Source organism: Arachis ipaensis, chromosome B2 (genome assembly GCF_059453495.1).
Source record: "Arachis ipaensis isolate K30076 ecotype BB chromosome B2, ASM5945349v1, whole genome shotgun sequence".
Taxonomy (NCBI): domain Eukaryota; kingdom Viridiplantae; phylum Streptophyta; class Magnoliopsida; order Fabales; family Fabaceae; genus Arachis; species Arachis ipaensis.
In genome coordinates, this window is record NC_142437.1 from 103,171,151 (window position 1) to 103,243,239 (window position 72,089).

Here is a 72,089-nt window from a genome sequence, read left to right on the forward strand (position 1 = left end):
TGCTTTTTATCGGCAGATGAATAAAAAAATAGGAAAAAATTCATATATACCAAGTCATCCCATGTTTCTAGTTCATGGTGAAAAGAAAAGAACCAAAAATAGCAATATAACTTTCAGCCATAGCAAACGGAAGTACACAAAATCAGAAATACAACAACCAAAATTGCAAAAACAATTTTCAGCCACAAACAAATGGAAGTGACACATATATCATTGCAAGAAGTCAGAGGAGGAGATATGTGCTCAGTTTTACAGGGGAACAAAGTGAAACAGAACCAATAAACCAACCAAACTAGCAATTAGCAGTTGAATAATTTTCTTTTTCCAACCAAGCATAAATCATCACCTTAGTCGCAGCTTCCAGGCTTACAAGGTCTAAGTGGAAGTCAAGCAGTCCAGGCGACCTTTCAGCTAGAACCTAGAGCCAAAATAGCAAAATAGAAAGAAGGTAAGTGATCAAATGATATATTCCTTTAGTGCAATTGTTATTATACCTTGCAAAGATAGTGCATCAGTGTCATCTTATTGTTAGAAGCACGAGTGTCAGTAAGCTTTAAAAGACTATCCTACTTGAATCCAATTGTGGATCTTGCATAAATTAAATAAATAAATAGTAATCCATAAACTGTAAGTTTACGTTAGACAAGATCTAACAGAATCAAATTAAATTTTAACTGCTGAAAAATTAAGAAGGGCCTGTGATTATCCAAACATAGAAAATTGAGAGAGCTAGAACGATGTCCTAGAGAATGATAAGGACATTAACATTTAAAGGAAAAAAGTACATACCCCTAGCTGTTCCTTGATTTAATGTATTACCCAAAAAAAAGAATTTTCTTCATGATCTTCAGCTTGATAGACTTTCGGACCTATTCCCAAGAGAAAATGCATGAGGTCAAAGAAATACCAATAACACAGTTTGTTAGTTTCATGCACAATGTACCTCTTCACAAGCAGAGTTCACAGTTTTTAAACTCTTCTTAAATTCTGTAACCTGCAAAAAGAAAAAAGCATAACTGAATCAAACATAAAGAAAAATATAGCAAGCACCACCATACCTGAGACAGAAATTGAATCTTGAAAGAGAATACTCCTAACTTTGACTCTACTCGTGGCACCTTCATCAGCTATAAAAAAATACTGAAACATGACCAAATATATACAAGGATATGATTATAGATACATAGTATGATATTGCATTAGGAAAGGCCAAAAGAATTGTTTTATAACCAACATCTAAAGGAAAAGCGGGGACATGTAATAAATTGCTTCTTTCTTTCTAGAAGCAAGCAGGCAACAACAAATCTGTAACTATACGTGATATAGACCTTGAATTCATATGAGCTGCCTTCCAAGGAAACAGACTTCTTGCATAATTTTATTGATCATTATCATATGTTAGATTCACTTCCAAAATCAAAGCCTTGCCGCATTCAGTTCTTTAACCTTTGCAGCTAATTATTTATACCCAGAATTTTGCAATTTCCAGTTTCCATGCCAACAATTGTTTTTTCTTTTTTTTTCCCTTAAAATAAGTTTCCTCTCTTCTCTACTTCATTTCTCCACCATTCCTCCCAACTCCCTATCAGATTTTAAAGTAAGTAAAGGGTCTAAGAAATCAAATGCTGGTAGACGGATCCTAGTTATGGAGCCTACAAACAGTAACCTATATAATTCTGAGTACTTAGATTTACACTAAATTAGCTATCATAAATAATGATATGGCTATAACAAATTAGTACACACCTGTTCGCATTTTCCCAAATTCTCTTTGTCACCAGTGTATCCCTTCATAAACAAGGGGAATCAAAATTAGAAAAGCAAACAAACCAGAGTAAAAGATATGTTTCCGTAACAGCAGACGCCAAATGAGAAACCTTAGCTGACAAAACAAGATGTAAGAATTAAGTATGATAAGTTTGTTAATCTTTACCTTCAAAAGTTCCATCTCTTCTTTGGTAGGACAAAACTTAATGAGATTTTCCACCTGATCTACATCTAATACTGATTCATCCATAGCCAGCACAGCAGCCTGAGAATATCCATTTTAACATGTTAGATAATACTTAACCACATTGTTCGAGGTGGATATTTCAGATTTGCTGGCAAGAGCTATTATCGGTGGCCTTAGGCACATATACAAGTCAATCAAATTTCAATAAGCATCTTCTATGTAAATAAAAAACACTAATATTTACTAAAAAGCAACATGCATAAGAATGATATTTTCATTATAAAATCTTCTATCCTGAATGATCAAAAAACTTATTCACGCCATTTTTCAGCTTACCATCATATCAGGAAGTGGCATCTTAACCTACCAAATCAATGAATACAAGTATGTAACCAATAATCCTGGATTATTCTTTGAACCACTAGATGTGAACGAACCTTAGTCTCGTTAGTCTTTGTATCCTTTCCACTGACTTTGCCTTCCTAGAACAGATTCAGCGCCTGACACAGGCTGCACGGATCCAATATCAGTGATGAGAAGGAAGAGCTTAAAGAACCATTGATCAGTAATTCCCAATCTTCTGGCTTCTATCTGCATTAGCTCTGCAAATTCATAGCACACACAAACCACAAATGGTGTTAGAAATAATAAAATCTGTTTGAAGAGGCGACAATTCGCACACTTGAGGCCAATAATCTTCTCAAACAAAAAAGAAAACCCTAACGAAGCAAGAAGCAGAAACTCATAAAATTAGAAAGCCCAAAAAATAGAACCCCCAAAGCCTTCAAAAATTCACAGAAGAAAAATCCATACACAGAGAACAAGTGAGATAGAGGGTGAGACAAAGAGAGAGCGAATGAGATAAAAAGTGAGATGACGAGCGACAAAGAGAATGAGATTGAGAATTATTGTAGGTGGTCTGCGATTGCTTCTCGGCTACCAGGAAGCTAAAACCATTCATGCAGTAAAATCCCTAATTAAAAACCCTAAAATTGGAACCCAAAACCTCCCAAATTTCACAGAACAAACTAAAAATCGATACATACCTTCTCAGGTGAGCGGCGATGACGATGCTGAGTGACGACGACGATGCTGAGCAGCGACAGTGAGCACACGCGATGATGATGCTGAGCGGCGACGGTGAGTGCACGAGATGGCGATGCTGGGGCGACGGTCAGCGCACACAACGACGATGGTCCGCGCGGCGGAGCCCTAGCTGGCGTCGTCCTCTCCTTCCTTTCCCTCTCCTCTCTTCTTCTCTTCTTCTTCCCATTCTCCACTTTTCTGATTTTTTTCCCTCTTTTGTGTGTGTGTTGAGTGAGGATGAGAGTGTGAGCTGGTGAGTGGTGAGCTGGTGAGCGACGCAGCGATGTGGTGAGTGGTGGGTGGTGACTGGCAGTGAGTGGTGACTGGGTGATGAGCGAGGGTTCTTCGCGATGATGAGTGATGAGCTTTGGAGGGAACAAAGGCGCTGTGATTCATGTGGTTCCAGAAAGGGGATAAAGGGGATAATGAGCTTTGGAGGGAACGAAAATTTCACTAAGTGTTGTGAGTTGCTTTAATTTGGATCGAAAAAAAAGAGAGGGAAAAGCGCTTATTAGGAATCATTTTAAAAGCGTACCCAAAACTTAATAAATATGCTACTTTCAAAAAGCGTTCTCTTTGATATAAAAAGTGGACCCATAGATATTAACATAGGGTTACGCTTTATAAGTGATTTCTAATTTCTATAATACCTAAGGCTACACTTTTTAAATGATGCCAAAATTGTGTTTCTTTTTCTCTAAAAAAAAGCAACATTGAAAAAAGCGTAGCCTATTCTATAAATAGGCTACGCTTTTTAAATATAGCTTAAAAAAATGTAGCTGAATAGGTATTTTTCTTGTAGTATCGATCTACATTAATGAGAATATTATTAAAGATAATATTGAGCGATTGGAAAGATTCTACGCTATCAACATAATAAGAAAGCTCTCCAAATCAGATCCTAATCACAAGGAAAAGCTGCAATGCAAATTGGATAAGAATTTTTTTTTTCATTTTTATGGATAGTTGTTGCACGCTTTATTAGAGAACAAAGATGAAAAGTTTTACCTTTGAATGCATAAATGGCTAGTTGATGAAAAGAAAAATTATTCCAACATTAAAGAGAATATATCAAGCTTTATAAAAGAAGATTTTATCCAAGGAAGAAGTAACCAATTCGTGCATATTTTGAGACCATATAAACAATCTTTGTTTTTTCTATTTTTGAGTTTGTTCTTACTTTATTTTTGTTTATATTCAAGCTTACTTTGAGAGATACAAATTAAAAAGCAAAGAAAGCAGTGTATACAACAACTATTTAACTATTTAACTTAGTTCCCCTTAACTAGGTTGGGTTAGTACCTAGATGATTTACTTAGGATAATTTAGATGGTTTACAAGAGTGTAAATCTTTTGAAATTGATGATTGTAATCTATCTTAATTATAGTGAAAATTCTACCATTATCGTGGTAGAGATTGAACGATCATATTGTACTTCGTAATCGAATCAAGATATATTAAGGTATCACTCCTCTCCTTCCTTATTTTTTGCATTTTCTAGTATGCATAATCAAAAAACAAAATTGCAAATAATTTTTTAAAATCATAATTCTCAAATTTAAAAATAATTCTTTGATTTAATTTCTTTCTCAACTTATTTAAAAACCTTTAGAAGGAAAGAGCATTTAAAAATAAATTTAACCATTTAATTATATTTTGAGGTATTAGATAGAATTTGTATTTAATTTAGATACATGTGTATTGTTAACGGTCTATCAAATTATTAAAAGGACAAATATTTCACAATAAAGAGAGTATGAAGCATGGATGCAGAATACGAGATACATATACGATGTAATACATACATACAAAATGCAAAAATACAATAATATTTAAAAATTATAAAATGATAAGATCAGACACCATATCAATAGCATAATATATAAAATCAGCTTAAAATTAACACACTATACAAATCTCAAGTGGATTGGAGAGTGAATAATGATTTTAAATAAACTAAAGTTCCTGTTGCTTGTTAATTACAATTTCCATTTTTATGTATATATAAATTTAAAAATTTGAAGGAAATATTCTTTAAAAAAAAAAGATTAGAGAGCTGGGTTATTATCATAATTTATTATTTTTAATTATTAATTAATTATTAATATTTATAAATATGAGATAAAATATATATTATTAGATTATTAAAAAAATTAATAATTAAATAATAATTATAAACAATAAATTTTGATGTGTCTTAACAATTTTCTTTTAAAATATATGTAGAAACTTACAAATTGGATATTAATATGGCACGCACTTTAAAATACCGGTGCGTCCTACATAGGTATATGCTCTTTTAGTTTTTTTTTGTTATATGTAACTATTACAATTCAAAAATGTTATATATATCCCTTAAAAATTATATTTTAAATTAATCATCAAACATTTATATATATTTATACATATTAGTTTATATATTTTAATTAAATAATAATTATTAAAATAATTAAATATGTCAGTATATAGTAGTTAAACTATTCAAACTTGCAATAAATTAATAATTAAATTTATTTATTGTAATATAAATATCTTTTATAAAATATCAAATATGTATTTTTATGGCCGGTGATAAATTATTTGTGTTTGGTTTTAGCAAAATACATTGATTCAGGGGTTAATGTAAACATTATTTATTAAAAGAAAAACTTCTTAAATTTTCGAATGTTTACCGTATAAAATCTATAAAATTTTCTAAGACAAATACTTTAGAGAAAAAATGCTATTTACACCATTACATTAGTTAATTTTGACTCAACTCAATTACATATTTTCTAATACATTTTTGCACTGGTTATGGGGCCATCTTTTTGAAATTGTCTATAGAATTTACGAATGACAAAAACATCTGTCAAAATAGGGATCTACAGAAATTAACCACGATATAGATTAGATAGAATTTGTAAAATATCAACGCAAGTTGATACATATGGATGAGGTTCTGTGTTCTTTAACTATCTCTTCCGGATTCGTTACTCATTAAAAGATGAAAATGAAGCTTGCTTGCTTGAGAGGGTTGTCCACTTTGTATACCTTTATAGTATCCAAAAAATTAGTCATTAGACTTTCAGCCTAATAGATACCCTAATGCAAATAAAAAAAAAAAAGATAGAATTCGTAAAATAATACCTACAGAAATGGTAATATTTATGCGAATAAATAAAGATAAAGATGATAATAAAAACATGTATATATCCTCCCCATAGAAATTTGTTAAATTATCGCAGATATAAAATTATCAAATTATCCACATATATATATATATATATATATATATATATATATATATAACCAAAATGAATATGTTATGAATTTTTAATGTATATGCTCAATTTTGTTGAACTTTATTAGATTGTGTTAGATTATGTTCAATTGTATTTGATTATGTTATTTTTTGTGTTAATTTTTAAAAAACTTTAGAGATAATATCATGAATATTTGTCCTTTTCGTGAAAATAATTAAGGCATTGTTTGGATGTAAGATGGAAAATAAGAAAAAAGAAAATAAAAAATAAAAAATAAAAAAAGTTAATTTTTTATTTGTTATCTTGATAAAGTTTTTTTTTTGTTTGAATAACAAAAAAAGTAAAAAGAGAAAAAAGTATACCAAAATAAAATTACATTAATACCCTCACTTATATTATATATAAATTATAATTTATTAATGTATTCATGTTATTTTTTAATAGAAAAAAATCATTTAAATTGTATTTTAAGATTTTAACATATTATTTTTGTTAATAATAATTTTTTTTTTAATTATTCTCTTTTATTGTCTTTTAAATATAATAAACAAAAAATATATTATTATTTTTTAAATATATACAAATAAATAATTTCATAAAAATTAATAAAAATTATTTATCGATTACATCATTAATATCTTCAATTATATTTAAGAAAAAGATGAAGCCTGTTGGCGCTATAAAACTGGGAAGAACATAAGAGATAGGTTTTTAAATTTAGAAAAAAGAGAAATGGAGAATTTTGATTTTTTTTTATTAAGTAGAGGATAAATTTGTGATTATATAGTTATTTTTTCCTTCTTCGTTAGTTTTCATTTTATAATTGAAGAGAAAAGTTTTGCATAGACTCTACTCCACTTTTTTCTTTCCTCTTCATTTTCTTTGATCATTTAAATAATAGAAAAAAAAATTTTCCATTTTCTTTCTTTATATTTTCTTTCCCCTCCCTCCCGTATTTTTTGACATAATTTATCGAGATCTCATTATTTTCACAATTTTCAGGTACCTGAACGTCTTCTGGTGTTAAAACTATATCAAAATTTTAGACAACTGCCGGTGTCTTTACTATATCTTTTTTAACAGGAATAGTATTTACTTCTTTTTTTTTTTCGAGGATTTTTGTCTTTGGAAATAACCGGTTTACCATGCTTCTGGTGTGAATTTGTTTCAGCGGCCACTTGTCCTACTGGGACATCAATTTGAATTGGGGCATTTTTCGCTGGTATATAAGATTTGGTTATCCTCTTTGTATAAGAAAATGAATCGGGCAATTCATTTTCTATTCTTTACAAATGTATAATCTTTTGAACTTCTAGTTCACATTGTCCTGATCGAGGATCTAAATGCATCAAGGATGATGCATTCCAATTAAATTCCTTTTCAGGAATCTTATTCTCTCCTCTAATGTTGGAAATTTTGATTCATCAAAATGACAATCTGCAAATCTAGCTTTAAATACATCTCCAGTTTGTATCTCAAGATACCTCACTATAAAGGGAGAATCATATCCAACATATATCCCCAATTTTCTTTGGGATCCCATTTTGGTACGAGAAGGTGGTGCAATGGGAATATATATCGCATACGCGAATATTTTTAAATGAAAAATATTTGGCTGCTAGCCAAAAACTAATTGTAGAAGAGAGAATGATGATAACTTGTTGGGCTCAATCGAATGAGTGTTGCAGCATGTAAAATAGCATGCCCCAAACTGAGGTTGGGAGATTTGTTCTCATAAGTAAGGGTCTAGCAATTAACTGGAGACGTTTAATAAGTGATTCTGCTAACCCATTTTGTGTTTGAACATGAGCTACTAGATGTTCAACACTTATTCCATTAACCATACAATAAGTTTCAAAAGTTTGGGAAGTAAATTCACCAGCATTATCAAAATGAATTGTTTTGATTGAATTTTCTGGAAACTGTGCTTTTAATCGAATAATTTGAGCAAGTAATCTCGCAAACGCCAGGTTGCGAGAAGACAACAAGCACATATGTGACAATCTCGAAGATGCGTATATTAGAACCATAAAATATCTAAAAGATCCACATGGTGGATGAATAGGTCCACATATATCGCCTTGAATTCTTTCTAGGAATTTAGGGGACTCAAATCCAATATTTACTAGTGATGGCCTTAAAATTAGCTTTCCTTGAGAACATGCAGCACAACAAAATTTACTAGATTTAAGAATCTTCTGTTTCTTTAGTGAATGTTCATGGGAGTTTTCAATAATTCTCTGTATCATAGTTGTTCTCGGATGACCAATCGATCGTGCCAAATTATAAATTCATTTGGGCTGATAAACTTTGGGTTTACAATGGCATGTGATTCAATTGCACTAATTTTAGTGTAATATAACTCAGATGAAAGTGAGGGTAACTTTTCTAATATAACATTTTTATTTAAATCATGATTTGTGATACATAAGGACTCATGATTTCCCCCATTCATTGTTTCAATATGATATCTATTTCGGCAAATATCTTTGAAACTCAATAAGTTTCTTAAAGACTTAGTAAACAATAGTGCATTATTTATTATGAAATTTGTTCCTCCAGGAAACAAAATTATAACTCTTCCGGAGCTTTCTATCACATTGCCTGAGCCAATAATAGTATTAACATATTCTTCTTTTGGCACAAGATGAGTAAAATATATATTACTTTTGAGAATAGCATGCGAACTTGCACTATCCGCAAGGCAAATATCTTTACTATATGTCCTTGCCATTTTCTTCAAAGACAAATAATAATAAAATGAGTAGAAGTATTTGCACAATAAAATTATTTTCTTGATTGAAAATATTTTTCTAAGAAGTATAGTATATACTAAAAATTTTATTATTATTATCTTAACACATTTAGTAATTTTGAAATTCATAAATATTTTATTAAACATCATACTTGAAATTCAGATGCATAGAAAATAAAACTTAACAATAAGTTTCTTACATTATTTATTTACATGAATACTTAACAATCCCACATATTAAACTATTCCATCATTGATCAGATGATTAATATTTCCTTCAAAATCCTCAAAGAAATTAGATACATCATAATGAGTGGTGGAATTTTCATCATCATTTGAAATGAAATTCGTCTCCTTTTCTTTGTCGTCCTTTTTCAAAGATGCTTGATAAAGATCGACTAGATACCTTGGGATACGACAGGTACGCGACCAATGACTCTTTCCACCACAACAGAAATATTTATCCTCTATTAATTTATTTTGTCCAGTGTTTATTTCTTTATCCCACTTCTGGTGAGATCTATTTTTATGAACATAATTTTTCTTCCTTCTATAATTCTTCTTGTTACTAAAACTTTGTCATTTAACTCTTCTGGGTAATGATTTGTCACAGTTACTTCAGAAAATAGGGCGGCGTCAGCTGGATGTGCTTCATGATTTTTTAAAAGCAACTCATTATTCCGTTCAGCAACAAGAAAGCAAGAAATTATCCCAGAATAATTTTTAAATCCTTTTTCTCGATACTGTTGCTGCAGGAGCATATTCGAGGCATTGAAGGTTGAGAAAGTTTTCTCTAACATATCATTATCAGTTATCTTTTTTCCACATAATTTCATTCGTGAGGTGATTCGAAACATTGCTGAATTATATTCATTTATGAATTTAAAATCCTGTAGACATAAGTGCGTCCATTCATATCGGACTTGATGAAGTATCACCGTCTTTTGATGATTATACCTTTTTTCAAGATTTTTTCACAGATCCGTATGATCTTTTAATGTGAGATATTCATTTTTCAATCCTTCGTCAAGATGACAACGAAGGAAGATCATGACTTTGGCTTTATCCTTCTGGGATGTATTATTTTCAGCCTTAATGTTATCTCCAAAATCCATTGAATCAAGATGAATTTCAGCATCTAGTATCCATAATAAATAGTTGTTTCCAAATATATCAAGAGCATTAAATTAAAGATGATAAAGTTTTAACATAATAAAAATTTATTATCTGAATCTTCCTAAAATTTGATCAGAATCTTGTGCTGATAACGTGTTGTAAAATAAATGAATAAAAAAATATAATAAATATAAAATAAAAAAGCATAAATAGAAAGAGTATTAATATTCACCACAATTAATATTTCAATATATATATATAATAACGTATATAAAAGAGAGAGAAAAAAATGTTTGAGCAGTATAAAAAAAAGAGAAAATTTTATTGATTCTTGTTATGTATATTATTTCAGAGCAAATTTTCTATTTATATATTTATAAGGAGTCACATTTTCAATTCTTAATTAATTTAAATTTATCTTTAAAAAGATAATTCCTTCAATTAACCGCCTAAATCATAAATCATAAATGTACATCTATATATATTCTTATCACAACATAAAGAATGTTCTTGTAGTCTTTTTTTAACTCAAATTTTTTCATAATTTTATAACTACCAAACAAGTAAAATATGAGTGGTGGAGAGAGGAGCTTCAACACAAACCTCAAATAAGCAGAGTTCCCAGAAGCCTCCATTTTGTTTTGTAAATAAAACACATGAATAGTCTTTCTAGTTTCTATGCTCTATCCTCAAATACCACATTCCAAAACCAATGTCCACCTCACCAAAAGCCACGTGTGCAGCGCCAACACTGTAATAATACTCCCAATTCATTTGTGTGGTTCTTGATAAATTCCCATGCTACCCATATGGCCATATCCACAGATTTTTCATTTCCATTTTCTCCATCACTTTCTATTTTGGCAACACTCTCACTCAAGCATTCAGATAACATGATCACACTATAAAGATCACAATCTCACCTCTCTCTTTCCTTCAATCCATAAACACTTTAATTTCAAATAGCTTCATAGTTATCATATTTCGTCCTCTTCCCTTGATACCAAAACCCCTTTTGGAATCACTATAAACACAATGGCAACTTCAGCTGTTGGAGCCATCAACTTGCTACCGGTACTACTTTTTATATTACTACTTACTATATATCATACCGTGCTCCTTTGCACCCAAAAAAAAAATGTTCAAGCTTTTTGGTCTTGTAGATATATAACATGTTTGGTTTTACTTAATTATACTTTTTGTTTCGTGGGTTTTATTTATTTATGTATTTTTAATTGCATTTTTTTATTTTTTAATTTCATATATATATATATTATTAAGTTTATTCTAGTTCTAGTACATAAACATGCTTACATACTTTTAGATTTATCTATACGATGACTATATGAGCAAGGAAATATTGTGATTTTTTAGCAACTTTGATATATTGAGCTTTTGCTATTTGGGTCTGTTCTAAATTCATCTTTAATTAAACTAGAAGAGATGTTAATAGCTTAGATGTAAATAAGATTTATGATAGGATCATAGGAAGATAATGTTTTCTTCTATATAGCTAAGTAGACCTCTCTTTTATACTATTTGATTAGATTGTAATCTCCACTCAACCTTAAATTTGATGGTTGTCTAAACAAACGTCTACTTTTGAATCCTCAAATAACATTTAAGAATATTATTCATTTAGAGCAACTCTAACTGAGTACTTTTAGAATGAGGAATGCTAGGGGCCAGCAATTTTAGTAATTTGTAACCATCAATTGGCCATCAATAATGTTTTTAATGGTGTGAGATTATATCTAATGGTGAGAAATCACTCACTTTTGTTTTGATGGTTAAGTGCTGGTCAGAAAACACAAAAAAGTTGCTGGCCCCCTGGACTTTGATCTCCTTCCAGAGAGTTGGTATTATCTTAATGGAGAACCAAATAAATGATAAAATAATAATATAAATTCAAATTGAATTGTGACGAAGCATTGGAGTGACGAATCTCTCATTTAGTTTCAAATTACTATTTATGACATATGAACTTACAAATGCGCTGCTGTGACATTTTGTAGAACGAAAAATGAAATTAAAAGCTATTAACGGTATAAGAATTTAGTTACTATTGTTGATATAGTGTTACATGGAACTTGCAATAATATGAACTGATGAGAGAAGGGATTTATGTGTAAATGGTGCAGTTGAAACTGAGTGGATCAAGCAGTGGTGCACCTCCAACAACAAACTCAGCATTCTTTGGAACCAGCTTGAAGAGAGTGAGTTCTGTAGTTTCAAACCAGAGGAATTTGTCTGGCGGGAACTTTAAGGTTTGCGCTGGAATCGAATACGATGAGGAGAAGCAGACGTCGAAGGACAGATGGGGTGGACTTGCCTATGACACTTCAGATGATCAACAAGATATCACAAGAGGAAAAGGAATGGTGGACTCTCTCTTCCAAAACACCATGGATAGTGGCACTCACTATGCTGTCATGAGTTCTTATGATTACATCAGTACCGGTCTTCGCCAGTAAGTTACTTTGAACTTCATTTTCATAACAAAAGTTGAATCTTTTTCTTCTTATTTTCGGTTTGATTCATTACTCCAGAGGTACCTTCTATCGTTTCACTCCATATTTTGTTAGATACTTATAATTTAAAGCTTTGAGTAATATCCAAATGAGTCTCAAAAGCATTTTAGTTGGACACTTTAGTCTTTAGTCTTCAACAAAATTTATTCACGTTAGACAGTCTTTCATATCAATATTGTTCGTTTTTATAGAATAACTGATATACAAATTTTAAAATTATTAAGCGTGGTTATGTTTTAATTAAATAACGACAACGACAAGGACCAATTTGTCTAACAAAATAAAAGAGTCTGATTTGGTAATTAAAATTTGAGATATTACTTTTAAGTTTGTATATTGTATAGTTTTTAACTATTTCTAGTTAAGTCTTTATATTATATAATGTTTTTTAATTAGGTCCTTCTAATTTAAAAATTTTGTGATCAAGTCCCTGTTTTTTTCTTTTTTCTAAAAAAGTAAATGAGGCTCAAAAGATGCTACAAATACAAGATTTGAGACACAATTATAAGGACTTGACACAAGACTTCTAGATTAGAGGAACAAGGTTGAAGATTAAGTGAAACTATAAGGACTTTTGAAGTATTTTTTCCTAAAATAATGAAGTTGTTGAATGCTAATTCACCTTTTTTTTTATCAGGTACAATTTGGACAACACCATCGATGGTTTCTATATTGCTCCTGCATTCATGGACAAGGTTGTAGTTCACATCACCAAGAACTTTTTGAACTTGCCAAATATTAAAGTTCCTCTTATTTTGGGAATTTGGGGTGGCAAAGGTCAAGGGAAGTCTTTTCAATGTGAACTTGTCTTTGCCAAGATGGGAATCAAGTAAGTTCAATTACATCCCTTAACATGTAATCTCCCCTTAAAGTTGATGCTTAATTAGTCTCTAACTCTTTGATATTTGGCCTTTGAATTCAGCCCTATAATGATGAGTGCTGGAGAATTGGAAAGTGGAAATGCCGGAGAGCCTGCAAAGTTGATCAGGCAAAGGTATCGCGAGGCGGCGGACATAATTAAGAAAGGAAAGATGTGCTGCCTCTTCATCAATGATCTTGATGCAGGGGCTGGTAGAATGGGTGGAACAACCCAATACACAGTTAACAACCAAATGGTAAATGCCACACTCATGAACATTGCTGATAACCCAACCAATGTTCAACTTCCTGGTATGTACAACAAGGAGGAGAATCCGCGTGTCCCCGTCATTGTCACCGGTAATGACTTCTCAACATTGTATGCTCCTCTCATTCGCGACGGACGTATGGAGAAATTCTATTGGGCGCCGACTCGAGAAGACCGGATTGGTGTCTGCCAAGGTATTTTCAGGACAGATAATGTTCCCAAAGAGGACATTGTAAGGCTTGTTGACACCTTCCCTGGTCAATCTATTGGTAAGCTTTTTTATTCAAAAAGTCTTGGGGCCAGCATTTTTTCTTTTTATCAATTTTGGTCCGCATTTAGCCAGCACAAACCCCAAGTTGCCTTCAACAAATAAATTATATTGATTCATGTGTTTAAATTATGGTAAATGTGGTTACAAACTGTGTTGACTCGTGTATGCAAACTCCTGTAAATACTGGTCCAAAATAATAATATTTGCTGGGCCTTGTAGCACTGTTGTTTTTTATTTGCTAATTCCCCATTTTCATCGATCATAAAAGCTTGAAAAAATGAAATGTTGATGAAATTTTGTGTAGACTTCTTTGGTGCCGTGAGGGCTAGAGTGTATGATGATGAAGTCAGGAATTGGATCTCTAGTGTTGGGGTGGAAAGCATTGGGAAAAGGCTTGTGAACTCAAAGGAGGGACCTCCAGTTTTCGAGCAACCGAAGATGACAATCGAGAAGCTTCTCGAGTACGGAAACATGCTTGTCCAAGAGCAAGAGAATGTCAAGAGGGTTCAATTGGCTGACAAGTACCTCAATGAGGCAGCTCTTGGAGAAGAAAATGAAGATGCCATAAAAACCGGAAACTTCTATGGTTAGAACTCTGATCCATAAAGCCTCCTGAAAATTTAGAATAAACAAGTGAAAAAAAGTCTTACCTTACTATGTGGATGCAGGAAAAGGAGCTCAACAGGTTCATATTCCCATCCCTGAAGGTTGCACTGACCCTGTTGCAGAAAACTATGATCCAACAGCCAGAAGTGATGATGGAAGCTGCACATACAAATTTTAGATGATTCTTATAGCCATTTTTGGGCAGATAAATAATGGGGTTTGGCATAGGAGTCCAAAGAGAGTGTTAATTGGTGTTACTATGTTTCTCAGATTAGTTTTCACTTTCTTTATGTAAGGTGCATTAATCTGAACTTTGAAGTTGTACATTGTACTATTGCTTGTGTAACCCATGCTTGGGTTTTACTTTATGAGTGATTATAACTAGCTTTGTTAGTAATATCCTTCGCATCTTTTATATATGATGATATAATAGATGTTTAGAAGTTACATAAAAATTAAAATATAAGTGGCTATGCATTGCTCTTTGTCTCAGTGCATATGTGCATATAATAATGGGCAAGGGATTAGATTTACAAAAATATAAGTATACATAAAAAAAATCAACGATTTTGTAGTTATTTAACTTATTTTTAATACGTATTTTGTATTTTAATATATATTTTATATAAATAATTGATTTAGTAAATGGTAAATTTGCAGAAATGAAAATATCCTATCGTAAGAAAGATTTGTGAATTACAGACAAAAGCATAACACAGAGTATTCCCTATACACAACAAATGCAAAAACACACAAATTTCAGCAATGAAACAAATCACTCCTCTCTTGACTTTGTTTGGACTATTGCTTCTAAAACCAGTTTGTTGATACTTCTTCTTCACTCTCATTAGGAATTCCCATTTCAAGAATCTGTTCCACCTCACAAGAAACCTATATGTGGAGTCCTAAATACAAAATCAGAATTGAAACAGATCAGTTACAATATTCAATAATAAGGGAAATATATAGATGTAAACCACTACCCAGAAATAATGCAAAGAAGCATTTTTATTTTCTAGCTTTGCAAAGACGACTTTGAACATAGCACAAAGAAATCGAAAATTACTTTCAGGTATATTAAGGGTCAAAGGAGTTCGATAAGAGAGATATAAGCATGAGTTATTCCATAAATATTAATTTTATATAAAATATGACTTACCATACAAAAACATATTATTAAAATAGTGACTCAAACAAATCATCGTTATCATTATATCATTATATTATTCTATAATTGGTAGCATTCTAACGTCGCACGTTGTGATGTCAAGAATGCTAATGTGGCGTATTTTGATGCCAAAAATGTTAACGTGGCGTATTTTGGTATCAGTATTTTGCTAAGGTGTCAGTTTTTCTGTAAGTACATTAAAGATCCTCGAATTAAACGAGCATTAAAAGGGAATGAGTTCAAAAGGTGCAAAAAATTGAAAAGTGTAAAATAAATATTTCAAAAAGTAAAACTGACTAAAATCGAAATAGTTTGCATTAAATTTTAAATAAAGCAATAAAAATACCTTCGACTGGGTCAAAGGATTTTTGACATAAAAAGTAAAGGTACTGAAATGTAAATTTGACAATGAAATTAAAATATGTTTTGAATATAAACTGAACAGGAAAAGATAAAGTTTGAAGAAATTATAAAATTGAAAAGTAAAGACAATGGAAGGAATCCTACAGACATCGAACTCGAATGCAGACTCAGAAATTCGCTGGGGATGTGAGTGTGCTTGAGTGTATTTCTGGAGAAAAGTTCCTACCCCTGTGCCGTACTGCTTCCTGTTATTTATAGCCCTATTTCCATGACTGATCATTAAAGAATTCGAGCCCCTTTGTGTGCGGAGATTAAGGTAACCGTTCCCGCCCTTTTGATCAAAGTGGGACAGTTACTGAATCTCTTCTAATTTGATAATCTTCGATCTTTCTTATTCAAAAAACTCGTTCGAATCACCACGTTGATCGAACATATGCTGAACAACTCCCTACTCGATGATTTCAGCACGTGGCCCTCGTTCTCTGCTCCACTTCAAGGCCTTACTAACATCTCGAATTACTTCAGTCTTCAAATACAATTCATTTGTGGCCAAAAAATTGCCCCCTTAGGATTAATGTGTTTAGTTTTCGAAACTACACCTTGGAAGACCAAACACTTAATCCTGACTTACCCTTCAAACATAGTTTAATGGAAAATTACCTTTTAATTTGGCTATTAATGCCACTTACTCTCTCCAACGATTTGACTCGTTTGACACGTTTCCCACAATTTACACTCTCTCTCCACCACTTTGCCTTCCCCGCAAAGTTACCTCCTTTCTCTTTGAATTCTTTATGCAATAACGGTTAAGCAAGAAAAAAACACCTTTAAATTCAAACCTCTCATCATTGCTTAACTTTCTCGAATCCTCATTCTCTCAACATCTCTTGCATTTCTCCTTCTTGTGTAGTCTCTATTTTCTATCCTTTGTTTTCCTTTGCTCATCAATGGCTGCTTCTTCATCTCACATCCCTACTCAGGACAAAGGTAAACGTCCTATGGTGCAATCACCGGCTCCTCGGCCTTACACGTACTGCACCAAGTCAATGATGAGGTCATTGATGACCCATAGCTCCAACTCGATGATCCCAGAATCCTTATCCCCTTCACTGTAGGTGATGACACCCATTGTTTTGTTGGTCCCATTGAGAGTTTAGAAAGGACGAACAAGCGACTCGCTTACTTCCCCAATGCTCAAGGAGAAGACTTGTTGATTGGTCAGGACCTTGACATCTCCTTTTTTACCAATCCCCAAAAATCCTTCAGGAACAATCCTAAAATCGCCCCTCGTGGAATTGATTTTACGGCCTGGCATGAGCACCTTGCACCAACGAAGAATGCTGCTTGGGGGCTCTTGGGATTCAAGATCTTCTACGACTTTCTCACTTTACTCCTTCAACACATCCTTGGATGATTGGGGCCGTAACTCATTTCTAGAACAGGACTACCAACAATTTTCACCTTCCTTGTGAGATGATTGGCATGTCACTTTTCGATGTAGCTGCCATCACAGGGCTCCCAATTAGCCCTCGAGATTTTACTTCTGATATGCAGCCTGAGCGACAGTACAACATAACCTCCATGACCTCTTACAGCGAGTTCATTGCTCATCATATGGGCGCAGAAAATGACCCTATAACAGATGATGAACATATGGCCTTTTTGTTTTATTGATTAAATGCAATAATCTTTTGCTCTAGAAGTGTTCAAATGCATAAGCTTTTCTACCCCCTAGCTTCCCTCCTCCATTAAGGAAACACCTTTAACTTGGCCAAGTTACTTCTAGGGCACATTTTCGAAGAACTTGGCCAGTTTGTCAACTGTCTTCAAAACAATTACTTGATTAGCACGGGAGGTCCTCTCTGACTTCTCCAACTCTGGCTAAATGTCATTTTCAAAAAACACATGATAAAGCCTGGAGGTGGCGTTTCAGACAAACAGCATATTGAGGGATTTCGATTGGCTAATTTCAAACCAAATTTTCTAGAAGCTCAATCAGATGAAGATCGATTTTGGGCTGTTTTTTCCCTTTTCCACTCTTGTAAAAATTTCCATAACGAGGACCTCAATTTCACCCATTTTCTACGTCAAAATTGTGGTCCTGCCTAGCTCGAATGTCTTCTCTTCCCTAATGACACCAAAGAAATCGAACTTGCTAACAGGAGTTGGGCAAGCCTACTGGCTGTGCAAGTGATCCCAACAGGGCTACCCTGTACAAAAAGGAACGTCTCAAAGTCACTCTGTATGCCTCTCACTATACAGCTAGAGAACTAGGCTTCTCCCAGGCTATCCCAACTCCACTCCCCAAGAACAACAAACCCTTTTACCATGTCACTTTGGCTTCGAAGAAAGAACTCGATGTTTGTCTCTTGAAGAATCAACAACAAAGAGAGAGCTACAATCATCTTATTTATAATCGTAGTTCATTCATTACAAAATCCTGCTTCGATTGGTGGGCTATGTACTATTCTAAGTATAGCCGTACCTTAGAAGAAATCAAGAGTTCTGTTACCCGAACGGTTCTTGCTGCTGAAGGTTCTCCCAAGAGGCCTCTGAAGAGGAAGGCTGAAGCCACAGCTTCTTTAAGGCAACAACCAAAGAAAAGTCGACAAACTCCTTCAAGGACTTCTAGAAGGGTATATATTTTATTTTTTATATTTTTTTAACCCAAAATTCCTCGGAAACCACGTTTGCTTAATCTTCTTTTGATTTTAGTGTTTCGGTAGTTACAGTTACAACCATCAAGCGAGAGCTCTTCTGATGACAGTGAACCATCCATCCAAAATCTTCTTGCTGCATCATCGAAGTCGGATGATGAAATTGATTCGGACCCGATCTCAGCTGATTCAAAGAAAAAGACATGTTCCGGTAACATTATATTATCTTCGAATATATTAATTCAGTCGAAGTAAACCTCGACTAATGTATGCTGTATTTCAGCCTGTCACTGCTGCTCAATTAATCACTTCCTCTCTTGCGCCTGACCAACCATCTCAACAACATCAACAAGATTCAGGGCAGTAAGCATCTCATTCAGCAATTTCAAACTATTGCATTTGCTGAACCTCTCCAGGTAGCTCCTCCAATTTCAGTTGAGACCCAAATCGTTGATTTAACAGAAGAACATGTCCATCATTCTCTAACACAAACTTTAAATATTGAACATTCTTCTCCACCAAACCAAGTTGAAACTTCTATTGGATCCCAGGTGGCTTCTGATTCTGACTCTCCTTCTCGAGTCCTTGAAACTATTGCCCCTGATTCGGATTCTCCATCCCGAGTTTTAGAAACCATTCCTTCACCACAAAAAACCTCCAGTCCATCTAAGAGTACTAAACTTCAAACTCCTCTTGATTTGGGATCTAGAGATCTAGGTATGATCTCCGAATCTGAGGATGTTGATCTGATTGAATTGGTTATCATCCTGAATCAAGTTGCTCAAGAGGACAAGGTGCTCATTTCTACTCCTACACATACAGGTCCTTCTGCATCCAATCTCCCATCTGAGCTAAATATTAATGCTCGAGAACAACTTTTGGCCCTTCTCAGACTTCTAGACCATCCACCCACTGACCCTGAACTCGTTTTTGTCTGATGTCCTAAGCTCATCTCTTGAACCTCAAGTTCCATCCCAACACTCTACTATAGTCAACTAATTCATAAAAGTTGCCAACAAATGTGTGACTGCCGAAGACAAGCTACAAGAGGTCAAAGACAAAATGGCTAAAATTTGAACTGAATCAGAAAACTACACTGCAGCTCTCCAGCCGATTAAAGCTTCTCGTGAAAATTTTGACTTAAAAATTTCTCAGGCCTTTTCTGCTCAGGCTTATTATGATAAGGAAGAGAGGGAACTTAAAGCAGAATTGTCTCAAATTAATGAGAGACTTGCCAAAATTCAAAAGAGGAAGGCTAAAATAGCAACACCTCTAGCCACTATCCAACACAAGCAACAACAACTTGTACAAAAGATCCTCTCTATTGAGGCCAAGCAAGAGGAATGTGAAAAGCAACTTGACAATGCTCAGTATGAAGAATATGAGCAAATCGAAACACTTTTGGCTCTGAAAAATGAAAGGGTTAAATTACGCTCAGACTTAGCAGAACTTATAGCGCCTTACCTTTCTCCTCCTTAGGATTCAATGCTTGTAATGATTTCCTTTTGTTTTTATCTTCAGACTTATGCATTTCAATTCTGAGTTAACAAACAATGATATTGCTTTAAATACTTTCCGTTTATTGAATTGGTTACATTTCCAGATTTGATATGCGTTTCCGGAATATAATCCAATTACTTGGAAAGGACCTTCCCAAGTATGGGACCATTTGCCAAGAATTCTCGATTTCTTTTCCATTGGTAAAATAACTTTCAAAACCAATTCACCTATCCCGAAGCATTTTTCTTTTACTCGACGGTTGTAATTTTGGGCAACATTTTCTTTTCGCCGAATCACGTTTTCAAGCTCCAAAATACGCTCAGAGTCTAACTCATTCAACTCATCAAACATTGCATTCCAATAATCATCGACTAGAAAATCATCTTGCTTTGACACCCTTAAAGTATTAAGATTGATTTCTAATGGTAGCACTGCGTCGTGACTATATACTAATTTATAAGGTGAAGTACCTGTCGACCCCCTTGGTGAATTTCAATAAGCCCACAGTACTTGGCTAAAGTTTCATGCCAAGTTCAGGGTCTACTTCTGATTTGTTTTTTTATCAAACTAATCAGAATTTTATTTGCTGCCTCAACTTTGCCATTGGCTTGTGCATAATAAGGGGTTGAAGTAACCATATTAATATTCCCCGAAGCTACAAAATTCTTGATTCGCTGACCAGTAAACATAGTCCCTTGGTTAGTACTCAATGTTTGAGGAATTCCAAATCGATGGATTATATGTTCCTCAATAAAATCTATTATTTCATTTTGCCCCAGCTTCTATTAAAGGAACTGCTTCGACCCACTTCGTAAAATAATCTATTGCTACCAGAATAAATTTTTGATGTTTCGATGAAGGGGGATGAATCAATCCAATTAAGTCCAGAGCCCAACCTCTAAACGACCATAGCTTAATAATCGAATGCAACTCAGACGCTGGGATCTGTTGTATCGACCCATGCCGTTGACATTCTTGACATGCCTTTGCGTATTCGATACAGTCTTTTATCATGGATGGCCAATAGACATGATTTCGACATAGTACCCATTTCATTTTCATCCCAGCCTGATGAGCACCACATATGTCTTTATGGACTTCCCCTAAAGCAATGTCTGTATCATATTGACTTAGACATCTCGAAAGACTCCCGTTGTTTCCTTTCTTATACAGCTCACCAGGCATCAAGACAAAATTCATTGCTCGTAATTTTATCTTTCTATCAACTTGAGTGCCAGGATTCTTTAGATACTCAGCAATGGGTTTCCTCCAATCATTATCTCCCCATTCATCCAAGCATAAAGCTTCTCTTTCATCTATAGGCACTAAAATTTGGTGAATTCCTGCCAATTTTTTCAATGTTTCAGGACCTATTCTATATCTTGAAGCAACCTGGGCCAACTCATTAGCAATTTCATTTTGGATCCTCGGGATGTGGACCAATGAAACTTTTCGAAAGGAAGTTAACAACTCCCAAGCCATTGCCAAATATTTCTGCAACTTCTCATTATTACACTTAAATTCTTTCGATAACTGCTTCAAAACCAACTGGGAATCCCCTAAAATCTGAACTTCTGAAGCACCTCTCCCAATCAAAATCTCAATACCTAAAATCAAAGCTTCATATTCCGCCATATTATTCGAGTAAGGATATTTTAGCTCGAACAAAAATTCCGATGGTATTCCTTCCGGTGAAATAATGAGAATTCCTACCCCTGCACCATTTTTGTGCTTCGATCCATTGAAATATAGCTTCCAATAATCGACTTTAACGTCGAGCACGTTTGCTCCCTGGTCATTCAATTTTTTTGAATTCTCAACCAAAAAATCTGCAATGACCTAGCATTTTATAGCCTTCGTTGGAACATATTGTAAATCAAATTTTGTCAAAGCTAACATCCATTTCCCCAAACGACCTCGTAACATTGGAGAACTCAACATATATTTGACAAGGTTAGTATGTGCAATGACTTTCACAGGCTTAGCCACCATATAACACTTTAATTTCATACACGTATAATATAAAGACAAACACAATCTTTCTATTGGCAAATACCTTGTCTCGATATCAGTCAATACTCGACTATGGTAATAAATGGCCCGTTCATGACCATTCTTATCATCTTGGGCTAACATACACCCAATCGTATTTGTAGATGTAGCAATGTATAGTTTTAAAGGCTCATGTGGGCGAACATTCGCCATTATCGAGGCTTTGGACAAATAAGCTTTTATTGACTCGAATGCCTGTTGATGCTCGTCTGTCCATTTGAACTGTGAATCATTCTTTAGTTTTACTAAAGATGCAAATACTTGAGTTCGACCAGAAAGATTTGAAATGAACCTTCGAATGTAATTTACTTTTCCCAAGAACGATTGCACTTCTTTTTTCGATTTAGGAGAAGACAATGCTAAAATTGCATCAGCCTTATTCTTATCGATAGCAATCCCTCTTTTGTGAACAACAAACCCTAGGAAGTTTCCTGCCGACACACCGAAGGCGCATTTTAAATGATTCATTTTTAATCCCTTTTATCTGCGTAGTAACAAACGCCTTTCTTAAGTGATCAATGTGTTGATTCACTGAATTTGACTTGACCATGACATCATCTATGCATACTTCCATAAATTTCCCGATATACTCATGGAATATGGCATTCATTACACGTTGGTAAGTTGCACCAGCATTTTTCAAACCGAAAGGCATAACCACCCACTCATAAGTGCCTAATGCCCCAGGACAACAGAAAGCAGTTTTGGACACGTCATCTTCTGCAATGAAGATTTAGTTATATCCTGAATAACTGTCCATAAAACTTAAAATTTCGTTTCCTGCTACGGAGTCAATCAACATATCTACTATGGGCATGAAATACTCATCCCTCGGGGTGGCATTATTCAGATATCTAAAATCAATACACACCCTTAATTTTCCATTCTTCTTCATTACAGAAATAATATTAGAAACCCATTCAACATAACGTGCAGTTCGAATAAATTTTGCTTTAATCAATCGTTCTATTTCTTCCTTAATCTTTTGATTAATTTCTGGAGCAAAACATTGAGGAGTTTGCTTCACCAGTCGAGCATTTGGTTTCAATGCTAATCGATGTTCTACAAGAGAACGATCGAGACCAGACATCTCATGATAATCCCAAGCAAAATAATCTTTAAATTCATGTAAAATATGGAAAAGTTCAGTTCGAAAAGGTTCTGCAAGATCTTTACAGATATAAGTAATTCGAACATCATCAACAGATCCCAAATTAATTTCCTCTAAGGGATCTTAGGATTCAAACCCTTTTAAGTGATCCTCATCTTTTACTGAATATTTTTCAAAATCCAAAGGTTCTAAATCATAGATGCAATCAAAAGAGAAATCAACAGATTCATTAGGAATAGAATGAACTTGATCATTTGCAAGATTAACAACAGCTTCATTTTCGATACAATGAACTTCTGCTATTTTATCAGCAGTTTGACTAATAATATCATTTGAATTACATAATGAAGAAAAACTTAAACTATGACTAAATTCAATTGAAGACATCGAATTCTTGCTACTAAAAGAAGAAATTACGTTCCTAAATGATTCAACTTCATCAGAAGAACCAACTTTATTCTCAACTGAAGGGAAATTACTTATATAATTATTTAAAATTACCAGGTAATCTGAGACATCTTAAGCATATTCCATCGAACAACGTCTCGAATCCATTCTAAGACAAACAATCCTAACCAATTGGGGGCATAGCAAGGTGTGGATGACGCAGTTTCACCATCAGGCCTTCTGAAGACAAATAGTAGCCCTCACAGTTGTAAGAATTTAACACCCTGTCAACATTTAAAGGCTTCAATTTCGAACTATATACCCTAAAATTGACATGTAGCTATTCGACATACAGATTCGAATCAGCCTTAATAATTTCAGGCTTTCCATCTTTTGTCCAAAGGAGGACACTCTGATGCACAATAGACGGTACAGCTCCAACTCTGTGAATCCAGTCCTGGCCCAATAAGGCATTATAGCTTGCCCTCGAAGGCACCACCACAAAAACAGTGTTTCACTCAGAAGACCCCACCTTCACCCCCAAGGTAACCAGACCTTCAGCAAGAGTAGAAGCACCACTAAAGTCTGTTACAGCAATGTTGGTGGGAACCAAATCATCAAGATGCTTACTAGCTTTCATCAGCATCCTCTCTGGTAAGAGATTTATTGCTGCTCCGCCATCAATTAAGACTTTATTTACTTTAATTTCACTCATAGTTGTAGTAATATGAAGTGGGCGAAGATGAGACTTTTGTTTTTTCATAAGGCCTCAGAAAATACCCTGGTTCATCCTCACATCGGATGAAAGAAAGGGCTTCTTCAGCATCCATATCATAATCTTCTTCAGGGTCGCCTTCATACTCACCCAAGTATTCAGTTGGAATAATTGAAATAGTTCCAACCATTTCATCATCTCCCTCTTCGAAATACTCTTCATCTAAATTATCATCTTTGTCTTTGTCAGCACCTAGAGTATTAACTACTGCTTTGACTTTGTCCAATTTCGCAGGAGAAGGAATACCCTTCGAGTAAGTTTCTCCATCAGATGGGAAGACTACTCAAAAGTGCACTGAAGGCGTTACCACCTTGCCTTTATCAGTTTGAGGCTTCTTTGTTTGCTGTTGATTCCTTCTTCCTCTACCCCTTGGATACCCCCTAACTCGGCCATGATAATAGGGATACTGACCTCGAGGAGGTCTTCGATGACTGTAGGTTCCGCCTGTATTGAGCATCTCAATTTTGGAATTCTCGGAAATTCCAAATCCAATGAACTCCTATAGCCGAGAACGGCTTATTGGTGCGGTAGCATCTTGTTGAGGAGCCTTAGAGCTTTGTCCCTCTACTCGTTGAATTGGTTGCCTCTGACAAGTCTGCTCCTCTCTATGAGCCAATTCTTTCTTCATCCTTTCTTTTCAAAAGATTGTTGCAGCCTCAGCATCAAACACAGCATTACATCGAGGACACAGAGATACGTCCCGATCTTTGATATTTTGCTGCACCAAGAAATCCAACAAACCATCCCTCACTTGAGGATATACTGATCGGACTTGTGATTCGAAATCATCCAAAGCCACATCAAAGTAATAAGACATTCCAACCATATTCACACCAAAATATGGCTCAGCAAAACTGGCTTTAGCATCAAAAGGATCAGCATCAACCTTCATTTCTTTTTTCCCATCATCAAATTTCAAACGTCCTTCCATGATGGCCTCCTGTATAAGATCCCTGAAACGAACACAGTTGTTATTCGAATGACTAGTTGCTTGGCGAAACTTACAATAATGTTTCCCTTTCAAATCTTTCACCGAAAGTAAAGTTCTACCCTCGGGCAGAATTAACTGCTTATCTTTAAGCAACACATCAAAAATCTGATCAGATTTCGAGATATCAAAACTATATTTCTTTCCACTCTTTAGTTTTGAATCATTCGACTTTTCATTATTAGGGAGCTTTTTAAGCAAAGAGCAAACATATGGAAGACCCTTCTTAAGTTCGGCCAAATCAACATCTTCTTCGAAATTAGACCCTTCTTCCGAGGATTCCATGGCCACATAAGCCACCTTCTCTTTTCGAGTAAAGGGTTTACTCTTTAACCTTCTTTCATTATTATATTTCTCCTTTTCTTTCTTTAGAATTTCGACTTGACGAAATCTCTCATCCAAATGGGCTAAGTCAGGAATATGCATATTAAGCAATTTTCGACGCATATAAAATCCTAACCCCATAACTGCTATTTTCACCACTTCATTCTCAGGTAATGACACATAACATCTACTTCTAGCATTTTTGAAACGTATCATATAATCATCGATGGTTTCATCATCTTCTCGTTTCAACGCTACTAGATTAGTAATTGCTACGTTCAATTTCCCTCGATAAAATTGAGCATGAAAAGCAGTTTCCAACTGAATCCAAGTCGTTATCGAATTTGGTCTGAGATTCGAAAATCAAGTAAACGCATTCTTCGTTAACGAAGAAGGAAAAAACTTCATTTTCAAATTCTCATCATTGGCTAGATTCCCAATCTCGACCAAATATCGAGCGACATGTTCAGTGGTCGACTCTCCAACTTTCCCTGCAATTTTTATAATTATTTTTGGATTTTTCACCCCTCTTGGCACTTCGGCCATTTGAACAACTTGAGAGAAAGCAAACACAAAATGGGGTTGGTTCATAAACCCCACATTCAAACTGACTCTATTGAATACATCTTCCACAATCCTTGTGACTTGATAACGTTCACTACCATGATTAGCACGTAATCGAGCCAGAACTTCATCTGCATTTTGACCACGGAGAATTATTTGAGGATTCTCTCTATTTAAAACATTGTTTTTATTTTGAAATATATTTTCGAAACCCTCATTATTCCCCCTGGCATCATGTCTTTCTCCTTCATCATAATCAATGATTCGAGCAATCCGTTCAACTTGCCTTGCAAGACGTTCGAATTTTGATTCGTGATTAGCCATCATAGGATTTAGAATTGTAGTCATTTGTTGAGTCAATAAATTGACCAAATCATGATGACTTTCCTCTACATGTTATCGAAATGCTGCTATAGAATTAGAGGCATTCGACGTAGAGCCCACATTATAATCACGAGAAAATTCAAAATACTGTTGTGGATTTTGAGAATTATTTACTCCATTTACATTCCCAAAACAAATGGGAGGAACAAAACCATTCACCGGTGGAGTATAACCAAGAGGAAGGCCATAATGAGGCCAACCAGTAGTTACTAGAGGCTGGACTGGTGATAAGTTACCACATGGACGAATATTACGCCCATTATTTCCAGTTTGTACACTAGTAACAACTATACTTTCACTTACAATCAAACCTTTTGAACGTGAAGTAACGTCCAAAGATTGCACAGTTACTGGTATGTTGTCATTGGTGGACGAACCACCATTCATATTTGATACTTCATCAGCCATGTGGATAATCCTTCCACTTCTCAACTGCATACACCAAATGACACCAAAAGTCTTTTGACACACTTCAGTTTAAAACTGTCCCACTGGGCATGCCAATTTGTTTTGTCGATTTTTAACAAATCGATGGTGGTTTGATTCTAATGGTCTGGGAGCGAAACCTACTCCTCTTTTGCAGGTACCAGTTTTTCTATAAGTGCATCAAAGGTCATCGAATTAGATGAGCATTAAAAGGGAATGAGTTTAAAAGGTGCAAAAAACTGAAAAGTGTAAAATAAAGATTTCGAAAAGTAAAACTGACTGAAATCAAAATAGTTTGCATTAAATTTTAAATAAAGCAATAAAAATGCCTCCGACTGAGTCAAAGAACTTTTGACATGAAAAGTAAAGGTACTGAAATGTAAATTTGACAATGAAATTAAAATATACTTTGAAGATAAACTGAACAGGAAAAGATAAAATTTGCAGAAATTGTAAAATTGAAAAGTAAAGACGATGGAAGGAACCCTACAGAAATCGAACTCGAATGCAGACTCAAAAATTCGCTGGGGATGTGAGTGTGTTTGAGTGTATTTCTGGAGAAAAGTTCTAACCCCTATGTAGTACTGCTTCCTGTTATTTATAGCCCTCTTTCCATGACTGATCATTAAAGAATTCGTGCCCCTTTATGTGCGGAGATTAAGGTAATCGTTCCCGCCCTTTTGATCAAACGTGGGACAGTTACTGAATCTCTTCTAATTTGATAATCTTCGATCTTTCTTATTCGAAAAACTCGTTCGAATCACCACGTTGATCGAACATATGCTAAACAACTCCCTACTCGATGCTTTCAGCACGTGGCCCTCATTCTCTGCTCCACTTCAAGGCCTTACTAACATCTCGAATTACTTCAGTCTTCGAATACAATTCATTTGTAGCCAACAATATGAAATTCAACATATAATAAATAATTATATTATATTAAAAATTTAATTTTCATACATTGACAGTGTAAATATTTTACACAGTCATGCAATCACAACTGTTCTTTTGGATTACCATTCACGCAGTCAATATAAAAGATAGTTATTTTTACTAATATGATGTTATGTGATTGAATGCACGTGTAAAATAATTTTACACTGACATTGCATTAAAATTATATTGTCAATGTCAATAAGTATAATATAATATCAACCATATATAATTAATATTTATTTGATATTTACGTTGATAGCACCTATCTCTTCTTAACTTATTTTAGGAAAGTATTTTTTTATAATTATATGAAAATCAAAATTTAATGAATAATTATACTAATTCTCAACCATTTTAATTGTCAATCATTCTAATTGTCAATAATTATAATATAATGTCAATCATACATAATTAGCATTTATATGATATTTACTTTAATAACACCTGTCTCTTCTCAACTTATTCTAGGAAGATATTTTCTTTATAATTATATCAAATCAGTATTTAATAAATAATTATACTAATTTTCAATCATTTTAATTGTCAATCAAGTTTTATAATTAATTTCATGCAACTAAAGATTATATATAATGCCACATAAAAGGTTCATGAGTCTGAGTTTTAGAGTGAAAGTATTTTGTTAAAATTTTTAATTTCTTATTCTCCTTTGACTACTTTCTAGAATAAGAATGTATTTTTCATTTGATGATTCGATGATTATTTTTACTCAAACTTATTTTTTCATCTAATCTTATAGCGCGATTATCCTTTACTGTAATTATTTATATACACCATGCACATCCATCAAATACCACATTGAATTGTATTCATTGATTCGGGTTCTAGATACATGGATGTAAAAGTTTAACGAAGGGGCAATAAAATCAATTTTACTAAAGGATGGTTGGATCTATTCATATATTATGACCAACTTAATAAAATATGGGTAAAGTTAGTTTTTTTAAAAGAAACTCAATTTTTGATTGAGTAATTGCTTCCAAGAAGTTTTAGAGCCCAAGTTCAAATTCCATCCGCTCCATGCTTCTACATCTACAGAAACGGCTCCGCTAGGTAGACAATGAAAAATCTGAACAACATGAACAACGGACTGAAAATTTGGTACAATAAAGTTAAAAAAAAAACACTCCACCTAAATTACCCAACTAAGAAATCCCATTCAGTAATTCAAAAAATTTAACCATTTATTATACCCTAATTTACCAAAGCACCAACTTCTCCCCCCAACCCTCTGCTATCGCCGTCTCACCAACCTGCCCCTTTCATGGTGTCACTCTCTCCCTCACCCGACATCATCATCGCCTCCTGGGCTCTTCACGCCATTGCTTGGTCGCCAACCAGCCCCTTCGTCAATGCTAGATCCTCCTCACCGCCGCTGGTTTGTCAAAAAGGATGCTCATCGGCACTTAAGGATAACCATCCACTTAAGGATAAAAATAATCATCCGCATACATAGTAAATTGGACATCCAATATATTTTAATTGTATCTAACTAAACTCATTACAATCAAATAACCATTTACATAAGAATTAAAATAACCATCTGCATACCTACTAAAATGACCATCCGACACATAAGAATTAAAATAATTATCCACATACCTACTAAAATAACCCAAGGAGGCAGTGTACCAGATAATAAACGACGAGCTCATGTTGGACAGAAACCCCAGGATGAATATGGCGTCGTTCGTGACGAGGGTGGCGCGAGAAAATAGATCCAGACATCTAGTGAGTACAAAGAAAAAAGGAGAAAGGATAATGAGAACAACGCAAATGGCGCAAGTAGAGGAGTGGTTGAACTATACATGCGAATATGCGATGGTAATGGTGAATGTGTAGAACAACACAACGGTAAGTCAAAGGATTGATGTTGTCCCTAAACTAGCACTTTGCATGGGATTAACTGGACCAGAGGTTGGTGGTAGAAAAGATCTGAGGCTTAACATGTCTAGCCACCTAGATCATTAAAAGGAAACATTAGACATCAATGGACATTCAAATGAATCACATAAAATTATGTACTATGATATTTAGATACCTGTTGAGAATCTTCTAATTTAGAGGCAGTAGACTGAGATAAATCTATCTCCACAAGTTCTGCATCAAAACTAGCTGGTGCATTCACAGGAGGCTGTAGAATATGCTTATCTTCTCCATCACCTCGGTCACAATCATCGTTAGGTTGCTCAGTTGGTTGGTCAAATGTAACAGCACCTCCTTTTGTTTTCTTGTTCTTAGCAGCTACAGCAGTATCAACCACCCTCTTCTTCTTGCAACCTCTCCTTGTGTATCCCTTTTCTCCATAGAAACTACATGTAAATGCCCCTAATTGCCTCTTTAGATGAACCTTCTCTCCAATGTTACTATCAAGTTTGGGATTAGGTTTGGTTTTCTTAGATCTTCCTCTAGCCTTCTCTTCTGCAGTCATCATTCTCTTCATCTGAAGCTTCCTTGGTTTCTTTTTTTATTTTTGGTGCATGAGGCTTGTTATATTCCTCTGCTTTCTCCCATAATGGTTGGCCAAGAATGGGATTAATGTGATGATTATATGTTTCCTTATATGCTTCCTTAAAGTCACCCCATGATGAAGCATAATATCCAACATCTATTCCATCTACAAAAAATTCAAAAATGATTACTTCATAATCACCCTTAACTCAAACAGATTTTTGTGAACTACTTACGTATCATAAAAAAAAAACTCAAATCAACACTACTAAACACTTATTTTTTCAACATTATGACCATCATTTACCGTAATTCTGTTCCATTCGGTTAAAACAGAGCATCGGCACAAAACCCTAACCTAACGTAAACACCAAACCCTAGAAACTAAACTGACAAAAAAAATAGAAAATCCCAACCACACTCACAAGACGAATAACAAAAATTGAACGACTAACTCAGTTTTAAGTCGGATATTTTCTTGTCTCAAAGATTTTGACCCCACCCATAAAACCCTACGACAGAGCCATTGATGAAGAGAATAAGAAGGAGAGGGAGTTTGGAAGTGGAGAAGACGAGTGGAGTGTGTGTTTGATTGAAACCATTTTACATGCTATATTTTAATCCAAACGGCGTCGTTTTTTATCAAATACGGGCACCAAACCAAAATAGCAACGTTTTGGCACCTTCCAATGTGGCAACGTGATGCCAGGTCAGCACAGTGATAGCTAATTCATTAGTGGAAAGATACTCAGAAACCACTATGGTTTCCGGAGCTGTATCTGAGGGACTACAATGATAAAATTGAAATCTTGAAAACTACATTGGGTAATAACCTGAATCTCAGAGACCATTATAGGGATTTACTCGAATCAATGGGCATTTACATATACAGAACACACCTACACACATACATATGCCATTAATAATCATATAAGAAATTATCAAACACTTACTTTTGAAAAGCTTTGATAAACATGTTATATATATAGAAAATTCTGCACAATTAACTAATACTCAACTCACAAACACCTTAAATAATATTATATCCTTATAAAATAATTTTATATCAATGAGACATTCAAGTTAAAATTAATTAGAGAAACAAAGAGTGCCTCTAAACCAAATAATTGAATTGTGATCTCCTCAGCATGTCTTTGTTCAGTTCTAACACCAAAAATGACAGCTAGGAATCATGGGCAATAAATTAGGAACGATTACTAACCAAAAAGTTTATAAGATTTTGTGATAATCCTTGATGTGTCAAAGGGAAATAACATCATTATTGAAACAATGAAACTCAAGAAATGAATAGCTTCCAAACTAATATTCATGGTTCTTCACTCAGCTTTCAAGAGAATACCATAATAGCCAAATCAAATTATCAAAGACTCCTTATCCTTACACATCACTTGACACTGTGTCTCTCATTGGAAGAGCGGGATTCCCATTCAAGAATCTGTCCCATCTCAGAGGGAGTCATAGACTTGGAAACCTAAATTAAAAGGAGAACAAAAAAACAGTTAGAAGCAGCAGGTACCAACAAATATGGTACAAGTAGAAAACAATGGAAAACTTATCTATGAAAATTGTAAAACAAATCAGTCAAACACCATGCGTGAATCTTGAATATTTCAGAACTAGAACCAGCAATAACTTAGTTTACACCAATTGACAAACCCCTACTAATACAGGAATTTACATTTACTACAAAATTAAATTAAGTTTCAAATATTCTATAGTACCATTAGACTTAATTTTCAGCATGTCACTTTGTTTGTGTGCTCTTCTTATGAGCATCCTAAAACCTGTAAGTTTGTAACCAGTGAAAAACAACAGCAGCCCTTGCAAGCACAATGACCACAGAGCAATAGTCATCTCAAGCAACAATTAGCATGTGTGTTCCATAGAAAACATGGAGTAAAGAAAATGGAAATTTATTTGTTTACTTTCAATAAAAGTTAAAAGGAATTCAAGTTAAGAGATGAATATGCATAAATGACTCCATCACTGTCAACTTTGTTTGTAATATGATAAAACTGATGCCATTATATTAATAAATTAGAACTCAACACTGTGGATAATATCTGATAGTAGTAATTTGTCATAATTAACAAATAAGCACATGGTAGGAATAATGTAATTTCAAGTCAATTTTAATGTATGTAATAAGCTTTCATAGCATATGAATATTCAACAATTACTCAAGTGCTGCTTAAATTTGAAATAAATGATCTCACCTCATTACTACTACCCATCAGTAGACCTTCAGTCCTTCACTGATCATTTCATGAAGAAGCTTTACAGCTTGCTCATTCTTATTACTACCAAGAAGAGCTCCAACAATTGTTTCATAATTTACAGCATTTGGAAGACAATCATTTCCTTTCATTTTTGAAAATAAGGTCATTGCTTCGTCCATCAAGCCCTCTTTACAAAGCCCACTTATCATAATATTATAGGTCAAAACATTTAGACAACAATTGTTGATCAAAAGATGCTCAAAAAACTCTCTTGCAGTTCTTACTCTTCCACATTTGAACAATCCATTCAAAAGAATACTACACATGTAGGCATTTGGACGAAACCCTTTGTCAATAATTTTCCAAAATAGTGTTATTGCCTCATCAAGATGTTGGATTTTGCATAAAGCATGTAACAATTCTTTCTGCATTTCATCAAGAAGATCATGTACCCATGGTATTCTTCCTAATTTGCAGAAACCATCAACAAGGCAATTGTAAATTACAATATCGGGAACTATACTTTTACAACGCATCTCTTTAAAGAGAGTGATTGCTTGGTCCACCATTTTGCTCTTGCAATATCCATTAATCATAGTGCTATAATTCTAAACATTGGGTGTTAAACCTGCTTTAATCATGTTATCAAACAACTTTGCTGCCACATTCACTTGATTGATTAGAAACTAGAAAGTATCCATCAATTAAACTCTTGTAAGTAACAGCATTAGACTTAGGGCCTCTCTCCAACAACATATCAAACATCTTCTAGGCTTCTGTTGCTCTTCTTTTTTTACACAAAGCATCAATTAATATATTAAAGGTATATATATCTGGTTTGATGCTGCTTTTAACCATTTCATTCAACAATCCTGTAGCTTCGCACAACAGAAACAGTGAATAAAGAAATTGTAACTAACAACATTAGGAGATATTCTCAATGCAATCATCTTGGAAAACAAGTTCTTACCTTGGTTCACAAGCCCATCTTTACGAGTGAAACCCCATAATGGTCCCTCAGATTGAGCCTGTGCACCAATGTTACCCCTGACTTTCGAAATGCTCTAATTGCACCTTTCAGATTGAGCTCAGTGCGAAATCCTGGTCCCTCCACCCAAATCCGGCGTGACTCAGCAGCTGGAGCGCTGAGCTGGCTGCTTACGGTCCACGTAGGCAGCCTTAAACGACGTCGTTTTGCCTTGGAAGAGAATTGAAAGGTTGCTTGGGGAAAGGGTTGATCATTCGTTAGTCTTTCTCCTACTTCTCTTCAGACGTTTCTTCTCTCTGTCGTCCAAAGAATGCTGTGACATTAGGGCACGTTCTGGTTAGTGCTTGACTGAGTTCATTGCCAGGAGAAGGAAGGACACCACAGGTACGAAGTTGTTGAAGCAGAGGGTATCGTCATCGTCAGCTACAACAAGGTTAGTAATACAATGTGTAGTTGAAGTTTAAATTTTTTTCTGGGTTTTCACTGATGGCTCTTCACGTGGTGTGTTGATTGAGGGAGAGTTCATCTTCGTTTGGTGTTTTGTTTAGATTTCTATGTTGTTAGGTTTTTTGTGGTTACGTTGTTAGGAAGGGGTTTGGGTTGCTCTGTTTTTTTTTTCTTCCTCAAAGAAGGGTTGCATGTGTTTAATTTGTTTGTTTACTTATCTGGCAGATGGATGAAGTACTAGACATTATGTTTCATCATGGAGGAAGTTTTGAAAAGGGTGTGGATGGAAAGATTGGTTACTATCCGGACAACAGAAACTGCCTAGGTGATGTTGAGGTGGATAGGCTGGATGTATTTTACCTAAGAAACTATTATAAGGAGCTAGGTTATGACAGAATGAAGGAAGTCTGGTGGCTTGTACCTGGAAAGAGCATAGGGGAGGGATTGAGGAAGTTAAATAGTGATGCAGACCTAAGAGAGATGTGTGAGATGGGTTCACAGAATGTGGGTCTTGTTGATATCTACATTGAACATGAGGTTTCGTCACCTGAACTGATAGAAGGGAAGGAGGTTACGGTATACATTGATGATCAAGTAAGGGACCTTGGGACGCAAGCTAAGGAAAATGTTGTAGCTGCCCCACACGATGGTGCTAGGCCAAATCATGAAGAGAATCCTACTGCTAATGTGAGTCAACACTAGGGAGGAAGGGGTAAAAGCATCTATTAAGGTGCCAACTGAACAAAAACTTAAAAAGAAGGCCAAGAACACCCTGAAACCAAGTCAAACAAAAGTTCATAGGAGATATTGCCTGAGGTCTGCCACTGGGATAGGAGGCACAAAGGCTCAGAAAAGGGGACAGGGTAGCAAGATCCCAGTGATGTTGATGTCCTCTGATGAGGAGTCCTCTAATTCTGATGATAGTTCAGAAGATGAGCCCTATAAACCAGTAAGGAAAGACAGCTCATCTGATTCATGTGCTGCAGACCCTGTTCCTTCATGTAAGGTAAAGGGTAAGAAGAAAACAAGTAATAAGAGTGATTCACAGGATAAGGGTAAGGGAAAGAATAAGATGAAGGAGAAGATTTGTGTTGATGACGATGCTTATGTGGAGGGTAATTCTAATGTTGAAGTGGAATTTGGGAAAGTTGGAACTGATAAGAATGATGATTATGATGCATACGATCCTGGGATTGATTCTGATGGTGCCAACTCTTGGCATTCATTGGAGATGAAAACCCCACCTAACTCTGAAGATGAATTAGAAGAGGAGACCGAGTCTGATGAGGTGTTTCCAGTTTTCAGAGAGGGGGCTAGGTTCGGGGAGCTTCACTTAGAGGTTGGAATGAAGTTTAATACGAAGTGAGATTTTAAAGAGGCTGTTAGGGAGTACACCATCCAGGAGGGAAGGCGTATTCGATTCAATAAAAATGATAGGAAGAGGCTTAGGGCAGTTTGCAAGGTGAAGGAATGCAGTTGGGTTATCTTTGCTTCCAAGGACCGAGACGATACTTGCTGGCAAGTGAAGACTTTCAGAGATGATCATAGCTGTGCAAGGGAGGATAAGAACAGAGCAGCCAATCGTAACTGGGTTGCTAGTAAGCTGGTGAAAAAAGTCAGAAAGTATCCCAACTTCAGGCATTGTGATGCAAACACCTTCTTCAAGACCAAGTATGATCTGTCATTGAATAGGAACTCGATCTCAAGGGCACTGTCTGATGCTAGAAACCTTGTATATGGTGATGAAAAGGCACAGTATGCAATGGTGAGGGACTATGGGGAGACACTGCTGAAGACCAACCCGGGTTCAACTGTCCAAATTTGCACCATCCCATAGCCAAACGGTGATGTCATATTTGAGAAAATGTATGTGTGTTTAAGTGGCTGCAAGAATGGATTTAAGGCAGGATGTCATCCACTCATTGGACTTGATGGTGCTTTCCTGAAAACTGTCTTTGGAGGCCAGATTCTATCAGCTATTGGGCAGGATGCAAACCACCACATATATGTCATTGCTTGGGCAATTGTGGAAGTTGAAAACACTGCCAATTAGAAATGGTTCTTGGAACTATTGCACGCAGATTTGGGAGATTACAAGACACATGGTTAGTGTTTCATATCTGATATGCAAAAGGTACATGGCTACTAATCCCTTCTGATTTAGTTTCCAGTTTGGTTGCTTCACTATGTTATAATATCCTGGATCTGGAAGAGGCTTGCTGATATGTGAGTAGGACTATTGTAGATGCACGATAGTAAAAGTTAGGGACAATAATGGTGCCTTTAATAGAAACTCAGGGACTATTATGGTGAAAATATTAAAAGTTAAGGTCTATTATGGTGAAAATTAAAAAAGTCAGGGTCTAATTCGGTGAGCATATAACTGTGTATTCTACAAACTTCTTTCTGTTGTATCTGTGTTAATTATTATTTGCATCCACTCTGTGTTGCAGGGACTCATAAATGCTGTACAGGAGGTGATGCCCAATGTGCATCACCGTTTCTGTGTATGGCATTTGTGGAAGATTTTCAACAAGCAATGAAAAGATCTGGAGCTAAGAGGATTGTTGTGGGATTGTGCACGAGCCACAACCTTTGAGGAATTCAGGGAACATAGGGAAAAGTTGAAGTGGCTTAATCCGGAGGCATGGGTATACCTAGAAAAGTGGCCAACACATTCTTGGACAAGATCTCAGTTCAGTCACAAGCCAAAGTTAGACTCAATATGTAACAATGCGTGTGAAGTATTCAACGCAAAGAGTAAGGAAGCTAGGAGGAAGCCTATAATCACACTGCTGGAAGAGGTTAGGATATTCGTAATGAGGACGATGGCCAAAAATAAAGTGAAGTTGGATAGTCATGTGGGGATATTTCCCCCAGTGATCAAGAGCAAATTGGAGAAGCTGAGGAAGGAATCTAAGCAATGGCAACCAATCTGGACTGGAGACACCGGATAGAGAAGTTCGAGGTACATGGACACCCTACACACCATGTAGTGGATCTGGGGAAAAGGCTATGTACTTGTCAGTTTTAGATGCTAACAGGTAATGTATTTAACTTTTTTTTATTTATTTAACTACTCTGCCTAGTGAGTCTAATTAACTATGCACCTAATTGTTATTGCTGATTATGGTGTTGTAGGAATCCCATGTGTGCACGCATGTGCTGCTATTGCTAGGGTCAACAAGTGGCCAGAGGATTTCTGCCACAAGCTCCTCACAATGGAGTCCTACAAAGCCACTTACTCTCACCACATAAATCCTTTACCTGGCCAACAATTATGGGAAAGATCTGAGGCCAACAGACCATTGGCACCTTTAGTTAAGAGGAAACCTGGACAGCTCCAAACCAAGAGAAGGAAGGATGCGGATGAGAGGGGTCAGTCTAGCAAGAAATCAAAGCCAACCACCACTCTAAAGAGACAGCTACGACCATTCACTTGTAAGTATTGTTTGCAGAAAGGTCATACAAAAAGAGGGTGTGAGAAGAAGAATGTTGCTGAAGCTGCAGAGGCTGAGAAGAAGAAAGCTGCGGAGGCTGCTGCTAAAGACCCTAAGGCTGCTGCTCAGAATGTCACTGCAACTGTCTCTGCGTCAGCTACAACAACTACTTCCAATGCACCTCAAGCTGCAACTTCCGCTGCTACTGCTACAGGCTCTGGAACTGCAACAGCGTCTGCTACTGCTACTGCATCTGCCCCTGCTCCTGCCACTCTTGTGGATGTGGATGTCCAGCAGGCTGAAATTGATTTGTCTCAGCCCTCATACTCTGAAGCTGAAAACTCCCAAAAGGTATTATGTTTAATAATGCTTCATGTAATGTGTTTTTGTTATTTGTCTTATTTTATAGGCCTTATGTCAAATATTGTTTGCATTGCAGGAGCATGAACAAAACAGAAACACACCTACAAGACCTGGGAAAGTGCCACTTAAAAGAAGGTCACCTACTCCAACTGGCTCTGCATCATTCAATCCAATGGAGGGAACTACTGAGGTAACTGCAGCAAGGCTCGCCAACTTCCTGAAGTTTGTACCCACCCCAGGGTTCAAACCGCCAAGAAAGAAGTGATTATGATCCTAGCTTTAGGTTGAAATTATGAAAGATTGTAATATTTTGTGAAACAATTATCTTAGTCTCTTTTGTTTGGTCATGGTGATTTATAGACACCTCTGCAACTTTTAAATACTAACTAAGTTGCTGGAATCTAGCTGAAACAATGCTCAGAATTTTTTAGCTTGTTATTGTCATCAATGCATTATTGCAGAATTTTATATGAACTATTTTTATTGTCATTCAGTTATGAATTGTGCCTTATGTAAGCTTTTCCTACTGTTGCTTATCCATGTCAATTATGTTTACAAAAACAAAACTAAATAGTCATTCAATATATCAAAAACAATCTAATGTCAATTACATTGTTCATAAACTGGATTACACTGGTTCTGTGTTTCAGCTCTCACCCTAATCAAACCTTCAACAGTAACATCAACACAAACACAACTAACACGAATACCCCTAAACCAAGCACTTGGACCATCAGCTTTACATTTCTCACATCTGCTTCCAGTTTGTCCACCTTCCATGCAATGTTCATCTTCATCCCACCATGCTCATCTTCTTCATCAGACTTCAGTGGCACCTCATCCTGTACCGAATCTGCCCAAACAAATAACTCACACCAATTCTTTCCACTAGTCTGCAAATATACATCAACCTTATCAAACAACTACCTTAACTAACCAACACTATAAATTTCAGCTAGTAATTGCACTCACGTTTTAATTCGGACACCCGAAGAACGGCTTATTGGGATGACTCTCCGTCCCTGACCACCGAAGGACAGGCATGCACCCACAACCACACCACTCTAGAACTGCTGAACGCCGGCTACGCACATTATTTCCTCTCCAGTTTCCAGTCGCAGATGAGCGATTCGACCTTCGAGAAGCGTGACTGTCACTCATGGCGGGAGAGGACGAAGAAGAAGAATAAGATGAAGAGGGAAGAAGAGCTTGAGCTGGACGACGAACCAATTCACACAGAAAGAAGGAAGAACAACTTAGGGTTTATAATTGGTACCAGGGACTAATTCAGGGAATTAGGAGATTCTTTGATGATACTCCACATCAGCTAGCCGTTTAAGGCTGCCTACGTGGACCATAAGCAGCCAACTCAGCGCTCCGACTGTTGAGTCACGCCGGAATTGGGTGGAGGGACCAGGATTTCGCACGGAGCTCAATCTGAACAGTGCAATTAGAGCATTTTAAAAGTCAGGGGTAACATTGGTGCACAGATTCAATATGAGGGACCATTATGGGATTTTACTCCCATCTTTACACAACCATCAATGACAGCACCGTACATTACTACGTTGGGTTTAACGGGTTGCTTCTCTGTCCTTTCTTACACATCCCATTGATTAATGTCTCATAACTGACCTCATCAAGCTGATATCCTAGTGCTCTGAAACTAATGCTTCCCTAACCTTGTTGTTTATACGGAACTCTTTCATTAGGGTGGTTAAGGTTATGACATTCAAATCATGACCCAACTTGATAATCTTGGACAATGCGGAGAAAGCAGAATCTATCAGACCCAAATGGCAGAAACAATTGATCAAAATGCTCAAATAACCAAGGAATGAGTGATGCCCCTAGAATCCATTTGTACAAAGAGACCCTAAAATCTTGTTGAACTCAACCACAGAGGGCAAATGGCGCTTAGCAAGAAGGGTAATGAAAGAGGCAACAGCATCATCCACATTGTTATGAGCAATTGGGAAAGGAGAATGAGCATAAAGTCTCAAAGGAACAGAGGCAAACAAACGAAGGAGGAAGTTGGAATGGGGATGGAGGTTGGAGGTTGGCGTACTTTGAAGTTTGAACCCTGGATATGGCATTCAATGAAGACAATATTATTTTTCAAGACCTTTCATCTCTTTAAACATCTTTATTTATTATTTTTTGAGAAAAAGTAAATCTCCAAAAAGTATTTATGAAGATGGGCTCTTTTTGTGGCCAGTAAGTTGTGGTTTTTTATATTATCATTATCTTAAGACGATCGAAATGCAAAAAAAATGTTGAAATAAAGATAAAACTATTGAAATCAGAGACATAAAAAATAATTTATCGAGTAAAATAACAATCTAGAGATTTTGAATTTTGAATTAATTAATCATAAAAGAAGAAAAATATCAATTAAATTTTTTACAATAATAAACAGCAGATATCTTATTTTATGTAATAGTAGTGCTTACGAATGATGTATTTTTTTATAGAAGATTTTTACAGCATAACAATTTTTAGAACAAAACTTCACCTGCCTTATTAGTATTTATGGTAAATAGAAAACTACTTACTGATAACGATTATATAAAAACTTAGAAGATGATTTTTATATTTATACTCGTGTGGTAGCAATGAAATATATAACTATAGATAACAAACATATAAACAACTCCATTTCATTTCATATTATTCATAAAGAAAATGACATAATGTATTTATCATTTGGTATCAAAAAAGACCTAATTGATATTTTTATTTTCAAAAATTAATTAGTCTAAAGTCAAAATTCTCGTCGACTTAAGTGTTATTTTATTCAAAGTTATTTGTGTATTTTGTTTATTGAACAATATTATAAAATATTATATTTACTTTTATTTTCTTTTCTTATTATATCAACGGAAATGAATCTTTTCAAATTTTCTTAACAATTGAGAGGATAAAATGTGATTTCTCACCATTAATTTTATAAGTGATACTAAAAAAAATATAAGAAAAAAAGCAATAAAATCACACTTTACTCTTTCAATTTTTTTTAACAATTGAAAGGACTCGTTCTGTCAACCACGGTCATACTTTTTCTTCTTACCACTACTAGGTATTAAGATAAAAGTTATCGATTCAAATTAAAATGGACAGTTTGTAAGATCTATAAATATCACGCAGATAAAAAATCAGTTGTTATTATATTGATTATCCCACATTTATGCATGTTAGTCTGCTTATTTATATAAGGGAAAAATATAGATAACCAACAATATTTTTGAAAAATGTGTGAACAATGTGAATTAATAAGATTAAAAGAGTAAATTAATCTTAAATTTAATTAGTAACATTAAATTAGAGTGTAGTGTATTTTTATTTGATTAGCGATTATTCATATTGTTCAAGATGGCCATTGTTTACCTAACACTCCCTATATATAAAATCTTGGAATAAATTAATGACATCTGCCATTTTTCTTTTTCCTAAGCACTCCATGCCTATTAGTTTTTAGTATGCAAAGTTTAATTAATATGGTTTCAAAGTGTAGAATTATTTTAGGAGAAAAGCTCTGCATACAAGCCATTGTATGCTTTACAAGTTAATTAACGAATAAACCCCAAAAGTTCTTCTTCTTCTTCCTCCTCTTCCTCTTCTTCTTCTTTTCTTTCGTTTCTTACCTTCTCTTTCTCCTTCTTCTTCTTCTTGTTGCTGCACGTTCTTCTTCCTGTTCCACTTCTTCTTCTTCTTCTTTTCTTTCGTTTATTGCTTTCGCTTTCTCGTTCTTCTTCTTGCACGTTTTTCTTTCTCTTCCTCTTCTTCTTCTTTTCTTTCGTTTCTTGCCTTCTTCTTCTTCTTGCTGCACGTTCTTCTTCCTCTTTCTGTTCTTCTTCTTCATTTACGTGCTTTTCTCTCTGCTTTCTTTCTTCGTTATTCTCGATTTCCATTGTTTTTTGACATCAAGCTCTGAAATCGTTTTTGAAGAAGAAGCAGCAGCAGAAGATGAGGAGGAGAAAGAGAAAGAATTCTGAAATATGCATAAGGTGTACTTCAACGAATTTTTGGTGTATTTCTTAAATCCTTTAGGTGTATTTCTGTAATCCTTTGGGTATATTTCTATAATCGTTTGAGTGAATTTCTGTAACCGTTTGGGTGTATTTCTGTAATTCTTTGGGTGTATTTCTGTAATCGTTGGGGGTGTATTTCTGTAATCGTTTGGGTGTATTTCTGAAGTTCCATTATCTTCAAATTTGGCAAGAAAATTGTTTTCATGGAGGAAGAAGAAGAGTCGTTCATAATGCATGGTAAGTAGCGCGTTTTGGAAACAGGAAGTTGTTGAATAACGTGTGTTTTATTTACTCTTGAATGTGGAAGTGTGTAATGCGTTAATTAAGTGTAATGCGTGTGTTTTATTGGACTTGTAAGACTTGTAAGCCAAAAAAACTTGTATGTGTAGAGGCCTCTTATTTTAGACTATTAATCTATTAATTTCAAGTTTTGAATAATTATTAAACTAGTCGAAAGAGAATAATGGTGAATGTGTTAGTAAAATATCATATGATGATAAATGATATGATAAGAGAAGCGTACCCAAAAAGAGAAAATGATAAGAATACTAATAATGATGGTTAACGTTGTAAAGTGGCATGCTATAACATGATTTTGTAAACTTCTACCAACTTCGTGCTAAGGCAAGAAAAGAATAATAACTACATTATTATCAAACTTTTTTTTATCTTCTAACATAGGATTATTCAACTTCATATAGAAATAGTGAATACATTTATACGATCACTCACAGCATTGCTGTTTTGCATATCATGGAACACTGAATTAAAGAGCAACAAAAAGCATAGGCAAATAGTAACAATGTATATGATTATTTTATCCCCACTTGAACTTGCTCCAGGTTAGGAAAAATGCTCTGGAAAAAAGGGGCAAATAAGAGTCGAATATTATAGGCAGCATCTCAGCAACTTCTGTATATCAAAATAGAACAGAAGAGAGATTCCATTTAATGAGGCAAGCATATCTGAACTTCATCAGTTCCTTGTACACTAAGTTATGCTTTTAGTGGCAGTTCTTTATGAGTGTAATTCATTCCTCGATCGCCATCTACAACCTGACCATTTCCTCTTAGTATCCTGCATTATATCCAAAAAGATGCAAAAATCAGAAAAACACAAAAGCATAGCATAGCATAAAATTACGTAGTTTAGGCACCCCCATGAAGATAAATATAATTATTTAAGATACTATTCTGTTCAATATAACAAAAGCCAAGAGAGAAGAGCACAATTATGTACCATCTGTTTGTTAACAAACCCTCAACTCCTACAGGACCACGAGCATGAATTCGACTTGTACTGATTCCGACCTGTTCAACAATCGACCAAGAACAGATAAGAAAAGAACAAAACTACACTAATTAACAACAGGCTTATAAAAGGATACATTACCTCTGCACCAAGCCCAAATCTTGCTCCATCACAGAACCTTGTACTTGCATTGTGGAATACAGCAGCACTGTTTGCACATCCGATGAATGTGTATATATTAGAGAATGAACGACAGAGCGAGTAAACATATTTATTCAAGAATAGTGAAGAATAGAAACACATTGAAGCAGAATGTTAGTTCAGACTGAAAACTGAATTACACTCAAATTAAACATGGTTGCCATCCCACTATATATTTATATGAATCATTGAATCTGGAGAAACAATTATTCAAAAGTCAAAACTAGATGTGAGCTCTGTAGATAGGTAACAATAGATGTAAAAAAAAAAAAAACTACCATTGATGGTCTGGTTGTAGAGAAAATGTAAGAGAGGCAATAGTACATAAATCAATCCTAATATATGGAACTCAAAAAATGTAACAAGAAAAAGTAACATATTGTATAATGAATCACTTTGGGAAGTAATTGAATGGATATTCAAACAAATTATGTAAGCATTAGAAGAAATCCCAGCTTCTCATGATTTGAAGCAAAGGATCAAATGACATTTCTCAAAGAAAAGATATAGGCATACCTGTCAACTTGTCGTAAGAAAGTTTCAGCGACTTTACAGTCTTCAGTAACAATGCATTCAGTATGAGCACTGCATAAACGCCAAAGTATGAATGACTTTTAGACACTTATCAAAGAGATAATGAGAATAAAATGAAATGCAAGACCCTATACCTTCCATGTTGATGTATGTGTTCAATGGCAGCATATACATCGTCAACAATTTCGACCGTGCAAGCAAGTGAACTATACTCATGATGAAAAGAGCTCGTTTCCACAATATTTAGTAAGGCACTGGCTGTTGGTCCACCATACAGTTGAACACCTGCAAGCAAAATTATGGTTGTTTAAACACTTTGTTGTTTTTAAAGACAACTTAGCACAGCATTTCTTGCACCATTTTTACCCAAACTATTAAGTTTTAAAATAGACACTAGCATAGAAATATGACTATTTGGTACATAAAGGTGTCATACTTTTATTCAAAACTTTTCTTTATCAATAATAAATAGATTTTTCTTAGTCAATTTATAAAGTAAAATAAGTCACTAAGTTTTTTCACATGCAGATCTTTCTCTTTTGAGTAAAATCTTTTTTTTTTTAAGTTTATAAACTCCTTTTTCTTTATTCCTTTGAAAAATCACTTCAAAAATATATTTGACCAATCATTGTGATTTCAATTAAACTTTTGACTGTTCAATTTTAGTTGGGATCTAATTAGTGCTCTGGTCAATTTTCTTTCCTTAACATGCACATTTTACTTCTCAGGATGCAGAATATCATGAAACTAATATATCAAAGCTTCTTCTGATCCCATAAAGGTATTTAAAAAAAAGGAAGAAGAAATCAGAGTAAAGTTTCAACTCATATCAATTCTTCTCATCATAAATTTCCAATTGCAAGATCAAACCTTCACGTCGAAGTTCAAAAACAAGCTCATCAAGTCCACCATTGTTTATCAGATCCTTGTGTACAAGTAGAGTTTCCTATCAATATTAAAACATATTATATTAATTAGGATATTCAACAGATTCTATTCATATTATTCATAACGAGGAATAGGTGAATATGCTATTTTGAATCGATGTTAATTACCATTGCATTGCAGGCTGCAGGATAATCAGTCTTTGCATCCCTAACAATCTGCTTTGCCATATTAATATCAGCAGATTTGTCAACATAAACATGGCAAATTCCATCTGCATTATGAAGCTTATTACTCAATCTGAGAAAGAACTGGAATTTGTGTGAATACAAATTGGAAATCATATGTATATATTACCAGCATGACCAAGAACAGGAATTTTTGTTGACTCCTTTATTTGAGAAACAAGTTTATTACTGCCTCTGGGGACGACAAGATCTATCACATCATCCAGCTGAAGCAGAATAAAATTAGTGCAAAATCATCACAGGAAAAAAAAATAATAAGTTCAATGTGTAATATCCACCTTGAGAAGATCTGGAATTTCTTCTCTTGAAGTCACAAGCCCAATAAGTTTGTCACTGACAGTTTCGGGCATGACTGAAGTAATCACCTGATAATTAAAAAATATCCATATGGAAACATATCAATAACTATAATAAGAACAAAGAGTCAAATTTGATTCAGATTAAACTTATAATGTGGTAGCCTCAAGCAGAATAAATATATAAACCTTGTGTAAGACAGCATTTGATCGCCGGGCTTCCTTTCCACCTTTAAGAAGTAAACCATTCCCACTTCGAATTGCCAATGCAGCTATCTATTAATCGATTCCAACCACAAAAGAAAAAGAGGTGGAGAAACTTTACAATCAATATTCAAAACAACATACCCTAATCTGAAAAGTAATAGTCAGATATGTTATAAACTAAAAGGATTTATTGAAGCTTGGTAATGTAGCAAAACAACGATTAGATTTACAACTTTTATTTGTGTTCATGTCTTTGTCATTCTCAGAAGTTTAATTGAAGACCAAAGAAGAATGTAAGAGAATGGAAATCTTAAAATTACCTGAACAAGGGCATCAGGTCGAGACTCAAATATAACCAGGAGTACTCCCAATGGACATGATATTTTCTCCAAGATGAGTTTATCAGCTAGCTGAACAAAGAATGTATAAACAGTGAAAACTAATGCTGATTGTTGAACAGTAAAATGTATGGTCTGATAACATTTTTCTTTGTAAAGGGAGGGATATTCTTTTTCTTAGATCAAGAATCAAGATCAGAGAACATGAGTTACAAAACTGTATAGTTTAACCACATGAAAAAAGAAAATTGCTAAATCAGTTCAATATCACAGAGCCAATTATTATTTTACTTATCACTTACCATTTCAGTTTCTTTAACAAAAAGGATAAAATAATTAACGCATGAGGATTAATACAAAGAATACGGAGGATAAGAGACCCTCCTTCAAATAAAAGGGAAGGGATTTTGACCTCAGTTCTCTTCAAAATCTGACCAATAGGTTCTTCCATGTCTGCCAGCATGCGAACAGACCTTACAAGAGTAGAGATCTGTAAAATACAAAAACAATGATCAGAAATAGAAGAAGAGAATAAAAAAAATGCTCTCCCAAAAAAAAAAAAAATTGCAAAGTGAGAAATCATTGCAGACATGAAAACATGAAAGCCGAGTATTTTATGTTATGATGTTTTGATATTATTATATAATTATATAATATGCATTCAATTGTTTCTTGCCTTCTCAGGCTTTAGGGTCAAACGAGATATCAAAGATCTTTCATATCCAGCTGCCTCAGCAGCAGCAACATCTGCCTCGTTCTCAACCCTTATCATACCCTCATTTTTCTCCAATGCATCAGCTACTGCCAGCAATATTTTCCTCCTTTCTTCAGAATTTAGGACCTGATACAGAAAAAATTAATGTAATACAAATGAGTCACTGACTAATGCAGTTCAGCATTCCGCTTAAAAACTCAAATTTATCAAATAATGCACTTACCTGAAGTCGTCTAGAACTCTCCCGTGCAGCAACTGCCATGTCACGCGCACTCACTTCCTTTATGCTAGACCACAAATGTGCATCTTTATGAAAGACAGTACCTATTCTTTCCCCTTGAAGCACACGTATGATGTTATTTGTGGCATAGCCACTTCAACAAAGGTTTAAAATGCAAATCAAAGTCAGTAGAATGGAAAATCAATATGCATACTTGAAACTATGCAAATGCTGCTGGTATGAGAAAAAAAATAAATGAAATGAAAGACAGCACTGACAAAGGAAATCAGAATTACTAAACACCAACTGTTGCAAGACCCTCTCCCCCCCCCCCCCCCCCAACCAAACAAAAAGAAAAAGAAAAAGAAAAACAATAAAAAAAGAGAAAGAAAAGGAAAACATTTTCCTTCAGTTTTTTTTCCCTGTAGCATTACATGCACTATGAGCTACTATAGATAGCATTACAGAAATTATCATTATGTTTATTTCAAAGTGGAGAAGTGCATTTGCAGGTCACCTCATATCCATAGACTGGTTTAAATGCTGTGTTAAAAGAAGAGGGGGAGGACAATCAAGGATAATATGTTGCAAACAGCTTCTTAAAGTAATCTATCTAATTCAATTTTTTTTTTTTTTCTAACTCAGGACCACAACTTATTTTGTTGAAATTGGGCTTCTATCAAAGGTCAACCCAAAAATCAAATGACTATAACAAGTTCTCCATAGAAAATTTCTTTTCAATGGAATATATCAACGAAAAGACAGCTTCAAATTCTGCATACCTAGTTATGATCACCGGGGTGCCAGCATAAGCAGCACAAACGGCGGCATTAACTTTAGCAGTCATGCCACCCCTGCCCAATCTTGACTTATCTCCAAAAGTAATTTCTCCTTGATGTTTCTCTTTCACATATGTGTGAATTAGCTTCGATTTCGGATCACTTGGAGGACCACTATAAAGGCCCTCAACATCACTCAATAAAACAAGGAGATCGGCTTTAAGTTCAAGAGCTAATAGACCCGCCAAACTGTCATTGTCCCAGAAAATACCAGATGAATCCTGCACATAGTGCTTACAATTAAAATTAATTACACATTACAAAGCCATCATGAAGATTGATTCAGCTTAGTGAAATTTTTGCATGTTCTGTTCTGTTGTAATACATATCATATCACAGCCAATAAAATCAATCCAACAGATTGTGCTTTCTTTTAAGAGAAAGGAGAGTTGAAAAAGGCAAATTGACTATACTATGGCAATAACAAACCAGCCATTGATAATTAAAAAAATAAATAGAGATAATTAAAATTAGCATACCTCATATGGTGCCTTCCTGGTACTAACAGCATCATTTTCATTGAAAATGGGGATAACCCTTAAATCTAATAACGAGTTCACTGTGTCAGACAGTTGTTTTCTAAAGCCTGAATCCCTAAAAAACCCATCATTCACAAGAAGTTGGGAAGAAGTCACATCAAGCTGCACCAAGAAAATATTATATCAGCATCAATATGAAGAATAAAATAAACGAATAGAGAAAAACACCAACTAATGTATGTTAGATTGAGAGCATAATGAACAAGAAACTTAATTTTGGTTCAACCTGGCTGAACATGGTATCGTATAGAGCCATGAGACTGCTCTGCCCAACAGCTGCACATGCTTTTCCATCAAACTCACCTTGAGGCTTTTGAAGATCAGCAAAGCTGCATGACAAGCAACCGATTTTCTTTAAAGCTCATGATTCATTACCTTCTATTTTTAATCTTTGCCACCTCATATTACTAGATAATGGAGAAATTTACATGAAATCCTTCAATCCTATGCAAGTCTAATTCCAATAACACTTTATGATAATTTATCTTTATGCTAATTTTTCTCTGCACCAAAGATGATATTAAAAATAAGAAAATATAAATACAGGGCCTTATTCACTCTTTATTTTATGTTGCATCAAAACTCATATTAACTTGCAATTGAAATTATGAACCCCACTTAGCCACTTGTGACTAATTAGAAATTTGAAAATGATAACATTGCAAGGCTGAAATGTTAGCTAGGAACCTGCTATTGGCCAATCTCCGATATCTAAGCCTTTGGCGGCCAAGACCAACAGCACCTGAAGTCACCAATATAACTTCATAGCCTTGTGTGTTTAGTTCTTTAAGCTGCAAATTTTCCAAAGAAGACACATCTTTCAGCCACAAAATATAATACTAAAAAATTCAATAAATATAAATAAAAATAAGAAAATCCCAGTTTAGAGGCTTCATTTTTTCATCATTTTTATCTATTTTTCCCTTCTAAAAGCAGTTGAATTTAGAGATATCAAATCATGGATTTTCTTTATATATACATATTTAAATGACATTTCTATTGTCCATATTTAGAAGATCCCCTGTCAAGTACAGTGACCAATCTCTAGTTAGATCATGATCCGGAATTTTAAAATGTTTTTAATAACTAAGGCAAGAATTGAACACTCAGACACTTAGTTAAGGGACTCTCAGCCCACCCTAGATTATACAATTTTTATTGATTGATTGAATCAACGAAATTATAAGCAACAATTTGATATATACATACTTGCTCGCAGAGAGAACCAAGTCTTCCCAGTGCTAATCTTCCATCACTTCTAGTAACAACAGCTGTTCCAACCTTCAATCAAGATGATGCAACAAAATAAAATTGTTAATCCAAAAAAGAAAGAAAGAACAAGGCATAACTCAATAAAAGAATAATGATAATATAGGATCATTTGGTTTTTCCAAAACAAAAAATCAACTATTGTAGTGAAAAAAATAAGTTTTCATAAAATAACCAAAGATATAAAAAACATCATTTTTTTCAAAAAAGCTAAACAAAATTATAAAAGCACTTCTCAAATAATCAGAACTAACACAAAACCAGTAAACCACCCACCACCAAAACAAATGAAAAGCAAAAATTAAATAAATAAAATCCAGTGACATAATCAACTATAAAGAACAAAAAAGTCATGCCATGAAGAAATGCCAGTGTTAGCAATCAGACAAAACAAAAAACAAAAAAAAATGATAAAAATAAATGCTCATCTTTCGCATTTTCCATTCATATTAATAATATAACACCTCACTAGAAAATGCATTATAAAAATGTTTTAAGAGAAATCAAAATAAATCATTCTGAAAAAGAACATATATAAGAGAAAATATGTAAAGTTAATCAAAAAAATAAAAAACCTTGACGACAACACGTTTGATATTCTTAACGAAAGCTCGAGTGGGATCAGGGGTGATGGAGTCCATGATTTTGGAAACGAAGAAGACCGAATCGCGTGACTCAGTGAACGAGTTCAGTGAGTCGGTGAGTGGGTGGGGGCGGATGTATGAGTGAAAATGGAGGGAGAGATTCAGCATGCATATATAGGTATCAGACTTTGGGAGACGCGGCGAAGAGTGACACGTGGACCAATAACAATTGTGGGTCCCACGAATCACGGATTCTGTTCAGTACTTCACTGCCCCTCTCTCTAGCCGTATTTATTTATTTTTTGTTTTGCGACAGACACCTGTCACTCCTATTAATATTACAACTAAAAAAATGGGAGTGTCTAACTATAGTTATAATGACTAATTGACTATTATGACTAAAATTTTAATAATATTTTTATTATTGTTAAACATAAAATTATATTTTTTATATTTATTTTTAAATTAAGAAATATTATTTTAATTTTAAAGTCAAATATATTTTTTATTTTTAAAATTTGTTAAAATATTTAAAAATATCTTTAAATTTTATTTTATTTTATTTTGTTTTAATTTTATTTTAAAATTTTTAAATTATATTAAATATATTTTTAACAACGAATTTTTTAAATAATTTAAGATAATTCACCAACAATTTCACAAGAATAATGTTTAATATTAGTAAATCAAACATAATTGTCATGTATTATTATTAGATTAGTTCTGAATTTTTTAAAAATTTAACTGTCAAAAATATACTTGATATAAATAAAAAATTAAAAAATAAAATTAAAATAAAATATATTTTATGATAATTTTAATAATATTTTTTAAATGTTATTAAAAGTATATAATCACTATCACATTATTATAGCCGTCATAGTATACACTTTAAAATAAATTTGTTATGGGTGTATATGATAATGGTGTAGGTGTATATGCCGAAAATAGATTTTATAATGGAAAATACAAGAATATAGAATAAGTGCTTGAACTTTTCATTTAGGCTAAAATAAACTTTTTACTGGGACAAAATATATTAAAAAATATTTTGTATCTTTGCATAAATACTTTTTACTCCAGTGATTTATTTTATTTATAATTGTCTATTATATCAATGAGATTCTTCTTTATATAAAACATAATTTTTGTCTGAATATAAAAAAAAAAACCTAAAAAATTTGTTTCCTTTATTTTATGAATTTAATTGTAAATTTTTAATATACTGTGAATAACTAAATAATTATGAAAAATTTATACTATCAAGAAATTGAAATTAATTCTTTATCTTATAAATTATTAGTGTATTAATATGTCTATTAATTTACTATTTTATTTAGTTAAATATATATAATATTATTATTAATAAGTTTAAGATTAGCCAAAATTGAAAATACCTTATATTAGTTGAGAAGTCTTAACTTCAAATATTAGAAATAGAAAACAAAAATACCTTTTTTAGATATATATGTTTCTATTATATATGTATAAAATATAATTATCTATATATATTTAAGTAATTATTTAATCTTTTAAAATAAAGTATTTCATGACAATATTATTTTCAAATGACTCTTAAATAGAAATTTGTCCTCATTACAATAGAAAATAAAATAATAAACATTAAAATAATTTAAGAAAACTCAAAATAATAATATTATTACTTTCTAAAATTATGATAAAAAATGAACCATTTAAATGAAATTTAGTATCCTAACTCCGGAGAAAGAATTTTCTCATTTTTCTCCCCCCAAGATCAACTAAATATAACTATTACCACAGACCCCACTTATTAATCACTGAATCCTCAACGAGCAAAAGTAATGGTAATAACTAATAACTAATAAGTAATAATTAATACAAAAGCTTTGAACTATATTGGTATATTAATATTTTAATAATTTTAATTATAAAAAATATATATAATATATAATTAAGAGCAACAATTAAAATTTATTAAAATACTAGTGTATTAATATATTTAAAAAAATTTTGATTAATAAAATATTCATATGACACGTCTTTCAATACAAAATAGTTTAACTTATCTGACACTTTTTGGATTACTTAGCTTATTAATATGTTTATTAATACTACTTTATATTTAACTTTCATTGGATTATTAGAACGACTGTTATCTTGCCATTGGAGTTACTCGATATGTGTTTATAATAACTTTGATTCTTTCTTGAATGGATTAATTTTATTTTTATTTTATTTTATTTAACAGCAGACACTATTCTGTTATAGGTCAAGCGGCTCCATCCTCCATGTGCACCATAGCTGACTGATCCACCTTATCTTAAAAAAGACTTTTTTTTTTTTTCTATTATTATATCTCTCAATCTGACAATCTAATAATTAATTTGTTATAAATTAAAATTTTAATTAATCAATAAATTATTATACACATAAAATAAATTTTGAATTTTAATATTTAATTAATCAAAAAATTAAATTAACTGCTCAATCAACTAAGTTGGTTTTATTTTAAAAATTTGAAATTTATTTTTTAGTTTTCTGTTTTCGGGGAGGGATTTATTTATTTATTTTGGTTTGTTAAATAGAGATTAAATAAAAGAAGTATAAATTAACTAGCGGACTCTCAAGTCTTTTTTTTTTATTATTCTTTTTAGTTATCTTACATTCTAGATCTAGACAGTATATATTATTAGATAAAATTAGTTTAACTTTACTTATTTACTTTTTCAGCTTTGTTAATGTTATTTGATATAATTATATAGAAAGAAAAGGTCAGTATTTTAGGTCTCTATGCATAAAGAGTAGGCAAAAGAAACTTAAGCTTCTATAACTTATATTACAGAATAATTCATATGATTCCTTTTCATAGAACTTTCTAATAAGTTAGTCTAAAATTAAATTATCACATTAATTCTATTTTTTTATTTGTATTAAATTTTAAATGCATAAAAAATTACTTCCATTGTTTACAGAATTATAAATTATTTTTATTATACTTTTATAATGGCTGAGAAAAACAAAGAAATGAACATGGATATTTCATATTAATTAAGAAACAATTTATTACTAAATAAAATAGAAAACTCAGCCTAAAAAAGAAATTATCTCAAAAAAATTATATATTGATATAATTGTTTTCAGAATTACATCTTACTTTTATGATATATTTATAGTAGAAGAATGAACAAAGGAATGAGATTGCTTATTTCATAAATCAATTTACTAATTTTCATACAAATTCCGCCAAAAACAAAATTCCTGCTTAAAAGGATACATTAGGAGAAAAAAATCCGTCAAAATAGTACTTGAAATTTTATATTATGATTAGAATTTTTCTGACGAACTTCACTCCAATTATCCCCAAAACCAAAACTCAAAATTTAAATCATTATCATCGTCTTCAAACGTACACAGAATACACAGAAATATACGAACAAAAAACATGACTTTTTTAACATTGCTGACAGCAATGGACAATGGCAAGCATTGTCATATTTGACAAGGATTTTTTTTTGTGTATATAGAAATACACAAAAGTACACAAATATACACAGGAATAAGTCATATTTAACAAAAAAAAAATATTATAAATTAAAAAAATCATTATTTCTTCAATAAAAATATGACTTATTATTATGTACTCTTATGTACTCCTATGTATTTTGGAGACGATGATAACAGTTATCATTATCCGTTGTGAAGTTTTAGAATTTGAATTAGCCAAATTTGTTGAGAATTTAAAATGAAGTTGGATGGAGGGTCAAATGAACTCTATAAAAATTGTAGAGTTTACGGGTAAGTACAACGAACTTGTCTTATATTCCAAAAAAATCATATTTAAAAAATTAAAATTAAAAAATAAAATTTGGATAATTAATTATTTTTTATTTTATTTAAAAAAAATTCCAAACTACAATGTTATCTTCTTCTTTTTCAAAAATAAAAATAATCTTTTTTACAGCATTCAAAACTCAAAAAATGCATATCATATATATTGCAACAGTTTTTCATCTCAAAATTTTATCTATAAACTTTTCGCTACTCTTGGTCGACAATGAAGATAGTTATTATGGGCTGGTTATAGGTATGATAATCGGAGTTATTAGAGTTCGTCGTGGTTTTCAATTTTCATAAATAATAAAGCTTACAATGGAATGAAAATCTTTTTCTACTAGAGTATATAAGAATAAGTCGTATTTTTTTTGAATAAGTTATATTTTTTTTAGGGAAATAATAAATTTTTTAATTTATAATTAAAAAAATTCTTATTAAATATAACTTACTCGTGTGTACATGTATATTTCTAAAGAGACTATAATAATAGTTGTTTGTGTATTTTTATCTACTCACATATACTTTTGAAAACGACGATAATAGTTTAGAAATTTAAATTTTACTTTTAGCTGGAATTTAGGTAAAGTTAGTCGAAAATGCGCGAACTCATCATAAATAAAAAAAAATGCATTCTACAAATTAAAGTTAAAATAATTTGTTTTTAAAAATAATATTTTTTTATTTGTTTCGGAAAGAATCCGACAAAATTCCTTAGCTTTCATATCAGAATCCACCAACCAAATTTTATATATATAAATTAAACTAAAAAATAAATCACAAAAAATTATTGAATTGTTAAATTATTGACAAAAATTTTTTAAATTTATTAATAATGAAATTATTCTCAAAATATTTTAAAATAGGACAAAGATAATAAAAAATATAATTTATTTTATAAGTTATAAATTATTTTTTTATTTGACAAATCACTTATGTATTTTATCTTAAATTTTATGCAAAAATTTATATAATTATTTGAAAATTAGATGTAAAAAATAGACCAAAATTCAATCTCAATTTTTTTTTAAAGAAAATTACAACATAATATCCACTTACCTTAAAATTATCAAATTTTGAAAATAAACGTATTTTAGTTTTTAATTATAGTTATTATAAAAAAAATATATATCAAAATCTTATCTCTAAAATTTTTTTCTGAAAATGTATATATACTCAACAATTAAGTATTTTTGTTACTTTTTAAATATTTTAAAAGTATTTTTATATGTTAATAAATTCGAATAATACTTTTGTAAAAAATCACATGGTTAATTTGAAAATGTTATTAGTAGTTCAATCTAGACTAAAAATTGAAGCACAGGCAGAGTAAGCTTTAAAGCATATGGTTCACATATATGTATGGAGAGGCCAACCACAAACAAGACATGGGAAACTGAAAGGGAATAAATTACATATATGGATCCGATAATTTTTTTTATTGAAGATAGATAGGTAAATTTAAACTCACAATTTCTTAAATGGATATAAAAAGATTATATCATCATATATGGATCGGATAATTTGAGAATGAATAAATAAATAAAATAATATGATGGTTTTTTTTTCATGCACATGGAAATATATGTATGAATGGTAGAGCTCTAGAGGCAGGGACGGAGCCACATAGTAGAAAAAGAGGGGCAATGTCTTCATTAATTTTAATTTTTTACATATAAATTATATGTAATTTTTAATTTAGTCTTTTTTAAAATTTTATTTTAATCTTATTTTATTGTGTAAATATTTTTTATCATTCTCTAATATTTTATCTAGTTCTATCCTTGTTTAGAGAAAAATGAATTGTAGGAGATAATTAATTCTTTAATTATTCTAGGATACTTTTTCTAATTTAACTTTTTTTTCTGGAAAATTATAAGATAGATAATGTGAAATGTTATTAAATAAGGTTCGCCTGTATAAGTTTCATAGTTTACAATCCTTTAAATTTAAAAATGAAAAATAAACTTTCTTTGTTTTTTTTTTCCAAAAAAATTAAAAAAGATCTTCGGTGAAGAAAAAAATGTAGAAGAATTGAACATTGCACCAAACCAATTGCCAACTCATAAGTTCCCACCATTAATTAAATTGATCTAATTCAATTACAAAAAACTTTAAGGTTATATCTTGAATCAATGTGTTTGGAAAAGTTTGTACGAAATGATAATATGGGCAGCGAGGTGGCAAAGAATATACTTTATTATATTAGAATTCAAAATATTTTTATATCTTTTAATAGAAAAAAATCTCAATAAAAACCTTTTTTAATGTATAAAAAAAAACCTAATTAACCAAATATATTATCTTTCTCACTTGCAAAAGAAGGGAACTAAGAATAGAATTATTTAATTACATATTAAAACTTTTCATTCAAGTTATTCAGAGTCGTATCTTCCATAAACCTGATACTTCATACTTCTAATATAATAATTCCCTTCATTGAAATCACTGAAATACCAAATTTCATTGGCCAAAAGTATAACATGGAAAATAGAATCCACCACTCAGAAACTTCATCTCTCATCAAAATCCCAGAAGAGCCATGATGACGTGGCTCAAACTTGTGCTTCTATTATGATTATTATCTTGTCCTCCACGCACATTATTATGCAATTATTATATAGTACAAATTTTAAGTTTTCATCCTATTTTAATTTGTTTAAAACAACTAACTAGTGCTTGGCTACGATATGTATACAATTTTAATAATATTTAAAAATATTAAAATATTATTTTTATTATTTAATAATATTTTTTAATTTTAAAATCAAAATTTAGTGTATTATTAACAAATTTTTCAAAAAGTGTGACTTTAATTTTAGCAACAATTTTTAAGTGTTGCTAAAGCTATTTAGTTACCATAATAACCACCAGAATTATAGATATCATAGACTCCACCAACTAATTATAATTATAACTATGCATTTGCACTTTGCAATTTACAAAATGCTAGCATGATGAATATTGATGAAATTAAACTAACTCACAAAATCCTCATATGCATACATATAGATTCAAATGAATTGAAGAAGAAGAAAAACTATAGGGAAAGGTGAGAGTAATAAGTTAATTAGAAGAACTGAAGAAGTGTATACATAGTTACATACCTTAACAATAAGACGCTTCACTTTGGTAACAAAGGTTCTAGAAGGATCCATGTTGTCCAAGTAGTCAGAATCAGAGAGTGATTGGTAGTTAAGGCCATTAGGATTGGGCAAATCAGAAGGGTTGCTACTAAGAAACAGGCTCATGCCATTTTGCAAAGGTTCCATAACCTTCTGTTTTTTGGGAGAGTTATTGAAGAGATATGTGTCAATGAAAATTGAAAAATGAAGCCACCGGTGTGAACTGTGAAGTGTGAACTACTTTGAGAGCAAAGGACCTTCCTTGGTTTTTAAAGGCACTGGATTTTTCAAGCCCTTATATTTTTCTTTTTTTTTTCCCTTTCTTTTTTACTTGAATACACATATATATATGGTAAAAAGTATTTTATTTTTACTTTTTACATTTTTTTTTACTGTTTCCCATCATTGCTTGAGAAATGAGAATCAGAACGAGTGTGATTTGATCGACTCCCTGAAGAGACACTTTGAGAGTGAATAACTAAATCTATAAGGTTGAGGTTTGTATGGTTAAATCTACCTAATAGATTAAAATTATGTTTTTAATAAAGTTTATTAGAGTGAAGTTACAGATATAGCATGCTTTTTTTAATTTTTTTTTTTATAATTTAGTTATTAGAACATAATGTTAATTAAATTATTATTTAATTTATGAAATAATTAAGATGTAACAAACATTTTTAATCAAGTTGTTTATTGCATTAAATTAAACTTTAGGTTTACCTGAACTTTAAAACATTACAGCAAAATCAGAAAAATTGTGAATCTTATTTATGAATTTGTGGCGTATGAAATCGCCGCGAAAAATATTTCGTGGTGATTCGTGAAATATCATCTTTTAAGATGTTAGTGATCATTTTTGCAACAATTTTCATAGAAAACCTTTATATAACCACCACTAAATAGATAATTATATTTTTTGTTATTATTTTTAAAAAACAATTGCGACAAAATCTTCTTTTGGTTTTTCAAATAAATTACGGTGGTTTTAAATCTAAAATCGCCGCAATATACTACACGAGAATAAAAACAAAAATAAAAGATGGCATCAATTTGCATGTTTTCTCTCGTGATTACCAATTTCTATTACATCATGATTGATCAAATTTGAGAGATACTTACATTAGAATGCACTCTCAATTAGAGGTGTATATGACCTGGACCGGTGCGAAGATCAGACCTGGGCCCGAAGTATTTTGGGACATGTTGGCATGAACCTGAAGTGGTCTGAGTCTTTCCTAGAAAAAAGAGAACGAAATCTGGAAGGATAGTTAAACTGGGATTAGGTCATAGCTCTGGTCACCCGAACCCAACCCAGTGAGCATACACTTCTCAAAATTAGGGCATGCATTCACGTAATGCACAATAAAAATTGAAGGCAACTAGTGAGGCTGAGGCACAACCTTGAAGGCTAAACCCCGTCTTCTTTCCTCAGCATGTGGCCATTGAGCCACGCACCCTTGTCCCTTCACGCACGGCGGCGATGACGCCACCCTTTCCCTCTCAGCCTTCTCTCTGTTTCTCACCAGCCATTGTCACCACTCACCAGCCTCAGAGTCACCTTGGCCCGCGGAGAAGCTCCTCTATTTGACTGCTTCTAAGTGACGACTGACGATGACCCTCAACAAAGTGCGACGACATTTCTCTGCTGCCCGTGGTCATTTTCTTCTTCTCTGCCACCATTAGTCAGCCACTAGAAGCCACCACCTTTGCTCTGTTAGTCCCGCACCTCTGCTCTGCTCTTTTTGTTGTCGTCTTTTTCTCTTCTCTGACCTCTGTTATCTGATTAGGGATTTTGATTATTGGAACTTTTGATTAGAGAAGTTGATTATTGTTCTCAATTTTTATTACCAGTGATGGTAGTTTCTTTTTTTATGAAAAAAAATAATTAATGATGGTATTTTGATATTCTGATTCTTGTTCTAATTACTAGTAAATTAAATATTGCTGATTATTATTGAATCTAAAAAAATTAATTAGTTTTGAATTTTTTTTTGAATCAGATGTGTTGCTGATTATAATCTAAATTAGAATTTGAAAATATCTATTGCTGATTATTGTTGAATCTGAAAAAATTAATTTTTTGCTGAAAAATTAATTAGTTTTAATAAGTCACCCGGTTATTACTTGATATAATTGTGATCCGAATATGTATAGGTTTCATCAGATTTAAGGTCGTCTAAAAAATTGATGAAGAAGGAGTAGGCCTCTTAGATCGGCATACTGTCGGAAAAGCAACAAGTAAGAAGGCAAAGAACGAAAGATTGTGAAGTAAAGAGGCAGAGAAGGAGAAAAGCTATAATTCCCACTTGATGAAAAGTTCGTAGGGAACCTTCCTCGGCTAATTGGAGTATGAAATTGTTTCTTATTTAGTTTTACTTTTTGTTTTCTTTTTAGCTCTAGGTATATTTTTTCGATTTTTTGACGATTTAATTTCTTCTGTTAAATCGCAGCAGCACATTTTTATTTGCTTGTCATTTTTTTAATTGCTGTCTTAACTGTCACAAAATTGGCAAATAGTAGCAAATTTGAAAATAACCACTAATAAATTGTTGTTATCTGTCAAATCTCTTGTAATAATAAAAGAATAAGTTTGAGCTACTATATCATTTTTGAGAGCTATATGTTAGGTGTTTCTATAATTCTCAATAGGTATGAGAGTTATTGGCCTAAAATCTTAAATAGTTTTTTTAAGGGGTAAGTACGATTTTGGTCCCTAACGTTTAGGGCCAGAATCGAAATCGTCCCTCTTCTAATTTTGGATATAAAATCGTCCTTAATGTTTTTTTTTCGTATTAAAATCGTCATTTTTATTAAAATTTTTAATTTAATTCCTAAACTACCCCTATTCCTATTTTAATAATAAAAGTTATAAAATTAAAAAAAAAAAACAAAACACGTGTTTGGGGAGGGGGGGAAGAAAACGCGTGGGTGGGGTGGGGGGTTACGAAGGTGCAGGGGCAGGGGAGGGGAGGGGAGGGGAAGGGAAGGGGGGAGGGAGATGGCGCCGGGGAGGGGAGGGGAAGGGAAGGGGGGCGAGGGGGATGGCGTCGGGGAGGGAGCAGCTCGCTGCTGCTCGCGTTGCTGCCGTCAGACCCTGTCGCCGCCGTTCGTGCTTCAGTCGCCGCTGCTGGTCGCCGCCTCGCCGCTGCTGCTCGCAGTCTCTGCTTCTTGCTTCGATTTCTTTCTGCTTCGTCTTCTGCTTCTTCTTCTTCTTCCCTTCTTCTTCTTCTTTTTATTATTATTGTTGTTGCTAATTTATTGCTGATTTGTGGAATATTATTGTTGCTTTCTGTTTCTGATTTGTTGATTTGGAGAAGGGGGAGACGGGGAGGGGGAGGTGACGCGGGGTGGGGGTGGGGGTGCTGGGAAGGGAAGACGGGGGGTGACGCGGGGTGGGGGTGGGGGTGGGGGTGCTGGGAAGGGAAAACGGGGAGGGGGAGGGGAGGGGGAGGGGGACGGCGGCGGCGTTGGCGGTGATGCTGGCGGTGGTGTTGGTGGAGGTTGTGGCGGTGGTGTTGGTGTTGGTGGTGGTGGTGGTGGAGGAAGTAATTATGTTGGTAGTGGTGAGGGTATTTTTGTCCAAAAAAATAAAAAGGACGATTTTAATACGAAAAAAAATATTAAGGACGATTTTATATCCAAAATTAGAAGATGGACGATTTCGATTCTGACCCTAAACGTTAGGGACCAAAATCGTACTTACCCCTTTTTTTAGTGTCAAAGTTAAAGATAAAAGAAGGCTGAATAATGAATTCCTTCCATTCAACCACACTCTTCAAATTCGACGAATATCGATACGTGGTTAGTCTTCTAAAGGTAATATCAAAAAAGGAAAGAAATTTAAAATTTTAATATAGTTATTTACCGTAGATTTAAATAAAGAGCAATTTCTTAAACAAATTTGTGAATTTAAATCGTATGCAAACAAACTTCACATATAGAGAAATTGCATAGTTTTATTATATTGTTATGGTTGGATAAAAATAACTTTTAAATACAATTTTAAAAACTCAAATCCATTATTAATAAGAATATGAATTTAGCTGACATGTATTTAAAAAAAATATTATAATAAAGACACATATTATGATTATTAATTAAAATTTTTTTATAAAAAATATAAAATTTAAAATTTTTAATATATTTATTATGTATTTATTAAAATAAAAAATTAAAATATTATATTAATAGTCTAATAATAATTTTAATATAAGTCTTGTTATACATCTAAATAGTTTTATCATTTAAATTTAATTAAATTATTCTAAATCCAACAAAAATTACTCATAAATATAGGTGTGAAGTCACATATTTTTTTTTACATGAAAAATAATACCGAAATTTTTTAACCGTGACACATAAATTTTTTAATTTTAACACAAAATTTTTAATTTTGACATACATCGAAATTTTTTAAGATTCTAGACTTGATGCTACAGTTTTTTTTTACTTCTTGATTCTGCAGAAATTTCGCATGAATTTCTGTGTTTTTATTATAAAGTTACCTATTTTCTCTTAAAAAAATTTTGTGTTAATTATTAAAAAAGATAAACCAAAAAATAAAATAAAATGTTACATAATTTCTTCTTTTTTTGTCTATTTTTTCTTTTGTTTTTATTCTTCTCATTAGAGAATACAATAATAAAAATTATGTAAGTGTGAAACAAAAATAATTATGAAAATAAAGAGGAGGAAGAGGAGGAAGAATTGTTGATGTTTGAGAAAAACGTTAAATAAAAAAATAGCACCAAAATTTTTTAATTAAGACATAATTTTTTTAATTTTGACACCAAAATTTTTAAAATGTAACATATAAAATAGAGTGTTGTAGTTTTTTTTTCTTTGAAGAAAAGACCAATGAAAACGTTGAAGAAGAATTGCACAATAAAATGTTGCAGTTTGTTCTTATTCTTTTTTAGAAAAAGAAAAAGATAATGACTATAATGATAACAATGACATATTGAAAAAAATTGTGCAGAAGAAGAAAGAAGAGAAGGAGAAGCATAATGGTGACTATAATAATGAAAAAAGAAAAAGAGAAGGAAGAGAAGGTGGAAAAAAAGAAAATGATAACGATGATGATAATGAAGAAGAAGAAGGGAGTATAAGAGGAAAAAAAATTTACAAAAAAAATATATGTATATAAATTTGATTTAGTTGGATTTAATTTAAAAAAAATATTTAATTGTCAAATATTTTTATTTTAATATATGCTCTTGACACGGATAACTAAAAACCAAAAATAAAAGAGAGAAAAAAAAACTACCTGTCTGCATTATAGTTGAGCTGATTATCTTGCAAAGCTTGGGGTTTCAGTGCATGGAATTTAGATGCGAATCATAGGAAGGATATTAGCTTTGCAATTTTCTTATATAATGATTTGACATGATGGTATCTCAGATGCATGTGCGTTTCCTAAACATTTTGTTGTTTCTGCTTCTCTTCTACCGACTTTAAACATACTAAACAGTAAACACGGTTTTTATATAATATGAAGACAAAAAAATAACAATAGATTATGGAAATATAAAGTGACATCTCACTAATATAAAATCCATAGGAATGATCAAAACACCCCCTGCCTCAATAATTGATTATAAAATAATCTTTCATTTGGATATAAGTCGAATCAATTTATCAAAAATCACTCGATATTATATAAAATTTGTTTAGTTGGAAGGTTTAGAAGACTTTGAAGTACGGCTGTCAACCGGCGGGCTAATGTGAACCGTTTAGGGTGGATCTGTTTAAGTTTGTGGTATGCGAGTTGATCTATAATCTATTTATTTATTTTTTATTTGTTTATAGGTTTTAACTTTTTAAATTCAAACTGTTTATGGCCAGCTCAACAGTTTATGCGGCACTTTTTTATTTTTGATATTGGGTTAATGGTGGTGTATAACCACACTATGGGGGTGCAGGGTGCTTGACAGGAGTGTGGCACCTAGAAATCGTTGGGTCCGATTTCATGGCCCCAAAATTTTTTTCCATCTTGCCAAGAAATCGTTGGTCCGATTTCCTTGTGCAAAAGAAAAATCTGAACGTTAAGCATGAAATCAGTGGGTCCGATTTCCATGCACTGCCCTCCATGAACTACAAATCGGACGGTCTGATTTATGTCCCTTTTTAACTGCAATAAATCAGACCGTCCGATTACTTCTCTTCACCTGAACACCGTCATACCGGTGTAAAACTCCCCATAGTTCCATAACCCAGCATTACACCACAGTTAGTGTCATATAAAAAAAAAATTAGCCTCAGCGGCTGATCCATTTTTTTTAATTTGTTAAAAAATTCAGTATTGAATCCCAACATTTTTTTTAACAAAATAGTTATTTTTGAAAAAATAACCTTAAACAAACAAACAAATTTTAATTGGTGGATGAGATCTTTAAATTAGATAGTATAAAAATTAATGAAAAAATGCTAATTTTTAAAAAGAATATAAAAAAACAGATTTATTTAATTCACAAACTAACCTAAAATCCGTTATTTTTTTAGTTAATCAGGTCAAGTCCGTTTAACGTCTCATTTTTAGAAACTTATTTTTAAGCGAATAAACGGCTGACTCAACAATTGACAGTCCTATCCTTGAGTCCCTTCGTCTGAGGTGATACTTACAAAAGGATTCCAAATCTCAAATTGGAGGGGTTTAATGTGCACGTAAGATTATTGAACTTATGAGTGTATACTGTAGGGAGTTCCCTTATTTATATTATGCCTTATTTGGAGAAGCAAAGAGAGTTATCTTCTTTATTTTTATGAGGGTTAAGCAAGATAAGAAGAGATTATTGATACTTAGTATAAATCACATACTAATTATGTAGTATATTTTTCATACTCATTGTTGGAATAAAATATCTTTGCTTTCTCTGAGGACATCTGACTCATCAAACGCAAAAAACCTTGGCAACTTCCATCACCTCCGTTAGATTCTGGCCACGTCATCCAACGACATGTGGGGCACACAATTCGACGGCCCAGATAGATATATCATAAAACCCCCATGCTTTTTGGCCACCACGTGTAATATGATGACACGTGATTGGTACGTTGCCAGTGTTTGGTGCTTTGCGTTTCATGGTAATTCCAGAAGCCACATGGCCAACATGTGTCGTTTTCGGTGTGTCGTTTACTGCAGTGGAGAGTATGTCGTTTTAGCACACGAGGTGGAATCTGATTTGAGAGTGCAGTGTTTATGATTGGCTTATCTTTGCGTTTTAATTTGACCAATTTTGCAAGCAAAGGATTCCACGCCACATGGCCACACTATAAATATCCAAATGGGAAGTTGATGCATGTTGCATGATTAGCCAAAAGAAGTTAACAACATCAACAATTATAATATAGTAATGGAAGAATTTTAAATCATTCTAGAATACCAAAACATAGATTATAGATTTAGTCGTTGATCTTGAATACAAAATGAGTTTAATTTTTAATTATAAAATATATTTTATTTGAATAATTATTCAAGCGATAAATGTAAAAAGTAATTATTTTTATTGATATAGCGTTACGTAATTGAATGCAGTTGTAAAATTATTTTACATTAATAGTATATATTAAAATTAAATTTATTAAAATACTGATATTTTAAAATGTTTAAAAACTTTTCTATAATATTTATAGTTCATATTAGTATTTATTTTTAAATAACTTAAATTTTAATACATTAATGGTATAACAAACTTTATACAATCATTTATTTAAATTTATGTCTTTAGATCATTTTTTAAATAATAAATTAAAAAATTAATTATTTTGACTTATATAGTAATATATAATTAATTGTTTGTGTAAAATTAAATTTTAATTTTTATTGCAAGGTTCTATTTCTTTTAAAATATGTGGTCAACGTTTTTCAAAATATAAAAAGAAATTTATCAATTATCATTGCATCTAGCTAGTAATAAACATCAAACGTGACTTTTAAATAGATTCTAAAGTCTAAATTTAGAATAAAAAAATATTCATTTTATGTAATCCTAAATTGGGTTAAGTGGTCATCTCTCTTTTGATTCACGACAATAATATCATTATACAAATAGCAAATCATTGTTGGGCAATTATTGATTACTAAATTATTATGTATGGAGAAGTGTTGTGTAACTTGTGTTCATGCATCATATTATTGATTTCTATTTTAATATTTATAAAAGATTTCTTCACATTACATGCATGCATCATATACATCGTTTTTAGACGTGTATGTTTTGCATTAGGATATAAATTTAATATGTTTTGCGTCAGGATATAAATTTAAGTTATGAATATACTAATATAACGACTAGTATTATAGTGTTTAAATTAGTGTGAATCATTTAATTTAATAAAATACTATCACACTGGTTACTATAGTTTATTATCAGTTATCACACATACAACATGATTATGCAAATTAAAATATTATCACATCGTGCGGTACGGTTAGGGTATGTTTGAAAATTTTGAAATTACAATTGATTTAATTTAAAAATAAAATTTTTTATTTAGAATACATACAAAATATGAATTGATTTAATTTATACATTTCATAAATTTACATTATAACTAAATTCAAATTCATTTATTTTTTTAAAAAGATTTGGTTAAAATTAAAATAATTTAGTATGCTAAAAAAATAAAAAGATACTTTTACCCTTTAAATATTAATATAAAAAAAAGTTTTGAAGAGACGAAGAAATGGTAGAGGGTCAGTGGCAATCTGGTTACCCACTAAAGGCTATGGTTACGGTTTTTACGCGTAACCATAAATTAACCTATGGTAACGGTGAAAAAAATGTGGCCTAAACTATTAGAATTTGAAAATTGAAACCGTAACTACAGATAAAAAAACTGTAATCATAGACCTATGGCCACGAGAAAATAGGCCACAGTAAAAAACCGTGACCATAGGTCCAAAACCGTGACCATAGATCTATAGTCACCCTTTTTATTAGTTATAGTCACGGTTTTTTACCGTGACCATAGACTTTTTTTTTTTTTTTGTAATGGTTATAATCTCTGGCAACTGAAAATTATTGGCGTGATAGAAAATTATGTGATTAATTAATGATAAAAATAGAAAATCATAAATTCAAATAAAATAATTTCTTATTAAATTGTAATCCAAACATAAGTGTTATTGTGTTAATATGTAAATTAAATGAACTTCTATTTAGTCAACAAAAAAACTCTTATTTTACATTGATTCCAAACACTTAGCTTAATTCATTTCCAATTCAATTCATTTAATTTTAATTCTCTTGAAATCACCTCAAATTAATTTTAAAATTGTTTTATTACAAAAACACCCTTACATACCATTTTTAGAATAAAAGAAAAGAGTTTCCGCTGCTTGTAATAGTAACAAATGCAACTCAATTTAAAATGATGGAATGAGGATACTCTTTTGAATGACTGTATTTATGTATCGGATATATTTTATACATGATATTTTGTTGATATTTGTTTAATATATATGTTTTCTATGTTTTGATAAAAAATATAAAATATTTTTTTAAATATATTTAAACATATTTAAATATTATTAAGTATCAATTGTGTCCAATTTTATTTTTAATTTATATTCTTAAAATGAGTTTTAAAAATAATATACATTATTATTTATTAATACAAAAAATTATTTTAAATAATTTATATAATTAAAAAAATATTAAAAATAGTTAAAATATATAATATACTTTTTAATATGAATAAAATATTAAAATATTATTATAATTTATCTAAAAAATATTTTATATTTTATATATGTATCATGTTATGTACGTGTAAAAAATTAAAATTTATGTATTCACACATCCTATATCCTATATCCTATATCGTGTCCTGTGTCTATGATTTATGGATTTAAAACAATAATATATGCTGATGATTGAGTCAATTGAATTTGCTTTTTTGTGAAGGAGACATATAAGAAGAGTTGTAGTAGTATTTGGAAAGAGTTGGCCGTATAATACACGAAGACTAGTGTTCTTTCCTTAAGTCACATATTATTTCCAACCTTTTTTTATTACCCCATTTATTTTGTTTATTATGCCTTTGTATAGGATAATATCAACTGATGACCTTCAAGATACAAGAAAGTTACATATTCTTTTTATCTTTGTTACGCCATGCCCATCAAGTCACAATTTTAGGGATAAAAATGAACAAAAAAAAATATATAAAAGTGATTATTGTGTAAAAAAGTTGTAAAGGTAGCAAGCAAATTGCCTTCAAATAAATATAATTATACAGGTAATTAAAATTGGTAAAAATAATTAGACAACAAAAAAGATATTATCATGACACATGCATGTTCTCAACTTTAAAAGTTAGAGTTCTTACAACTTTGGGGATTCATATATAGGCAGCCAATTAGCCATTCACAGAGTAACCAAAGATTCTTAGCCACCTTTACTCCATTAGCCAAGAAACAAATTTTCAAATTTCTTTTTTTTTTTAAGGTTGATTTCCTTCTTAACCTTAAATCTATTTTAGCACTCCACACTTTAACAAAATTCGCACGTTTTTAAAAGTCACACCTCATCATCATATACCTATTCGCAGAAAAGTTTAGAACTCATATATACTCCACCTACTCTACCGGCATCTTTCCTAAATATATTAAAATACAATATACATCATGGAAAACAAGTATAAACTAGCAAATTATTATTATTATTATTATTATTATTGGTTGATACTACATTTAAGAAATATGAATGATACACTATAACAAATAAATGAAAAATTATTAAATATTCATAACACGTAACGAAAATAATAAAATAATATATAATAATTTATTTATTTTTATATTTAAAATTTTATTTAAACAATAGAGATCAAATACAAATACTTACTTGTAAAATAATTTTTCTTCTTCTAATTATAAAAATGTCGTACTATGCATATTCATACCAATACTAATCCTTACTATCAACTTTTTGGCTAATGAAAATTTCTGTAATGAAAAAAGAAGGGTATTTACAAATTTGTAATATTATTATTAATATTAATAAAGTAATTAATGGTTATTAATCGTTTAGCATGGTACAAACAATAATGGTAATACTTTGTGTATTGAATTATTGTATTGTTTGACAAAAAGATTTTTTGCGTGTATTTTATAAAAAAAATAACATGTACATTGATATGTTTGTTAAATTTAAAAGAGGAGTGTTAGGAGTCAGTAATTTTTATGATTTGTAGCTATCAAATAGCCATCAACAATGAATTGCTGGCCCTAGATTTTCCAATTTAAAATTCATTGAAAAAGTCACAACCATTAAATAGCCTCGAGACTTTCGATCACCATCCATGCAAATATATAATATATATATAGTAACCCACTGTTTGTAAAGTGCAACGAAAGAAGATAAAAAGTGTGCTTCTAATTTTCTTGTTTAAGAGAGTTAAAATTTTTTATTATTATTAATTAAAAAATTTATTAATTTTATTGTATCTGTAAGAATATTGTTATCAATCCTATAACAACTAAATATAAGGATAAATATTTCTTTAAAGAAAATAATCTAATCGTATCTTAAAATCATCTTCACATATCCAACAATTTTAGAGAGATATTATTTGAAAATGACACAAGACCAAAACATCATGTTCAAGATCATGAATCAATAATTTTATGTATACGTAACATTTTTTATATCATATATTTTCAAAAATGTCTAATGAATAAAAATTTATTGGAGACTAAAGTACGATTTAAAATTGTTTGGATATCAATTGTGAGTGTTTACTCATACATTTATTTCCTTAAACAATCTTGGTTCAATTCTTTTTTAAAAGGAAAAAATAGAAAAAAGGTTTGATCCCTTATATGTGTTTGTGTGATAATTTGAATCCAAATGAAATGCTAATAGCTTAATCACTACCTACTAGAGATGGTTTATGAAAGAATATTACCAACGGCAAAAAAAAAAAAAAAAAGAAACATGTTAGAAATAATATGACCAGTAGATTGTCTACGAAGGTAAGAGATGGAAGAAGAATATGATTTTGGGTGTTTTTTGGCTACATTGTAGTACTTTAAAAGATAAATTTTTAAAGTTGTTCTCAGTTTTAAATAAAAAATGATCTATCATAGAGGATTGTGAATTTTGAAATCAGTTAGAGTGGATATAAAATTTTTAATAGAGGAGAGAACTATACTAATAAGAACTAGAACTTTTAAACCAATTTCATAAAATATTGTAACTAGTTAAATTAACATCAAACAGAGAGAATAGGGTAATATAAAAATTTGATAGAAAAAAAAGATATTTATTCTACTAATTTTTTTTGTGCAGCTTTTACAGACAAAAATAATTTGGAGGATATAATAAATTATAACTTCACTATAATTATAGTAAGAGGAATAATGCCACCAATAGTTGAACTGTTTGTTTGGTTTATTTTAGTTGATAGAGTCAACACTAAAAAAAGAATATGTAGACTAAATACTATTGGTCAGAGTGATAATATTTATAATATTTATGCTTTACATAATAAGAATGTTAAAAATATTTATCATTTATGTTTTGGCTGTAATTTACTTGACAAGTGAATATGGTAGATATTGGACATTTTCAATTTTCAAGTACAATCAATCAATACTTTGAGAATTGGACAAGTGTGTCTAGTAGAAAAGAGAATTGCAAGAAGTAATTCATTTGGTTTTTTCCTGTTATTTGGAATACCTGGTTGAAAAAAATTCGAAGATTTTCCAACACAAAACATCAGGTGTAGCGCATATCAATATATCATACACAAATCGGCCCAGAGACAATGATGGTTAGGTTTTGTTTTTCTTATTATATTGTTCTACCTTATTATTGTGCTGAGTTCTTCTGTTTAAAAAAACAAATAAATAGTTTATCCTTAGGGCTTAGGTTTATCAGCTTATGAGTAATAGTAAAAGCCCAGTAAAATTCATATCCGGGTAGTTTAGATCCAGTAAAACACAAACACAGACAATAATCAATATGAAGAAGAAAACTCATAACCAAATGAAGCCACACCAAGTTCGAATCCTAGTGTAGTTGCCAGGTTAGTGTGTGTGTGTGGGATGTGTGTGTGAATGGTGTTGATGACCAAAAAAAAAAAAGAAAAAGAAAACTCAACCAAATCGAGAATTTATTATTTCAATTTTAAGAAGATACTAATCCGGTAATCCCATTACCAGACCAAAAAATAAATAAAATAAAGATACTAAACTCCCTGTTAACTCTGTGCAACACTAATTAAATGAATTATAAATTTAATTCTGATGCATAGACGTTGATGTAAAAGATGTTACATAATTATACAGGCGTATATTATCAGATAGATCTTCGAATTAGTATATGCAATGTTAAATCATCTTTTAAAACGACCTAGTAATTTTAGTGATTATGTATTGCCTTATAAGATAGTATATCATGACATGTAACACTTACGAATTTAATTTCAACAATAGAAGCGAAGGTCTTCATAGGTTTGGATGAAATTACCTTCATAAACACAAACCCTTAGTCACGGATAATTTAAAACAGATTAAAGTGTTTCTTAGGGGAAAAAAACAAATAAAAGCTGTAAAAATGAAAAAAAATAAAATATAAAATTGATTGATATTTGACACTAAAATAAATAAATAAAAACTTTTCAAATTGAATAATTATATAGATACTACTACCAAAGACCAGAACGCTAACGTTAGCATATTATACAAAAATATAGACACTAGCCAATTTTCAGAGTTTTTTGTTTTGTTAAAAATTTAAAATTAAAATCAAAACTAACTTTTTTAAAAGGAAAAAAGGCCTCTAAGAGGGCTACTGGTCAAATCAATCAAATGATGTTGGAAATCCAGTAGCCATAAAAAATCAAGAAAAAAAAGAAAGAAAATTATAGTGCCTCAAAAATGGAAATGAAGCAGGTACGGGACACATGTATTTTTGTTCATTTCATGTAGTTTAAGTGCCATAGCTGCGGTCCCCAGCATCTCCAAGACCAGGAATTATAAACCTAGACAAGTGAAATTATAAACATTAATCATGTAGATATTAATATATAAAGCAAGCTAGCTTTCAATAATATGAAGTAATAAAAATCATAACTATAAATCTATGATGTGGGGAGGCACCGACCCTTTTTCATTAACTGTAGGATCAATTATTCCAGTATATACATGAAGCCTGAAAAATAAAAAAGGTGATTTAGTTAGAAAGTACATGCATTTTCTATTTCAAGATAACAATCAATTTGGACAAAATGATATACATAAATTTTGTAATTTACCACTTTGTCCAAAATGACAATTCTTTTGGATGGGAGTGCATTTAACAAAAGGCTTGAGGAAAACAAAATTAAGAAAGTTAACAGAGTTATGTGAGTACCCAGGAAACTGCTCGCTAAGCTTTTGAAGGGCTGGAGGAGCAGCCACAGCAGATATCTGCAATGTCATCCATTCCATTAACAAATTAGGAGAATATATATATGTATCATGCATAATGTGGATAGGGTAATGCATAAACAGAAGCTGTTTTAACATTATTATTGTTGCTAGAGCTAGAGACCAGATTATTGGATAGTGAAGCATGATGTTGGGATTATTGGAATATAATTCTAGATTATTGTTGCTAACCACTTTAATGTGCTTGTTGCTTACTCCACGTTCCTTTAATAGATTGAGGGCTGCCACTATAGTACCACCTGAAATTCAGCAATAATAATAATAATAATTAAAAAAAATCT

General features: G+C 32.4%; 5 protein-coding genes and 1 pseudogene across 6 annotated transcripts in view; 2 read left to right on the forward strand and 4 right to left on the reverse strand.

Moving 5' to 3' along the window:
- LOC107625607 (formin-like protein 21b) overlaps nucleotides 1–3,524 on the reverse strand; it is a 4,295-nt gene extending 771 nt beyond the window's left edge. Inside the window, exons 1-8 of one of the 2 annotated variants that reach the window (XM_088503643.1) lie at nucleotides 3,001–3,483; nucleotides 2,392–2,556; nucleotides 1,934–2,032; nucleotides 1,747–1,788; nucleotides 1,059–1,127; nucleotides 944–994; nucleotides 790–869; nucleotides 347–418 (exon numbers count right to left, since the gene is read on the reverse strand). In XM_088503643.1, the coding sequence (XP_088359769.1) occupies nucleotides 816–869; nucleotides 944–994; nucleotides 1,059–1,127; nucleotides 1,747–1,788; nucleotides 1,934–2,017 (300 nt within the window). In that variant the 5' untranslated portion in view covers nucleotides 2,018–2,032; nucleotides 2,392–2,556; nucleotides 3,001–3,483 and the 3' untranslated portion in view covers nucleotides 347–418; nucleotides 790–815. Of the gene's footprint in view, nucleotides 1–346; nucleotides 419–789; nucleotides 870–943; nucleotides 995–1,058; nucleotides 1,128–1,746; nucleotides 1,789–1,933; nucleotides 2,033–2,391; nucleotides 2,557–3,000 lie in introns of both variants that reach the window. The other variant, XM_088503642.1, reaches the window with a different exon arrangement.
- A 7,217-nt stretch (nucleotides 3,525–10,741) lies between these two features.
- LOC107625608 (ribulose bisphosphate carboxylase/oxygenase activase 2, chloroplastic) lies at nucleotides 10,742–15,088 on the forward strand. Its single transcript, XM_016328290.3, has 6 exons — nucleotides 10,742–11,231; nucleotides 12,299–12,627; nucleotides 13,326–13,517; nucleotides 13,611–14,083; nucleotides 14,390–14,671; nucleotides 14,754–15,088. Exons 1-6 carry the CDS (start codon nucleotides 11,193–11,195, stop codon nucleotides 14,867–14,869), a joined length of 1,431 nt encoding a protein of 476 aa, XP_016183776.1. The 5' UTR covers nucleotides 10,742–11,192; the 3' UTR covers nucleotides 14,870–15,088.
- A 17,112-nt stretch (nucleotides 15,089–32,200) lies between these two features.
- Nucleotides 32,201–34,440, reverse strand: LOC107627549 (uncharacterized; annotated as a pseudogene).
- Nucleotides 34,441–37,691: 3,251 nt separating this feature from the next.
- Nucleotides 37,692–38,538, forward strand: LOC148575065 (uncharacterized). Its single transcript, XM_088506359.1, has 2 exons — nucleotides 37,692–38,261; nucleotides 38,350–38,538. The coding sequence occupies exons 1-2, from the start codon at nucleotides 37,692–37,694 to the stop codon at nucleotides 38,536–38,538; spliced, it is 759 nt and encodes a 252-aa protein (XP_088362485.1).
- Nucleotides 38,539–42,993: 4,455 nt separating this feature from the next.
- On the reverse strand, nucleotides 42,994–50,580 carry LOC107625609 (delta-1-pyrroline-5-carboxylate synthase). The gene is made up of 20 exons (XM_016328291.3): nucleotides 50,422–50,580; nucleotides 49,787–49,858; nucleotides 49,265–49,368; nucleotides 48,804–48,906; nucleotides 48,518–48,679; nucleotides 47,982–48,259; nucleotides 47,203–47,353; nucleotides 46,941–47,105; nucleotides 46,677–46,754; nucleotides 46,247–46,336; nucleotides 45,909–45,995; nucleotides 45,702–45,788; nucleotides 45,533–45,629; nucleotides 45,346–45,449; nucleotides 45,161–45,236; nucleotides 44,425–44,575; nucleotides 44,273–44,341; nucleotides 43,697–43,763; nucleotides 43,544–43,614; nucleotides 42,994–43,381 (listed from the first exon to the last, which is right to left on the reverse strand). The coding sequence occupies exons 1-20, from the start codon at nucleotides 50,485–50,487 to the stop codon at nucleotides 43,300–43,302; spliced, it is 2,160 nt and encodes a 719-aa protein (XP_016183777.1). The 5' UTR covers nucleotides 50,488–50,580; the 3' UTR covers nucleotides 42,994–43,299.
- A 20,399-nt stretch (nucleotides 50,581–70,979) lies between these two features.
- UPP (uracil phosphoribosyltransferase) overlaps nucleotides 70,980–72,089 on the reverse strand; it is a 6,596-nt gene continuing 5,486 nt past the window's right edge. The window contains exons 9-12 of the mRNA XM_016328293.3: nucleotides 71,980–72,047; nucleotides 71,732–71,787; nucleotides 71,483–71,530; nucleotides 70,980–71,360 (exon numbers count right to left, since the gene is read on the reverse strand). Of these exons, the coding sequence (XP_016183779.2) occupies nucleotides 71,309–71,360; nucleotides 71,483–71,530; nucleotides 71,732–71,787; nucleotides 71,980–72,047 (224 nt within the window). The 3' untranslated portion in view covers nucleotides 70,980–71,308. The remainder of the gene's footprint in view (nucleotides 71,361–71,482; nucleotides 71,531–71,731; nucleotides 71,788–71,979; nucleotides 72,048–72,089) is intronic.

Excerpts from the sequence above, each read along its gene's own strand:
- LOC107625608 (XM_016328290.3), top strand. The coding sequence starts at position 11,193 with ATGGCAACTTCAGCTGTTGGAGCCATCAACTTGCTACCG. Across the intron at positions 11,232-12,298 it reads GAGCCATCAACTTGCTACCG|TTGAAACTGAGTGGATCAAG; the intron begins GTACTACTTTTT and ends TAAATGGTGCAG. Across the intron at positions 12,628-13,325 it reads ATCAGTACCGGTCTTCGCCA|GTACAATTTGGACAACACCA; the intron begins GTAAGTTACTTT and ends TTTTTTTATCAG.
- LOC148575065 (XM_088506359.1), top strand. The coding sequence starts at position 37,692 with ATGGAGTCCTACAAAGCCACTTACTCTCACCACATAAATCCTTTACCT. Across the intron at positions 38,262-38,349 it reads AAGCTGAAAACTCCCAAAAG|GAGCATGAACAAAACAGAAA; the intron begins GTATTATGTTTA and ends TTTGCATTGCAG.
- LOC107625609 (XM_016328291.3), bottom strand. The coding sequence starts at position 50,487 with ATGGACTCCATCACCCCTGATCCCACTCGAGCTTTCGTTAAGAATATC. Across the intron at positions 49,859-50,421 it reads TCAAACGTGTTGTCGTCAAG|GTTGGAACAGCTGTTGTTAC; the intron begins GTTTTTTATTTT and ends TCTTGATTGAAG. Across the intron at positions 44,576-45,160 it reads TTTTGAACTTCGACGTGAAG|GTGTTCAACTGTATGGTGGA; the intron begins GTTTGATCTTGC and ends TTTTGCTTGCAG.